Source organism: Glycine soja, chromosome 1 (genome assembly GCF_004193775.1).
Source record: "Glycine soja cultivar W05 chromosome 1, ASM419377v2, whole genome shotgun sequence".
NCBI lineage: Eukaryota > Viridiplantae > Streptophyta > Magnoliopsida > Fabales > Fabaceae > Glycine > Glycine soja.
In genome coordinates this window covers 341,246-402,172 of record NC_041002.1, presented here as the reverse complement: position 1 = coordinate 402,172, position 60,927 = coordinate 341,246, and the positions used below count along the sequence as shown (strand labels likewise).

Below are 60,927 nucleotides of genomic sequence, written 5' to 3'. Positions count from 1 at the left end.
CCGATCCACCATCACACGAGTTCGGGATAAACCAAATCATTTTCAAAGTACACTAGGTAAATATTTTCGTGTTTAATCATGAAGAATTAATTAATTAATTGGCAGGCCTATATATATTGGTCCGATGAACGAAAAGCACTAGAAAAGTACATACCTGTACAGATGAGTATATACTATATACGCATCACCCCATCATCATGTGTGTCGTGTGTAATCCCAGAAACCACAAATACTCAAAAAATAAAATAAGGTATATATATCATCATGATTTCCTTTTGTGTATAAAAAGAGGAAAAGAATAAATAAATATAAAAGAATTCTAACAATAAACTCTGTCCATCCAATTAATTTCTCTAGCTAGCTAGCTAGGTGTGCTTCCAATTTTCACAAACCCCACATCTCACTCATCATCATATATAGCACCAAACATATATCTGTTATTTCTGCTCTCTTTCTTTCAATAAATTAAGCTCCCTCTCACAGCCGTTGAAGGGGAGAATGGGGAGAAAGTGCTCACATTGTGGAAACATAGGTCATAATTCCAGGACCTGTGCATCTTTCAGAGCAACTAATTTTGTAGGAGTTCGTCTTTTTGGGGTTCAACTAGCTGACATATCATCAACCTCTTCTAATTCTCTTTCCATGAAGAAAAGCTTTAGCATGGATTCCTTTCCCTCTTCGTCCTCTCCATCTTCCTCCTTTTCTTCCTCAAGAACCTCTATTGGCTATCTATCAGATTCAGATGGCCTCATTGTTGGAGCACAAGAGATTAGGAAGAAAGGTATATATGCTCACATTTGTAGATCTCTCTTTGTCAAAAGGATAACAATGATAGTCGATATTAATTAGGAAAGTAGGAAAAGGTTGCAGCTAACAAAAATTATTTATAACTAGTTTTAATTTGTCTTGTCATATATATATATATATATATATATATATATATATATATATATATATATATATATATATATATATATATATTCCTCAATTATTAGCTAGGTTTAATTGTTTTTATCTATTTTGTTTGAATACATTTCATCACTCATTAAATTTTGTTGGTTGTTATGGATTTGTTATCCCATGGAAGTACTATATATTTAATTTCGTTAATTTTTGCCGGGAAAAGTCTCTGATTCTTGTGCTTACATACATGATAGGAGTACCATGGACAGAAGAAGAGCACCGAACGTTCCTTGCTGGACTTGAGAAGCTGGGAAAAGGTGATTGGAGGGGTATCTCTAGAAACTATGTGACTTCAAGAACCCCAACCCAAGTCGCTAGCCATGCTCAGAAGTACTTTATTCGCCTTGCAACCATGAATAAGAAAAAGAGACGTTCAAGTCTTTTTGACATGGTATATATATACATAGATCCATCATGATCAACTTCCTAATTATCTCATCTTATATTAATCACATATCCATATATATGTACTTAAATTAGTTTTGTTTATAATAAATTTTATACTTTTTCTGTTACTATATTCTAATTACTTAATTGATAATTAATTTAATTGATAACAATAAATTTATTTTAAATTTATAATTTTTTTAAATTATCATTATTATTAATACTTTTCTCTTAATTATTTACTAATATATATTTTTTTTCTTTGAAAAATATTTGTAGTTTAAAAATAATTAATTTAAAAAATATTATAGTTCCAGTATTAGAAAAGAAAAAAACAAACATCATAGGAAGGGAGGCAATAAATAATTTAATTTTCTCGATACCATGTGATTGGATATCAATTATGGCAGGTTGGTAACGGCATCACAAATCCAATTAGCAGCTCTAACTGCAAGTCTTCCAAATGTGAAATTGAGGATGATGTGACCTTGTCACTTGTTCGATTACAAGATACTAAATTAGATGAGCAGAAAGATAGTGATAAATATTGTGAAGCTGGACCAGCAGGTGCTGAACATGAAGCTGTGCCTTTGTGGCTTCATCCTCAGATGAAATCTTCAAATAATAATGTTGCAGCAGTAGTTCCTGATCTGGAGCTCACTCTTGCAGTCTCCAAGGGCAAGGCTAAGACCCTGCTAGGCCTGGAACAAACACAAACAAAATCATCCCCAGATTCCTTCCTTCTTGGACCAATTAGCGTGACTTGAGCTATGAATTCTCTAGGGTTAATGCAGTTGCACCCCTCGGCCCCTCTTTATTTGTTGTCAAGTACAAGATCTTCTGTTCAAAAAAGAAATTAAACACATTTTTCTTGTTGGTAGTCATTAACCAACCACTAATCTATGCAATTACATCCCTTCATGATATATACCGTACGTTACATAGAGTAGTTGATTACTTTATATACATCAATCAAAATCTCTCTTTGCATCACTGCAAATTAATTAGTTCAATCTGTTCAACGGAATTATTAACCAACTATGAAATTTTAGATACTTTTTTGTTCGCAATTGGCAAGTCATCGATACCTTCCTACCGAATATTATGTTTCATATATACCTTTTTTCTTTTCTTTCTAAGTTATGTTTAATATATACCTAGTGTACCAAAAGCTTGTTTTCAATTAATGTGTAATTAACATATGGCTCCTTTTAGTGCTTAGCTATGTCAATAACTAAACATATTAATTAATTAGAGATAGCTGATGATGGCAAACAACGACATGATTGGAACAAGTTTCATTTCCTGACTTTTGGCACCAAAAAGCTTTTCATTTTTCGGTTTAATTTAAAACAAATGGATGCGTTGAGAAGATTTTGGACTCCATCCACATCCACTGCCACTAGGGTTGGAAAGGTGGCCGTCTAGCCTTTATATTAAATATGCAACCACTACATTGTTACTCTTATAAATTCTAGAATTTCTTTTCATTTTATTTATTATTGTTTTGTCTCAAGAATTTTCTTCAATAAGGACGGGTTACATGCCTCGGACGCTGACATAAATTCGTCTCAGTAGGTTGCTTGGCAATCGATTCGTGCCGTTTAATTTTCTAACAAACTAATAAAAACCATATGTTATCATCAAAACTTGCATCAAGAATCCTTAAAACAAGTTGATCCGATCTAAAATTCATTTCCATGCATACTAACATCTGATGGACTGATTAGGTATATCAATTTTTAAATCAATAAAATTGTTTGTTAGATTAAAGTACGTATATAATGTAAACATGAAATATCTATGTTATAGTGTAATACATAGTTTATTTTTTGTTACACAAAAGCTATATATGCTAACTAAGGTTAATATTCCCTGCCAAATTGTTAATAAATGATATTTTTTGTAGTATTATTCCATTACATCTTGGAGTCAAGAAATTTCTCGCAGCAAAGTCATTCATTGATAAAATTATCTTTGGTGAGTTGAAAAACCTCAAAATTAAGAGAATATAATAATTATTTTCAAAGGATTAGCAGGCTCTTGTGTTTCCACTTTGAAGGAAATTTGTAGAAAATAGTTAGGCTCTAATATATATGATAATGTGTTTTTTGGTCTACAAGTAGCGTGCAGGCATCATATTGGACATCTGATTTCTAGGTTAAATTGGAGAAGATCCTTAGTATGAGTAATAGATTTCTCTTTTGAGTTTTTAGCGTACACCTGCATTAATCTTAATGACTTGAAATTACTGTTGAAATTAAGACAATCCCATCGGCCAATTTATGTGTTCAAACTTCAACGCTCGTTGTGTTTGACAATATTTTCAATAAACTTATCTCAAAATATTTAATATATTCATTAACTAAATAATAACTTAAAAATCAATAAATTCATGAACATACTAATGCATAAATGATAGTTATATATATATATATATATATATATATATATATATATATATATATATTTATATTGAAGAAAGTTGTCAAGAGAAATTTAAAGTAAATACTATTTCTAAATTTTTGATTTTAATCAAGTTGAATGACAGCGTGATTAATGTAATTGATCAACCTCATGTCACCTAGTAAGATAAAATTTTGTTGTTATTTATATACTTTTTTAATTTTTATATAAAATTATTCATTTTTAATATTTATGTTTAACTGTAACATTTTGGTTCCCTAACTTTATCATTTTCAAATATAATAATAATAATGTATATTTCAATGTGTTGGAATTTGACATCTATGCACACAGAAACTTCAACAAATTTGGTGTGGTATTTTTGGGTCGGTGATTTTCTTCCAATATTAAATTCGGTGGATCGAGAAGGTTATAATGAGAGACTGCGGGACAACAACCTTTGGTTTGAGGGAGAGCAAACGAGAAACACACGCTAAACAGAAAAACAACCTGTTTAAGAATAGATTATTAAGAATAGATCATTTATCGATCGAAGACATGACAAAAAAACTCATACATGTGAGCATTTGTTCAAGTTCGTTTTGACTTTTGACGGATAATATTTAAGCTGATTGAATATGATTTTCTTTGATGATCAAAAGTCAGGTACGAGTATGAGATTATTACATCTGTCTTGATTCCGGACTCGTCCCGCCACTTAAAATTTTTAGAATTTTTGCATAATTTAATCAAAAAGTCTAGAATTTTTATTACTTGTTAATTTTATTTTAAAATTTTTATATAATTTAATATTCTTTTCTTAACGATTTTTGTACACACATACGCTATAATAAATTTATTGACATATAAGTAGTTAAAAATAAATATTTAACAATTAATTTATTTTTTCTAAAATCAAATTTTTAATATTCTTTTACAAAAAAAATATTTTTCTAATTTAAATTGAGTAAAGGGCGGATTAGGATACTCAATATCTGATGGGTATGGAGATGAAATAATAAATTTTAATTCGTTAAATATCAAGTACGATATGAAGACATGTTGAAGAGTTAGAATCCAAGATTGAAAATACCCATTCTCGTCCTATCTAGATCGAATTGCCTCCTTTCCCTTCATTCTTCAGATTCTATATATATACCCAAAAATATTGAAACCTTCATATGAAAGCATATGCCCCCACAAAGTGGACACGCGTACATTTCATTTGTCATGGCTTCTGAGTAGTTTCATAATTAATATATATCTCCCAATTAAATAGATTTTGGATCTATCTGCTCTTTCAAGTTGGATGACCCGGATGCCTACAATCCGGTGGTTCAAAATTTTTGTAGATTATATTTTATTTGTTTTTACATGTGTGAAAAATAAAATTAACCGTTGCTATAGATATTTGCATGCACTTCACATGAGTGAAGTAATACTTTATTAATGTATACTACACAACAACATAGAAATTCTCGAAGTATGTATAAAAATAATAAAAAACTTATTCGCGGTGATCTTTCATTTTTAATGTTGACGGTTGAGAGATTGATACTTTCTCACGTTAGTTATCAGACAGTTTTTCTGATAGACTCTTTTAATAATTAGTTAAAATTTATCATTTTTAGAAGATTCTATTTCTTATTTAATGTAAACAAGGAGATAAAATTATTAAATAAGAAACAAAAATCTATCAAAAATAATATTTGTCATATCTTTTCTTCTAATTCTACGGCAGCAAAGACTAATGAACTGTAATTACACCAAGCTAGCTAGCTAGACCCCTACTTGCCCTTTGATATATATTCTGCCATGGAGATTCAGATTCCGCCAATATACTTGCAAGTTATTCCCTCTAGTCTCGTAGTCTCGTGTGTATGTAAAAAATATATCTATTTTAATATAAGTAAATTTAATTAATATTGAATATTAATTTTTTAAAATATTTTTTATTTAATTTTAATTTTATTTTTAATGATTTTTTTATTTATGATAATAAATTCTAAAGAAAGATAATTTAAAAATAATCTTATTTTTTACGTAAAATTAGAAAAGTTAAATAATGTCAATTAAATTTTTTAATTAGTATAAAATTAATTATTTGTACTCATATAAGCTCAGAGGAAGTACTGCTTACTAGTAGTATATAATATGATCGATGCTTTAATATTCAAATTTAAGGCTTTATACGGGCGTGACCGTATATGTACACATGCATGACACTGTAGGCATTTTGACTACTATATATATATATATATATATATATATATATATATATATATATATATATATATATATGAAGATAAGGATATATAGAATGAAAATGAAGCTTGTCCACAAGATTCTGAAGACCGATCAAGAATATGCCAATCAAACCCAGTAGGGACCTTCTGTCAGAATACCTATCACTCTTGCCTTCTGTGTTAAGTTAATTACTTTGTAGCTAATATATATTGAATTTTAAGCCAATTTTTGGCTAAAATAATATATATCGATCGATCATTTGTGGACCTTGGAAGTACTATTGTTTCGCAAGAAGAAGCATGAGAATATATTAAATCCAAATTTTGTCATGGTATACCATGACATATATAAGCAGCAAGTTCACAATTTAATTTTAATATAAATAATTGATAATTGATGTCTTTAGCAATCAATTCAAAAGAATAATGAAAAGTCACATGATTCAGACGCTACACAATTGTATTATTTGTTGAGTTGTCATAGCTCGACATTAATTTTCAGTCGAAAGAGAAATATATAGAACTTTAAGATGTTTTTATCTGTCGTTTTAAAAAAGAAAAAAAAAGGCATATATATATATATATATATTCTTATTGTTCTTTCTAAAGGTTTTTATATATGTATATAGAACTTTTGTATGTCCTTTGCAAGCATAAATAAACATGAATGTGTATACCTAAAAGAAAGGTAATTCTCTCGATCCTTGGAAAAACAGGTATGACACGTGTGAGGGAATTAATATTGATATATGCATTACTGGAGATTTTAAGAAAAAACAGCTGTGTAATCGCCCAACCATTTTCTTGCTGAAATTTTTGTCTGCATGACTGAATAAGATGTGTCATATTTATGAGTACTTTTTAGATATAGTGACCTCTCAACCAACAATCCGTGTCTTCTTTACTACCTGTAAACCATCTGTGACTGTGAGGTGTCCAATTATTTGGACTTTTCACTCTAGCAGCTTTATATATATATATTATTATATCGTTCACATGAAAATTGTGGATGGTACAATTTTGTCTTCTTCACATCCAGTATATATATATAACTATGTGTAGCTTATTTGGATAATACAGATCACTCACGTACAATTTATATGAAATCTAATATATGGCACAAATTAGACGTTAAATACATATACAAATTACGCGTCTTATTGCTTGAATCACCAACCCTCTCAACATCATTATAAATTCTAAAAGCTAATTCACACCAATATGTTACTTCTAATTTGGATGGGTCCTCTTCCATCATTATATTTGGTTACATTTAGATCAATTATGAGTAGGTCATGCTTAATTTCCTTACGTTTGATTGCTTTAACTTTAATCTGTTACCAAACAGGTACCGATGGATCATATAATTCTTTGGCATGAAAAATATGGGATTTAACCTCCCTTTTCTAGAAAAATGTGCGTCATATTCAACTAGCTGGACCAATGTAGGATAACCATTGTAGGATATTTGTAACGAGTGCTGATTTTTTTTTACACTCATAATTTTTTTTTGACAATCTTATTTTCTCTCGGTTTCTCTCTTCTTATTAAATAATATCACTTATTATATATATATATATATATTTTCTCTGTTTCTTTCTCAAGATACCAACTATCGATCGTCAAAAAATCTTTTTCAATTCAGTTGGAAAAGAAGGGAGCACGCTTCAAAAGGAGAGGGGCATATGTATATTGTTGGGTATTACTTGCATCCAAATTTTCTTTTTTATATTAAAAAAAACTAGCCTGACAAATTATTTTTTAGTCTCGTTCATCATTTAATTTTGCCATTAAATTAGCATCAGCTAATTATGCACTCTCTTTTTTTTTGTATTTTTTTTCTATAACTAATTATGCAATCTCTGAAAATTGGTAAGTAAAACGCATAAATATTCAACTGAACCAATACTTTTCAACTGAACCAATACTTTTTTTTGTCGTATTCATCATTTAATTTTGTCCATCAAATTTGTCATCAGTTATTTCTGCGATCCCTACAAAGTAAGTAAAACGCATAAATATGAAACTGGACCAATCATTTTTTGTCTGCATTTTAATTTTGTCCAGTAGTTAATGAAATTAACGTCCACAAATTTGGATATTTTTTTTTGTTGAATATAGTAACGCAAGATTTTTTTAATCTTTATTAAAATTTGATTTAATTTTCACCTTTCCACTACGTTTTTTTTACTGCTCACTAGATTTAAATTCGAGAAGTTCTTTAAAATATAAACCCACCAGTTAGTTAATTTAGCTATATATCCCTCAAAAGTAACCATAAATATATGAAACTGGAAAGTGAAGACTAGCGAAATTTGTCCATAATTTGTGACATCTCGTTCTCTTATATATTCTCATCAATTGGTCCCATTTACTATAGGAACAATACACTAACCTATATTTAATAATTCTTCTTTAATTCTTATTTCTTTTTCATGGTATATTTATAATGATCATATATAACAGATAAGGTTTGACACAGAAAATAATAATAATAATAATAATAGAATTGCAAATAACATAATAGCAACAACATACTAATTTGTTATAATTATGATTGTGCCATGGGACAGGGGATATGCCGTATCTTTTGTTCCCTCTGTGGGCCTATTCCCTTTGGACAGTATAGCTATCAATAGTACTGTTATTTACGTGAAAATACAGACATTAATTTTTACTAAGAACCAGCTACCGGAAGAGAGAGATTATCTTATGGGGGCTAAATTGAAATTGTTCTGGTTGGGACAAGTTATTATTAATTAATTAATGGACGATGAACTAGTTTCCACACCGATTTAAGCATTGTGATTACTATAAAAAAAAAATTGTTATAACTTTCCTTGTAGATAGCATTTTTTATTTATTGAGAGTTTTGTAGTTTTAGGTGAAGCTTGAAAGAAACCATTAATTTCTCTGATGATGAATAGACTAAGCCGAGAACAAGCATATATATATAGCACTTCTTCTGGTATAAACCAAATTACCAACTTTAGCATAGACACAAATACAGTGAAAATTTAGGAGAGCAAATCACATAATGGCCACCACATGATCTGGAGGAAAAATAAATGCTGCCGGTCCTTTCTGTCATTGTCATTTTGAATGTGGTGTTAATGTAAACACTACTTCTACTTAGTTAATTCCTCCTTAATTTATTATTATGTCATTCATGACGTATTAATATTTGCAATCATAATTAATGTTTGGATATCCATTAAACTTGTATATTAAATTAAATAATTGTTTTTCCACGCCAAGTTGCTGCTTATTACAACTTCATTTACCCCTTACGTCAGCAAATATCAACATGAATTCCGAACAACGTGGGAAATCTCAAGTCTACCAAACAGCGTTGCAACATTGATCACCCTGAACGTGTTGTTAAGAATAGTCTCACATCGGATAATTTATGAACATGATAAATGTTTATATAGTTGGGTAGACCACCCCTTATAAATCGATTTTTAAGGAGACCTTTCGAATGCCTTTGCTGTCGCTTCACCCTTTCTCTTCGACCCAAATGTGCTAGCATGGTGCCCCCTCCCTCCCATGTCGTGCAACCCCCCACGTGTACGACCTCTACAACTTTGTCACCGTCTCCCTCGGACATTGGTTGTCGAGGATGATTTTTTAAATTTTAATTTTAATTATAATTTTTAATTTCAAATTAATAGTCAGTCTAATTGAATGAAAAAAATATAACTCTAGTCTTTTAACCAATTAAATGATTTGATTGAACTTTTTAATAATTAATAGATCCAATTGAACTTTTAATTACACTTCCTCCGTTTTTTTAAGTGTTGGATTTTTGAATTTTTTTCTATTTATTTGTCATTTACAAAGTTTAAGATCACATTAATTATTATTTTATCAATTATGTTCTTATTTGTTTTTTAATATTTAACTATTTTATACATGCATTTATTGTGAAATGAGAAGAAAATGAGATAAAAAAAGGAAATTACATGACTACTTTATTAGAATCAAGAAATTTTATTATCTTTCTTGGTTTGTATAATTAATTCTATTTTTTTAATGTTGAAAGCAACAGCCTAGAATCCAAGCAGAAACAAGCTTGAGAAATCATGGCCTGATAACCCAAAAGCAGGACATTTTGAGGTTGAGAAACCAAGGCCTAAGAGAGAGCCCACATTATACTCCTTCCCCAAAGTGGGAGAATTTCTAGGGACATCCAACATTTTTATTAGGATACCCAACAACACAGTAAAAGAATTAAAATATTCTTCATCTTTTTTATGAATCGACAATGTGTATGATTCATACGGATTGACAATTTATATGACTCATACGGATTGGTGATCCGTATGACTTTTTTTTAACTCTTACGGATTGTTGATCTATATGAATCATATGAATTGTCAACAATCCATATGACTCATACGGATTCATATGAGTTTCTTTTAATTATTTTTTAAAAAAAATTAAAAAAGCTCACAAGGATTATTGATTCATATGAGTTTTTTTTTATTTTAAAAAAAATTAAAAAAAACTCATACGGATTGTTGATTCATATGAGTTTTTTTAACTCATACGGATTATTGATACGTATGAGTCATATAAATTGTCAATCCGTATGTTTTAAATTTTTAAAAATTATTTTTTTAAAAAAAATTATTCATTTAATTTATTTACAAAATTTGATAATTAAACAAATTTGATATTTAATTGAATGATGTATTTAGATGTTTTTATAGCAATTGATAATAATAAATTTGATATTTTTTTACATATGTAAATACTTATTAAACCTATGATTTTTATTTATAATTTATATATGTAAACAAATTAATTATTAGATAAAAAATAATCATCACAAAATTTATTATGTAAATTTACATGTACATTAAATATAAATTAAAAATTTTAGTGTTATGTATAGCGACACTATTTATTTATAACATAGTGTATCTATATAGAGACACAAGTTCGATTATTGCTTAGACCATTAATTTTAAATTAAATTGTAAAATACATTTTTGAAAGAAAAAAAATCCATAGGCCCAATACGGATTTCAAGCTTACGAAAGGGTAAAATTAGAATTTCCCATCTTCTGTTGGGTGTACCAGCAAAATGCTGGGTGTCCCTAGAAATTCTCCCAAAGTGGCCATCTTGAAAGCCCAAAACTCAATAACTACCCTAACTAACCTGACCCACTTGTTGACAGCGCATTCCTAGTAGAGTTAATTGTGTTTAATAGAATTATAGGACTATAGACCCTCAACATGGTTTTACACTTTTGCTGAGTGCCTTAACGCATAATTTTTATTGGGTGTTACTCACCGGTGTGCTAAGGTTATTGATTAAAGAATTTAAAAGAAAAAATATTTATTGTATGAATTATACGAGAGGGTAAAAAAATATCATGGACAGCATAATTTTCCTTACTCCATTCAAGGTTTTTTTTTCTTTTTTAAAATTGATCTTTCATATTTTCTTATTCCTGTAAGAACATTTTTCACTAATGTGTATATTGCTTACTGGTTTTCTCTTTGAGACATGAAAAGTTATCGGAAGTGATAAAGGAAGAAATCTCTTCCAACATCAAACTAGTCAGAATAGAATCCTGATTCTAGTTTTCATCAGTATATAATAATTCTTATATGCTAAATTGTTCATGGTACCACAATCTTGGTACTTAGATGCTGCCATGCTGGTATCCACAATCTTGACATCAGTAGTCTTGAGTTTAAATCTTCAATATACAACTGTCTTGAATACTTTAAAAAGAGTTTTATCATCCATAATAATTTTCCTTAATTGCTCCAATGAAATGTATACTCGTAATCTCTGCCAAAACAAAATTTTAAATGGCCCTGATCAAGCAAAAGGAAAAGGCAACTGACACTACCGACCATAAAGAAACATAAGTGCTTTTGAATTTTAATGTTTCGCAGATCTCCAGTGAACCAAAAGGTAGATCTTCCCAAAGTTGCAATTTTTTATGCATGATTGAATATTACACAAGAAACAAAGAGCTAGGAATTCAGTTTGTGTGTCGAATCACTAACAACAATAGATTAGTTATCTACTGCATATACTGATATGCTACAAGGCAATAAAATAATTTAATTGGAGATTTTGTGTACATTTTCATGAAGGGCCTTGCTCACAAGAAACATTGCTATAAACAAGATTAAGAGGCAATATGAACTGATTTCTCACATCAGATTCACTACTGATAAGTGACAAGTAAATATATTGCTACGAACTCTCATTTCATATTTCTCTCAAGCAGTAGAGAGCTTCCTAGAGTACACAATGTACATAGGATCTGAGCGTCCAGGATTAGGAGATATATCCACAGCCTACAGAAAAATGCAAACGGCATTAAGCCTTGGATTGACCTCAGCAATGAAACTTCCATATTAATTATATGAAACATTGTAGAGAGTTATCATAATTATTTTATGACCCTAGTAGGATTTAAAAATTCTGATTTATATAGAGAGACAAGCAGCAGAGAAAGAAAGTACCCTTCGGCATTGGATGAAACATACTATAGTATGTTAATAAACTGATCTGAGAAAGATTTCAGAAAGGAGTTTATAGATTCGTGCTACTTGAATCTTGTCCCCATAAAATGTGTCAGCCTACTACTAAATGGAAAATTTAATTATGGCCATGCAGATAGCTGAGTGTCTTTAACGTAAGCATGGAAAGAAAATATCAATTATGGAATTACCTGAGGAGGTTCAAATCCTCCAGCATAATGGAAATATGACCCAACAATCATAACATGATCAGCATCACCAGTTGATGTCCATATAGAAATGGCTTTTGTCCAGAAGCATCGGTTCGAAAAGCTAAAATCATCAATGAAGTCATCATGAGTTGCATAGAACATACCAGTACAGGATCAATAAAAGATGAAACATCATCCAACAGAGAACAGACATTGCTGTAAAGATTAAATGCTTGTTTATATGCAATATGAAATAAAGGAACATTTGTTTACACTCTGACAATTAATCTGAACTGTTAAAAAGTTGATTGACTGTATAAACTGGCATCTAAAAAATAATTAAAAGTGTCACTTTTATGAAAATTAATGGTGTAAAATTGTCAAGCACAATTGAAGTTGCATCTTTCTTAGTATGCAATTTCTTGCAGATTGCTTTTAAATTTTAATGCTAAGTTCATTGGTTTTAAACGTTTAGGCTAGTATAAAATGTATCATTATATCCATATGTCTGGCACTTTGGTTAGCTTGTGTAGCCTTCTTTTGCATCTTCTTTCCCCCTTTTCTAGATGCATTAGGAAATTTCTGAACATAATTCTTAATCTGGAATATTGATTCTATATACCAGATGGTTAAAAGGGTTCAGATGGAGAGATTGACACCAATGAATCATGAACAACCATATAAGTGAACCTAACACCACACCTTAACCCAAAACTTTAAGACTTAGGTTTATGGGTCTTGCCTTCACTTATATGGTGTTCAACCTTCTCATTCCTACATGATGTGAGACTTTACCTCACACTTGTACTCCAACAATTTCGGATGATTAAATATCCAAGAAATTGGTGATTTTATACGAAAGTGATTTGTGGCAAATCTTCTTTTCATTATCAGATTTCACAAAACTGTTAATATGAATTAATTCCAAAATGGTTGACAAGATTATCACCTCATTATGGCCAGTCCACCAGGCTTAAGTATCCTGCACATCTCCTTGAAAACATCAAGAGGCTTTGTAAGGTAATCAACACTGACCTGCAGGGCATATTCAATTTTTAAGCTTTAAATGGCTGACATATACACTAATCAAGAATTCAGACACAGTTTTAGCCCCAAAAGATTTTAAATGAGGGGGAGGGAAGGATCCGGAGTAACTACTGCAAAAGTATGCATCATACATGTATGAGTATGAGCAAATAACATGCACCACTTGAAATAATTTCAAGCATCAAAGTTAAGATATATGGAAAAGTATTTTTACCACATTAGTGATGAGGTCGAAAGAGTTATCCTCAAATGGGAGTTTGGGGTTCACGTTTAAGTCTTGCACAGCATACTCTGTAAGAACCTACAACATCAACAATTTCTATTAGTAGGTTCACGTTTCTCTATCAAAATTAAACTGTTGAGAATATTGAGATATAGCTATGTCACTATTTTTTAGTTGAATTGAATTCAGTACTGGCTAAATTATTGAATACAGGCTATAGGATCGCAAATGAATATGAAAATAAGAAATCTAAAAGAGGCACCTTAGGAATACCGAATTCAGTTTCAGTCCCAAAATTAAAGGTCAATGATCATCACATAACACACAAAGAGTATTGTCTTACTGGGTTCCTCTTCAGCTCTTCTTCATTCATGCCTAATCCCACCACTCGTTCTTGCTTGTATCCTGATGGAAAATGGCTGACCTAATGCAAAGTGGAGAATAATGACAACATGTATATGCAATGCAACACCATAGAGACCGAGTTATAGTACTAAAACTCTTACCCAACTGCTACACATATCCAAGATGCTTACTCCAGGAGTGTTGCTGGGTGGGAAAACTTTGGAGTAATACTTAGTCAGAGCAGCAATTGCAGGATCATCAATGTGCGTCACAAATCGAGGTGCTTCATAGAACAAGGAATCTGGTGTCCTAAGGAGAAAATTTTCTTGACATTATACACAAAGACTAACAAATAGAAAAGAGAGGGTAGGAATCATTTGAAATAAAAGGTACAAGTCAAAAAGACTCAACAAAAATTTCATACACAAGTCATTGAAAAGAATAAATATTTACACACGTTTTAGCCTTGCTTTGTAAACTACTATAAAATATAAATTTAACAGAGATGTTAAATCCATTATGGTGGATGGTAGGTTTAATAAGTTCCTTTGACAAAAGAAGTTTTAAAGATAACCCACATGCCAACAAGGAATTGTATAGCAAAATCCATGATTGCTAAGCTAAATAATCCCTGAGGTGCAAGGAATTCATTCTATTAGGTAAAGACAATAGGGTAAGGCTCGTTTATATGATATGGGATTCGTACAACTAACTGAAGATCTTTATTCTTTACACAAACAAATATGGTAATGGAACACAGTGCAGAAAGCAAATAGGGGAGAAATTTACTCATCAAAGCGCTGGAATTCCTCCTCCTTGAAGGGGAACTGCTCGGGCCATTCGACATTCTTCAGTATCTGTAAAATGGGTATGTGGCACAAAGAATTAGAGAAAGCAATACAATTAGATTTGCACCCCAATTTCAAACACAAGACTTGAAATGCACAGGGCAACGGATCAAAAGTTGTGCAGCACTAGATAAAATAACTCTTTTAAATTGGTTGAATTATTGTGCACATGAATACAATACAATACAATTTTTCTGGTCCATGAGGCAAAATTCATTTCTGTATCATACCATGACATATTCATTATTCAGCTAAATGCATCCATAGATCAAACTTAGAATTATTAACTAGATATACGTAGTGTTCAGATGATGAAACATGAAGGAAAGTAAAAAAAAACATTATGGAATGATGACCTCATCCACAGAGGGACCACCCTTTATCTTAGCCGAGGCAATGAAGGATTTGGTACCGGCCATAGACAAGAAGGAAACTCCAAGTCCAAGGCCCAATACCATACGACGAGGACCCTTAATTCCCCAATTCCACTTCCTTATTACTGCTCTTGACAGAGTAGTGGCAGTGGCAGAACAAGAGTGAGAAACACCACCCAACACTGGCAATGGCAATGGCAATGGCAATGACAACCTCGTATGCAACCTTAGTCCAACAAAATTGGTCATCCTTTCACACTTCACTTCACTCAACCAAATGGAACTACTTCACTTCACCGCTGGCTGGATTATCCTCAAACAGCATTAACAAGTGATCCATAGCCACCTTACGTGGCTGCCTGCTAGCCCACTACCAATATTTTACTTTCAAATAAATAAATATATCATTTTGGACTATACAACTTCATTGATGTCTCGCATCATAATTCACACCATACAAATTATAATACAAGAGAAGAGAAAGTTCATGCAAATTTCATTTTATTTTAAATTAACACTGACATTTTTCTTTTACTAAAAACGTAAATGTATGAAAAAATTGTATATGCATAAATTTGTCAAGCGATGGGTTTCTTTTGTAGTTCAAGATATTAGTAGTAATTTCAAATCAGCAAAAAGAAAAAAAATAGTAATTTCATATATTATACTTGTAAATGTGGATGTAATAAAAGATAAAAAAAAAAAAAGCTTTCTCCTATGACAAAACGGGAACGGTACTATTCTATAGCCCAAATTCCAACCTAAGACTCATTTGAACAAGAAAATTTGCATTTGTACACAAAAAATTTACAATAAAAAGAGATAACTTATGGGAATATGGGTATGGAGAATTGGAGGTTGCATGTGGATCAGAGTCCAGCAATGGCAGGTAGGAGGGCACAAATAGAATTTCATTCAAGGAAAAAGTACAGAAAAAAAAAAAGGAGTGACCTTTTTGACTTTTGGAGTTTTAATCTAAACCTATAAACTGATCCAAAGGTCACAATGTTGTTGGAGTTTTAATCTAAACCTATAAACTGATCCAGTCCCCTATGATGACCCCAAAAAACATGATATTAATCACAATCGGAAATTGTTTTTTCAAATCTTAGTGATGACATATAAACACTTCTATATATCAAACACTTTAACAATATCAATTATTATCTTTATTTCTTTTCCTATCACTTATCATAAATATACTTTTTGTCTCTTATTTCTCTTTCCCTCTTCACTATTGAATAGAATTGGGTGCCCACCAAACTTTTTTCCCTTATCTTATCTGCCAAGTACATTGAGTCATCGACCCCAAGTGCAAAAAAGGAAAAGTTAAAAAAGAAGAAACGAAATTAACAAATTTTGATCTAGATATGAGGTTGTCAATCAAAGCAGCATTTTTTCTTATCCTACTCGTCCAAGCAACTCACATTACAAGCCTTGCTGTTGCTGGCTTATTCAACTAGACTATGTGCTTTGCATGCAAATTGAATGGTGGGGTACCAAAGGGTATAATTCAGTTGGTTAAACAAGATTACTGAATGTTATAAATCTCTTGGTATCGTCTTCTACTCCTACCGATAAAAAAAAAAATTGAATGGTGGGGTAGTTGAATTGTCATTTGAAACCATTTGTGCTAGTTGCTATATATCGGCAGAGTATGATAGCAAACTGGCTCGAGTCTTGACTATGTGCAAGCTTGCATTTCTTTAACCATCTAAACTCCCAGTTTGACACCTTTCCACGAGTGAATGTGCGCAAATTGCAAGGAAATTTTTCAATTAGGACGCAACTGTTACTTTTTGAGCTATATGCAGCCAATTATTGACTTCAGAAAAATACAAGATGACTTGGTTCATCGTCAAGGCAATAAAATGAATGTTTGTTTTACCCGCAATAAAGGCAAATAATATTCTCAATTGACCACTCTCAATACATGTCACAGGTTATAGGATTAAGATGGCTTCAGAGAAATGACAACAAAGACAATGCAATTTGGATGAACAATATATTGGATAATTACGAACCAATAGTTAAGTAGGAAAATGACAAGAAATATAAACCTCTTGATTCTAATTAAATTGTAGCAATAGCATCTCCAGCAGGGACAATTTGCTTCTAAGACAAAGTAAAAGAAGAGGAACCAGGTTGTCTAAGAGGGACTTTGACAATATCTCTAAGACCTTTCATAACCCCTACATCTTCATCCATGGTAAACAGATCCTCCGTTTCCCTCATCATAGCATGGACCAACACAATCACTAAGGCAACACATATACCTACTATCACATTGTAGGTTACATTTGTGAGTACAAGCAAACCAATGGTGATCAACAACAAAGAGATAACCACCAATCGCTCATCGATCTCAAACCTCAAGATCACCAAAGGGGTATCTCGTAAGAAATATAAGTACAGCCATGCAATCATCATAACAACTAATATGATCAAAGAAATGGGGTGTCCTAGTAAGCTAAGGCAAAGCACAAGCAGTATGATAATAACGTAGTTTGCACGAAAATGTTTGGCATTTGTGTTGATTCTTTGGATTGCACCGAAGAAGGAAGATGGAAATTTGAAATGAGAAGTTTGGAGCATTTCCCTCCATGGTCTTCTTGTGCCTAGACCACCTTGAATGTGCTCTTTGGCCTGTGAAACGAAAACTGAGTTTGAATTTGATGAAGCCTCTGCCTCTTCTGAGATCGTTCCATATGTGGTCATTTTTTTTCTGTTTATTGAGAGAAAGGCGGAGAAGGAATGAGAGTGAAGGCAATCTGGCGGATCTTAGGAAAGGACATAGCTAGGAAATGATTGCTGTTTCAACTAAATGAATCAGACTGCAACATAACAAACCCACATGTTGTGGATCTCTTCGCCTTTCTATGACAAGCTCTCACAAAACATGATACACTCAACACTAAAGTTTTCTTTTTTTGTGAATGGAAATTCATTAAACAAAAACTCAAACTAAACTAAATTCAATAAGAAATTTCAGGAAAGATTTGTCATATATTGAATAATTAGCAATGAACCATTTAAATTGTGATATAAGATTATTTTTCATATATAAATTATATTTAGAATTTACAATGAACAATGAAAATGAAAGAGTAAATTAAAAGGAAAAAGTGGTTAAAAATATCAAGTTTAATCAAATTCAATATAAAATGTGTTGTGTGTATTTGGATTCTTTTTTTTTGGATTCATGAAACTCAATATTAAAAAAAAAATATTGAGAAGAATAAGTCAAACAAAACTTACTCTCTTGTAACAAGTAAATCTTTTCCGTGACTCAAATATTTTTAAAAAACACACATTAAGAATTTAATTAGTTAGTTTTAATATTCTTCAGCTATGACAGATCTAGCAAAAGAATTAAGCCATAATTAGTAACATTTCATTTCACCGAAGTTTTCAAGTACTTGATTACAATCAGCAAATGAATGGTCAAGAATGAAAAAGAACAAACAATTCTGCTCGGTATTCTTCTAATACGAAAAAAAACAGTAAATATACAGAGTACATATATCCTTCACATCATAAGTTTCTCTAGAGTACAGCCTTCTTTGGGGTTTCCCTTTATGAGACAGCTTATAATACAAAAGCGTGAACAGAAGTACTACGGTTACACAGATTCTGCTGGTCTATCCTTGGCAACAGAGGAAGGTTCAGCAAGCAGATCGCCAATGCTCACAGGTGGACCAATGCTGCATCGAGCTGTGTTATGTATCTCCATGGCATCCTTTATTTTTTGAAACTGAAATTTTCAAATGAACCATTAGCTGATTATGAAATTACAAGATTTGGCTCCCAGCATTCTATATAATTAAGTTCTATCCACTCTTGTACGCTTATACATCCATCCATCACATATTTGCTTCGCTATTAGGCATTTCACTTGCCCAGCAAGTTTGCAGGCAAGTCTTGTCCTTCATGAGAAGCATAGATAAGTGAACATGTGTTTCTATGTACTTGATTATCCCCTATTCTAAATTCAATTTAGTCCAAGGGTCTTTATGCAAATGATCAAGGATGCTAAAATAGAAAATGCCCAGGCATCATCAATATTAAAAAGCATTATTCATCAGTTTTATGCACTATTGTATTTCTTTCCTATAAGTTTTATATAGTATATAATAATGCTAGGCAAGGCGAGAAGATAAGAGTGTTTTAAGGTTTTAAATATTTTCTATTTCCATTTCATAAATAATTACAGAAAGGAAATCTTGTTTTTACTTTGTTTCTTGTTTTCAAATATTTACACAAGAAATAGCTAGTGAAAATAATAAGGATTCTATTTTCATTGTTTCTTGTATAAATCTTTGAAAAAAGCAAATGAAGTAAATATAAGAGCATTTTTGTAATTATTTATTTACCAAAACACGAAATAGCAACAAAATGATTTTAAAACCAAACAGTCAACAGGCCCAAAGTTTCAGGATAGACATTCTTGGACGGTGCCAATCAACAACTGCTGCATATTCTCTTACAATGAAGCCAGAAATGCTAACATAACCAGAACTAAATAGAAAGAATTACCTTGGCAAGTGAACATGAAAATGATTCAAGCTGCCCCTCAGCCCCACGATAAAAGTGGAAGTAAGGAAGTACTTTAACATTCAACCTTTTACACATTGGCTTATTCTCATCAAAATTTACTTTGAGGAAAAGAATTTCAGGGTGTTCTTCAGCTGTTCTGCATAGCTGCCAAATCCACATCAAGACTCAGAATATCTGTGATATAATTTCAGCAGCACGCAAACAAAATTGTAAAATAATTTTACAAATATGGCCTAACTTAAATTCATTCAGGCTGTAAAGATGATAAAACAGAACAGACGCACACACACACACACACTACTGGAGCTCTTTCTTTATTTATGGATATGGAGGTAAGCTCCCAACTAACAGTCAATTCCTTTTAGATTTTTAGAGGAAAATACAAGCAGTAGAATGGAAGTTTATGGGAGAAAAGTATCTCTCATTTCCCAGAACTAAACCCAAGCCACAGGGCCAAAATTTATATGAAAAGTCCCCCCCTTCCCCCTCTCTCACTTTCCCTCCCTCTCTATAACTAATTTCTCTCCAGCTCTACTCTTTGTCTCTCTCTTCTAAATCAGTAACTAACTACCCTCCTCTTCCTACACCATGTGTCCCATTTTTCTTCATAGAATATACTCTCCAAATCTGAGTCCCATGACTCATTTGATCTAACAATGGGCCCATTTCCTCACTTTGGTCCCTATTAAAAAAGAACTTTCTTTATTCAGGTATAATTAAGTTCTCCCTCTCCCCCTTTATCGTTGTCTGCAGTAAGCACCAAAGCAGACCACGGAATCTTCAACAAGAATCAGACAGCCAAGATCCTCATATAGTAGTAGCCTCAAATCAAGACTAACAGTTGGGAAATGAAAGTGGGACAGGCCACAGACTTCTAAAACTACTCAATCAATGGCCATGAAAGCATTTATTCAGTAAGTATCCAATGCAATTCAAACTTAATCTTATTTTTGGAGTTTTTTTTTTAAAGGGAAATTTCTCTAAAAATGTGGCCACAAGCAATATTGATTCAAATTGAGAAATATGTTTTCAAGGTATGGGTGCAGACAGTATCTCAAACACAGCCTCTTTCAAATCAGTGTGACCTTCAGATCCTATTCTAATTCATTTAAGAGTACCAGGACTAGCATGGAATAGAATGGACGGAATGCCAAGCATCCAGATCAGTACATTCATAACAATGGAGACCAAAGTCACTATCCACTACTTAAGACAACAGCCAACACTCAGTATAGTTTTTAGATGACCAAGAATAATAGATCAATGATAATTTTACGACTTATTTAATTTTGAACATGTAATCAACAAAGTACAATTGAGACCATATGTTTTTGTGACAAATAAAAAACCCTCTGAAAAGGATAAGGGTGAAAGGGTGAAATTCAAGAAGCAAGAGGACCTTGGGGAATAATGCTCGGCAAGAAGCACACCAAGTTCCATAAAATTCAACAATAACTAGTCTATCTCCAGCTTGACTCAAAGCACTCAGAAATTCTTGCGTGGAGTGAATGTCAATCATATTTGGTGCATTCTTTTCCCACCATTTTGGCTGACCAGTTTCAGCAACAGTTGCACATACCTAAAGTGAAGTGAGTAAAATCAAACAAAAGCTGTGAGAAAAACACATTATACTTTAGTAACCCATAGAATTGACTATTAATCAAAAATATGGTAAAAACAAAGTGTAGTCATTTGTAAAAAAATACGAATTACGACTTTTTTTTTGTTTGATTAGAGAAAAAACGAAAAAAAAAATTGACTTGTAGAAACAAAAGTTAAAATTTTTCCTTGTTTCCATTTTCTTTCCAATTAAAATATCAAATGTTTCCTTATTTTCCTGGCATCCAAGCAAGAGAAAGATGGAATGGAAGCGTAAACAAGAGATGTTAGTTAATTGCGAATGCATAGAATAAGGAAAGAGAAGGGTTAAAGAAGTGACCTTAAAAGAAAGCAATTGCTTTCTGGGCGCGAAAGCAAGAGTAGCAGGTGGCGCTGGGGCAGAAGAATAGGCGAGAGGAGAGAATAGCCTCTTAGCAGAGAGTGGTGAGGGGGAGAAGAAAGAGGACTGAAATTGTAATCGAATAACATCAACATATGCCATTTACACAGTAATGAGTAATAGCGTTACAAACACAAGTAAGGTAGAATTAGACACATGAATGAGATAGATAGATAGATAGATTAGATGATTTTGTGTTGTGAGTGAGAAATGTTAAGCAAAGAGAAGCAGATACAGATACAGATAGATAAATGATATGGAATGGTGTTCCCACTCCCCTTACCCACCCCCAATCCAATCGCTCCTCTTTTTCTTATTTTTTCTATACCCATTAATCATTTCGTATTCAAAACATCTCCTACTACACTTTCTCAAAAACTTTTTTTAACATATTTTTTCTTCTCAGCAGAAACCTAGATCACTCTAGAATTAATTTGATCTTTTCCATAATACAGTGACTAAATTGAAATTAACATATTTTCTCTTTTATTAATTGAAATTGAAATTTACTATAAAAAAAACACAAAACTTGATAAGTATTTCCTCTTATTTTATGAATCTCACTCATGATTTTAAAGTTTTAATAAATTTTAATTAATAAACACTATTCAAAAAATATATTAAAGACTGTATAGCTTTTTAAGATTTTTTATTTATTCAAATAAAATTACTACTGCCTTACTTTTTAATTTAACAAAATTTAGTAATCAATTTGAATTAATAATTAAGAACTTGTAAAAAAATATTAAAAAGTATATTGTCAACCTTTAATCTGATGTTTTGATACTCTGTTTTCATGTTTACACTTGGAAAGTCCTTATTGGAGTTTTTCTTTCAGAGATGTGATCATAAACAATAGGATTTGAATAAGAAAAGAGGACAGGTGGCAAATCCAAATTCTAATTCCATGATCACCCTTTAGTTTTAGAAGTGCAAATTTGCATGAAATATACTATTTTCAGAATTTTATTTATCTGTATGTTTAAAGGAAAGGAAAGAAAAGTTCCATCCGCTCTCCTAACTTTTAATATTTTTAATTTCATATATATATATATATATATATATATATATATATATATATATTAACACAACATAAATAATAAAATATAATTTTATATTAAGAAAAATAATATACTTAGATTAAATTTAATTTTTAATTAATATAAATATTTTTACTTAATTTTTATTTCTCTCCACTCTCTTTTTTATTCAACTAAATAAGTAGAAAACATTCTCCACCTTTTATTTTTCTTCTTTTCTATTTATTTTCCTCATGTTTCTTTACTTCTTATTTCACTACTTATCTCTCTCTCTTTTTTTTTTTATACCAAATTTCACTACTTATCTAAACATATCAGAAAGTGACCTTTTTAAACACGATTTTAATAAATTAATTTTAATCTATAATTGCGATTCAAATTTATTTTCAAGTTAATTTGAATTACAAATTTTATAATAAAATGTGTACTTATGTTGTGTAAAATTGATTGTGTACATCAATATTAATATAGGGTGTACTATTTTACAATAATGATATCCCCGAAAACAAGGATAACATTTAGGTTTATACCAATTGTTTCTAGCAATAGCTTCAAGTAGCAGCAGCAATGAGTTAGCAATTGCTAGAGTAGTATTGGACGTGATTATCAAACTCTTGAATTAATTCGTTAATTTTTATAAATTTATGAGTTTACTTACCATTTGTGAGTTGACTCGTATGTAAATTCTATTTTTAATAGACTTGATCAACGCTAAGTAAACTCATAGATTCTCAAATTTATCATCGAGTTAACGAGTCAGCAAATTAAAAAAATTAAATCAAAACATAAGTCATTTTGGATTATTTTCCATCTGTTTAGTGTACAACGTGTCTTTATTTAGTGTGTTGTTTCCGAATAAAAAAATTATCACCTCTAATAACATCATGTATTCTCTAATAATATCAAACTCTCGAAGAGAATAATTTATCACTATTATAATATCTACAAGTTATTATCTGGTAGTGATACATTACTAGACTTAATTATTTAAGTATTGTGAAATTTATAATTTATTATTTTATTTTATTACATTATTAAAATATTTCATTAATATATTATTTATAGATATTTTATTATTATTTTTACATGAACTAAATTCTCCTTAATATACTGTATGACACTCTTCCGAGTACTTTACTTAAAACTCTGAAGTTCCTTTTAGGTATTACAAATGAACCAAATGATAAATGTTGGAATCCCATATCTAGGATGGAGAGAAATGACTTACCAATTGTACTATGGAAATGAAGGATTGAGGATTCCCTATTGTCATCATAAGAGAAGTGAAAGAATGCTATTTATAGATAAAAGATATTGAAAGAATACTGCAATACTGGGCAAATATTATTTCAGGAAATGGTATTTACGTAAAAGTACTTAACATGGAAACCCAACTTTTCCATTAGGCAGTGTGGAGATTAAAAGGTATTGTGGACTATTTATTTTTTAAAACCTTAGGTACTACTATTGAACCAAACACCCTCCAGTTATAGAGTGAGTATATAAGTGATACGCCAGAAGTAGAACTAGAGGTATTTTCAATCTAAACTAAAAGAGTCTATAAGTGACATAATGAGAAGTACTAACATCCAAGACGTAATGACATGTTATTATCAAAACTGAACTAGGAGTATATTAGTGGTATGCCAGAAGAGGGACAACTCAGTGAAATGCCAAAGCTAACAAGGGAATCTATATATGGAAGAATCACATATTGTGAGAGACGCTCCATCTACATGGCAGTACCCAACAAGAATGCCCGAGTAGCCTTGCTTTTGGTATTTGAGAGACAAGTAGACAACAACGAGTAGCTATTTGAAACACACAAGTCATCATTGCTAAAAAAACACAGAACGGCAGAACCATGTGGCAAACTCTGCCAGCAAAAGAGTAGTTAGAGAGTAGGAGAGGATGGTGTTAATCTTGTACTAGAACTCAACATAATATAGCACGTGGATCCCAGTCAACACTCATTCGTAGAACCTAATATAGTAGTAATAATAATATACTTGTGCTGTTTGCGTGCTTTAATGCTATTCCTACGAGGCATGCCCAATAACAGAAGGTGAAAACATGAAACATATGCGAACTAAAAGGATCTTACTGAAATTGAATATTAAAGTGCATATGCAAAACAGAAGCAATGTGTCAGTGAAATTATGCAGTAAGGATATGAAAAACTACAGCAATTCAAACTAAAATTATTTTAAGCCAAGGAAACAATACGAATACATTATACACCTATTCCTTCTACAACCGTCTCATCCAGCTTGCTTGGCCATCAAACAGTTTTATTTAGGAGTTGGGACAAAGTTCCATAGGTACTTTTAGTGCTATTTTTCAATCAGAAATGGAGTTTCATCTCAATAATCCGTGTAATAAAAGTTTTTTGCATTAAAAAGGTAATCATGGATTACTAAAATAAAACTCCCATTCTAATTATATGAAAAAAAAAATACACCAAAAATCCCTAGACAACTAAATTTTGTCCCTTTTATTCATGCAACAGGCAGGAGAACAGAATCCGGAAATGAGGTAGAGCCATTATTAGGCGCACCCTTAATGTCAAGAATGGAAGTAACCAAATTATAAATCTCAACATTCTCAAAGGAGGGTATCTTCTTCCCTCTAGCAAACCTAGGACCATGTCCAATAAATATAGTCCTCATGGAGAAAAACGCGTTGTCATAACCATGTGCACCGCCACACTCCTTCTCCCCCGTTCGGTTCTGCTCAACCTTAAAACCCTCATCAGCCAAACCAATTATGGGCGGAATCCGATCACTTGCCGAATAGTGAAGCCTCCTCGGCAAATCTTCCTTTAAATAAACCCTCAATTTGGCCCCATTCTCAACTTTCCCCGAATTCAACCCTTCATTCATCTTAGCAACAACGTGTGCCGGATCAACTGAAGGAGGAGGACGAATCGAGAGTATTGGAGTCAAATACTGGACCCAATCTCGTGGAATCTGGATCCAAGGAGCCAAATCATCCAAAAAGACAAGCTTTTTATCGCAGGTACCAACCATGCCATGGTCACCGACCATGATAAGGTGAACATCCTGAAAAACACCTCTTTGTTCCAAACCCTGAATGAGTCTCCCCACAATGGCATCAATTTCCGCAACGGCTTGAGTGATTTGAGAATCATCAGGGCCAACCTGGTGACCCTGATGATCAGGGTCTTCAAAATAGAGCGTAATAAAGGAAGGAACTTGATGAGAGGGTAAATCGAAATAGCTGAGAACAGTGTCTACTCTGTCCTGAAAGGGGACGGATTCGTTGTAGGGCTGGCAAAAGGCTTTAGGGCAAGTCCAGGGGCCTTTGGGTACCTCGGAGCCGGGCCAGAAGTAGGTGGCGGCGGAGAGGTTGTGGAGGAGGACGGTCTCCCAGAGGGGCTGGGCGAGCCACCACTTGGGTTGGTGGGATTGCATGGTGAACTTCTCGCCGGTGAGGGGGTCGAAGAAGACGTTGTTGACGATGCCGTGGTGGGGAGGGTAGAGCCCGGTGACGATGGAGTAGTGGTTGGGGAAGGTGAGGGTGGGAAAGACAGGGATGAGTCCGGTCTCGGCCTCGGTGCCGTTTTTTATCAGACGCTGGATGTTGGGAGCGGGGGTCTTGAACTGGTACCCGAATCGGAAGCCGTCGGAGGAAATGAGGATCACCACCGGGTGGGGGAGCTTGGCGCGTGGCGGCGACGGCGACGACGACGTTGGGGAGGAGAAGTAGAGGGCGAGAACGAAGGCTGCGAGGAGGAACATGGAGGCGACCAAGAGGAGAATGCGGGAAGTGAAAGTGGTGGAAGAAGGGTTAGTGCTGGAGAGGAGAGGGGTTGATGTTGATGTTGATGTTGATGATGATTCTTTTGCCATCATGTTACTATTTCATTCACACATTCAATAATACACCACCCAGTGGGGGAACAGCTTGCTCTGAACATTCAATTATATCTTCTTCCTAACCTCCATCTTCTGCCTTCTTACTTGTTCAAAAAAGTAAATACATTTAAGAATTTAATGTTCACCGGGAGTATCATCCAATCATAAATTTTTATTATATAAAATAAAGTTTAATGTTTATATACTTAATATATATTAAAAAATATAATTAAATTAAATTTAAATATTTAATTATTTTAAAAATTAATATCTATCTATATATCTATTTATATTCACAAACCCGTAAATATTCAACATTCAACATATACATTAAGAGGTTTATTATTTTTTTATTGTTTTGTCACAACATAGCTTGATCAAGTCGATTTGAGATTTCGTTGGTGTCCTTTGGATAAAAACGATACATTAGCGTACCTCTTTGATCCTTTGGATGCATTATTAGCATTTTAATTTGTGAGTGCTACAATTATTTGGATTATCTGATCCTCATTTGACTGTTACTACGAAGGATTACAAAATAATGAGAGAGGCGCTTAGAGAGTATTAAAAAAAATTATGCTGAATTAATTATGATCCATATAGTTATCTATCCATATAATTATATGATCCATCCAAATGTTATGCGGCTAAGGAGGTCTGGAATGTTTTAATCCCAGATGCTGTTCGTGCAGGCTTTTTTCATCAAGAATTTGGCCCCTGGTTGATGTCTAACTTACTGTCCAAGCTGAAGTTTAATGGACGTAGCGTCTCTGAGTTTTGTTGTTGCCATAGTCCATAGATTACATTTGGAAGAACAGGAACTGCAGAATTTTTCAAGCCAAGTTATTGTACAAAATTTTTCACCTCTTAATAAAAATATTTTTACTTTTAAGTTTCTTAACCAATATTCTTAACATACTGTTTAACTTTTGCGGACTAAGAAAATATTAATTCATTAATAGGTTATGGTACAAACCCTCAACTTTGTTCAAGGATATCCCCAACCCAACAACAGCATATCAATTAATTTGAAACCTGAACCTGAACCAGAACCAAAACACTCAATACGTAAGTACACTCGTTAATTATATTAATTTCAATATGTCTCTTGACTCTTGAAGTATTTGGGCTGTTTCAACATTCCAAAAATTGCAAGCAATTTGTGTTTTTTATTTTTCCTAGCCAGTGCAAAGAGAAACCGGGATTCTTCTTCATCGAGTCCCTGGAGAGACCTTGTAGATAATCCCATGCATTGGCGTGATTTCCGTGAAAGCAAACGCAATGGATTGGTAGTGACTCATGATGACTTATCACTTTTATGCCTATCTTTCTCTTTTTTGACTAATTTATCTGGGGATCCTTTTACACAGGTAAAACCAAGGCACCCTGATTTCAAACCCAAGGATGGACATTCTCTCTGGCTTAGCAAGGATAATGAATGGGTTTTACCTAAACTGAAAGGACTTCAATTTGATGTTCCAGATTCTATATCCAAAAAAGGTCTGTCTGTATAAATAACTTTTCTTAGATCATAAAAAGACCTTCATGTGCATCATAGATGGTCTTATTTGAGATGCATGATAGAGTTGGTGCAAACAGATTCTCAGTCAGATTGGGTTCATATCTAATTCAAAAATTCATATTTTGGGAGATGCTCTCCCATTTTTATGTTTACTCAATTTGTCATGTTTGTTTTGCCTGTGCAACATGAGATTCCTTATGCTCCTACTTCCATTTCTGCATCATATTTTGTTTTAAAGTACACATGTCTCAACTTGTTTAGGTGGAGGTGAGTCCTGGAATGATTTGGTGCAAAATCCAGATAACTGGTGGGATAATAGATTAAATAAGGTAATCCCATTTTCTGTTTTGTCCTTGTGTTCTTAAATCTTTACAAGTTTAATATTACTTTATTAGATTTTTTGTATTGAGTTAGTAGTTCATTTCGCAAGTTCTGTTTTTGCGATATTTTTATAAAACTTAGTATCTCAACCAATCGGCTACTTAGCATTTGACTTGCAATCTTTACCAAGGCAGATATAGATATATTAGCTAGGTAGCTGCTTCTGATGTGAAAAGGCATTTATCATCAGACCAGAATTTCTGTTACTCCTGTACATCCTTATTCCGCATATGAGGGAAAGTATTTTTGCTCAATTGATGGTGGATTTCATGTTCCTAATATGAAAGTGCATTTTGGAATATGGTTTTTTTTTCACGAGCATTTTTATTTTCTATGTGAGCCATATGTGCAACGTGCAAGTCTTGGCTCTGTTAGAAAATGGCAAAGCTTGTTGAACGATTGTTAATTCAAAAAAGTCGTATAAGTATACGTGGTGGTACTAGGAACGTGGGAAGCACCCTAAATATTGATTTGTACGTGCCATTTGCTAATGAGGAGCATGAAAACTTTATTGTGGATTTCATGTTTCAAAATTTATGGCTTCCTTGCCTCTTCATCGTCATCTTGTCTTTGGTGATGCTCATAAGAAATGTGGGAAATTTGTTGCATTTTAATAAATTCTCTGTCATTCGATTGTTCGAGACGCGCTGTACCGCAGTAGTAATTATGTCTCCCAAATCAATGTCTTTTGAGTGCATTTGATTTGTTAGAAAATGTATGACTAGGTATACTTATTTCGTCAAAAAAATACTTATTTTATGTTTTGGACAGTTTGTTTCATGGATTATTTCTTTAATCTTTGAAATATTTTTTCTCATCCGACAATAATTATATTTTATAACCTCATAAGAATAAATTTTTTCAATTCCATATTTCTAAGAATAAATTAATAATCTGTGAAACAAATGCTCCCTTGAGTTTTAAAGTAATCTTGACACAAGACAAATCAAAAGATGGAGTTCTTGATATTTGATAAAAGTATAAAAATGTTACTCAGAGATACTTTTTCTGAACTGGGATTGAGTTCTAGTAAAAAGGACTAGTTTTTTAAAATGTGATTTTTTTTTCTTTATTTGTGTCTTGAATATAGTTGTCTCCAAAAATAAATGTGGAAAATAAATTTTGTTATTTGTACATAATCATTTAAATTAAAACAATATGATTTGGGTGAATTTTAATTTTAATTTTTAGGGAAATCCGAATTGAACCAACATGAAATTTGAGTTGGCTGAGTCTGGTTAAAATATATTTATATTTCAAAAAGCACCAAACAAATTGTTAGAAAAAGAAGTTATATCTGTATTGATTAGAAGAACAGAATTTTGAATGTTCATATTCATATTCAAATTTACTTTTTAATATGGAGTTGGCTTATCCATGCTTGCTTTTATTTGTTGAAAGTTTATACAGATAAAAATAATTACCATTCAGAACTGAAAAGGGAATCTTATAAAAGCCAAACTAATTCCATCACGTGGAAAACGGAAGAAACAGAGAAAATGTGTAAGTAGCAGGTAGGAGATCAAAAGAATGACAGAATTTACTTTGAATAGAAATCAATGAATAGAGAGGAATGGTACCAAAACACTCTTTTCAATATTGTTTTGAAGACTCTTTATAAATGGTTTATGCCTTATGCTTGTTTTAGATTAGTCTTCTTTTTTAATAATCAAGCGTGAGACATGATGTAATAATAAGAGTGTGGTAAAAGAGTGCATTGATGTGAATAAATAAAGCATTGGAGTTTGATTAATTTGGTAAGAGAATTACTCAAAACAATAGGAAGAAGAATCATTTTCTTTCTTGAGACTTGAGTGGCAGACAACATTACTCTCTATGGCTTGTGGAGAACTCTTCCAGCCAGTAAAGCAGCTTCCATCACAACATGTATAACTTCAATAACATCATCCGCATCGCACGTGTTTCCTTTGAATGTAGGAGCCCTCGAGTTCTTAAAGTTATTCATACAGTTTATGAATGTTTGACTGCACTCTTGGCTTAGGTAGTCATCTGCATAACACCACCATTAATCAATAGTTAACATGGTTACCATAAGTACCCCTATCCAGCTCTTTTTTGTTTCTTAACCCTCCGATTCATCAGGGAAAAGAGATTCTGTTTAATTTGGAGTTTGATCGAGATGTAAATAAAGTCTGACCAAAAATTATTTCCGATCGAACTCAGGTAATATCCAAACGATTCAACCTTAACTTCAACATATTACCCAATTGTGCGCAGGCACTTGATTCTATTAAGCTCTGTTTAGATCCACCCATATAATTCTATAACCTTATTCAAAACGCAAAATTCGATTTTATTGTTCAATAACTTAAGAAGTCTACCATATTTAAGTATTCGCCAAAATAGTACTTCAATAAACTTTTTTGTGAGTACAAAGTAGTTATTATCACAAACATGTCCTCTTAAATGCATATTCTTTGAGTGAAGGAGAAGGGATGCAATTAAGTTGGCTAAGGAATCTCCGTTACAAACTTACCAAGGTCAGAATTACTCATCCAAAAATGAAGTAATTAGATGAAGGGTCGAGATTCTATTGCATTTGGCACACAATCAACGTGGGAGTACATGACTTTTCAATTATTACACTAAATGGACATCATATCAATCACCCTTCGTAGTTACACAAGAATAATGTTCATTAGTGCATATTAACTCAACACTTCATCTTCTAACAATAACTCACAACCCTTTATTTTCTAATTATTACTATTTCTAACATAAACTTCATGGCATATACTGGACACATTAGCATACTGGTCAAGTAATTTAGTGAAGGAATCCCTAGCAGCCAACTACCCTCTTTATTTCGTTTTAGTTTAAGACTTTAAAAAGGATTCCATGCACTAAACTGCTTTAGAACATTGGTTTGTAAAAAGTTTTGCATATTTTCCTTTTCTTCTAATGTAGCGTTTGAGTTTTTTTCTTATGAGTGAAGCGTTTCTAATTAATTTCTATAAAAACTCTACTTTTTGGGATTTTACTTGATTGGAAAAAGCTATTTTAAAATGGAAAATACTTAACATACATTCATTTTCACCACATTCCCCCCCCCCCCCCCCCCTCTCTCTCTCTATATATATACCTTTTCTATTACTCCCTTTACTTGTTTTCTTTCTTCTTATCTGTCTCTTCTTTGCTACTCAATCCACCCAAAAATGGTGTGGACATTTAAAATTGTGTTTAACCCACTCTCTCCTTTTAGAAAAAGAGAAGCTAAAAAAGAAACTAGACTAAACACTACCTTACTACCTAAATCCCTGTGTTTCTCAATTTTCAACCACTCCAACCTAACGATTTTCTAAGCCACGTGCTTGCAACAGCAAAGTGCACTGACTGATCCAGTATTTGTTTCAATGGTCTATTATCATTAAATCTAAATTAGTGAAAACTTGAGTTGTGTGTTTTATAGGAAGACTTATACAAAATAAATGACAATCATCCTATCAAAATAAAGACAAACACAGTACAAAAAAAGAAACGAATTGAAGATCTGGGACCTGTTACCAAAAGAATTCAATTCCGATCCACGCCACCCACTAATCAATTTCTCATCCAAATTTTTTTTTTATATTGTAAGATAAGATATATAGAACTCACTGTTTTTGGCTGACACACATTGATCATGCTTCATACAACAAGCGTCAAGGCCATCACAAGGTCTTTCCCCAGGGCATCCACTATACAAAAGTCCACAGTACTTGCCATATCTCAATAATGGAGGAACTGTCATTAGCCCCCATGCCATGGTAAACAAATTAAACCTTAATCCAGTCAGCTAAATCTTCAAAAATAATAGTAGAATTAGACATGTACCTGAGCAGAAACTTGACTCGCATTGTCTACTGCACTCTTTGCTCTGCAGAAATATGAAAAGTACTAATTCTATATATATGTTACTTAAAAGTTTTCATGTGTTTGGAATTGGATAATTTAATTAAGCAAGAAGTTACCACAGAGACAGCGACTCCAGTGGTTTCAGCTCCTATGTTGAGGGCACAGGCAGGAGTGGATAACAAGTTAAAGGCAAAAGTACAATAAAAGAGGAGAAGAACATACTTGAGTTGGGGGGTTGGAACCATGTTTTGTAGGACAAGGAGATGAATCTTAAGTTTGTGAAACTTGGTTTTGCTTACAGGCTCTGATTTATAGGATGAGACAAGGAGTGAGTGAGTGAGTGGTGTTGGATTCAGAACAAAGTTTTCAACACATGACAGACACAGCTCAGAGAGAAAGAGTGGAGGGTTGGTGGTTTGTTTTCTAGTGTCTCGTGACTGTATTGTTGTCATTATTTTAATCTATGCTTTCCTAGCACTTGTTATTACAAACTTTAATGCATTGCAAGCCAATTATACAAATTTTCAAGATCAATACGTTGTTGAAGTCTTATATTGTTTTAAAAAATGTTTCATTATATTATAATATTGTAAAGAAAAGTAAAGGCAGTAAAAATGTCAAGAATTTTTTCACATAAATAATTTTAAAAAAATATTATTTACCCAAATCACACAAACAAACCATTATTTATATTTATGATACAAATGATCGTTCATAGGTCATAAATCAATTTCCCCAAACTCATTTCTCACGTGTTATTTTTTATTTAGTATCGACAAGTTGTGAAGAATAGAAACTTAAGGTATTGTGTGGGTCGTCCTATCTCTACTTATCCACATTGCAAGTTATACAAAGAAAACTTGCTTTTACCTGCAGGCTCAAGCCAACAACAAACGTATGTTATATTATTTGTATTTGTAAAATTTTGTTATATTAATTTAAATTTAAATATTTTACTTCAATTGAATTTGTTTCTATATTTTTAATCTTTTTTGATTGTTTGTTACTTGCACTTTTTTATTATCATTTGTATTTTTCCACTTATTTTTAATAAGCTAAATATTTTTATTAAACTAAATTTTGAAAATAAAATAAAATTAATTTTGTCATTAACTTAAATTTTTTATTTAAAAATTGACTTTTAAAATTTTATTCAATGTTACTCTCTCCTGAGAGATTCACAATATTTGATATGTATAAATATTTGATGAACATTCACAATGTTATTATCAAACATCTAGAGAGTGTGAAATTTTTTTTATAAAAAATATAACTTTTTATAAGATTTATGATATGAAAAAAATAAATGTAAAAAACAAAATATGTTAATAAGTAGGTTAAAAAAATATAACGATTGAGTTTGGTATATATTCGGTTATAAAATTTATTTTCTGATTTAATCTATTTAAAAGTTTAACTTGGTCAATTAATCAATTTAAACATGTATTTTATATTTAAGTTTTTACATAAGTGTACATAAGTTATATTCTTTTAAATTCATATATATAAATTAGTAAACTAAAAAATTAAAACAAAAAACACTCGATTTTTTAAAAGAAGTTGTAACAAAAAAATAAAAAACAATTTAAGAAAAAAAAAACAAACACATAATTTTTTTAAAAACAAAGGGTAACAAAAATTTAGAAAACTATTTTAAAAAATAAAATAAAATAACTCAAATAAATAAATAAACAAAAAAACATTCTAACCTAGTTTTTTAAAAAATATATTTTTTAATAACAAAATACATATGAATGAAAAAAGTACTTATGTTTTTAAAAGCATTTTTAAATAAAATAAGTATTTTTTTATAATCTAATATAAGTATTTTACGTCGATTTATTTAACTCTAAACTCTTTTATGCATGATACTACTTTGATATTAAACATTCTCTAGATAAATATGTATTTAATGTAAGCTTGACTGACACTAAATAATAAATAACATGACAATGAAATTGGTTCCACTGCGAAATCAATTTCATAATATAAAATTGAAAAAAAAAAGATGAAAAATAAATTTGGAAGAAACCGATTTCTTACTCATGAACAATAATATGTATCATGCATATAAATAATAATTGACTTGTATCATTTGAATAAATAATATTTTTTATATTATTTATGTCAAAAATTCACAATGTCAATACATGACATTTAAGAGGTTTGAGACAAATATAGTATTATCAAATATGTATCCCTTGAAACCACTACAATCTGGTGTCAAGATCAAGTTACATACCGTGTTGTGTTTCTCATATGTTAAAGACGTACAACAACACCTTAATACATGATATAGAGCCAACAAGATTATACACACATAGACGAATGGCCAACGGGAACCAATGCTAAGAAGAGGTGTGTAAAGATTGTCAAAGGATGTCTTGTATAAGTAGAGTTGAATTGAATGACCCATCTCAATTCATGATTAGACAAAGTTTGAGAATTGTTAAAAGAATCATTGAGCTTTTGGGTGTTGCGTTCTCTTTCTCTTACTCCTCTAGTATGAACATTTTTTTAATTCTATTTTAATTAATTCAAGAAAATAAAATTCTACTTGATTTTATGAAAATCTCTAATCTAAGTATCACGTGGAATTTACATCAATTCTCATATTAGAAACCAAGTTTTATATGAGATAAACAAACAATTTCTTTAAAAATATCTTCTTTAGGATACAATCATGTTTGATTGAGACAAAATTAAACGCTAAATGTGAACAGCAGCCATAATTTGAATCAACCATTTATCATCAGTTTTACATTCTAATGAGAGAAAACGTGAGAAAAGAATTGTTCCTTATAGGTAAATGTCTTGAACGAATAAACAAACACATGCTAAAGAGTGATGTATATATAAGTAGCAATGAGGGATAATGTCTTTAATTTTTCATTAAAAAATTATAGGCTGGTATTCATAATTTCAGTTTATGCCTTTTCTAATTTTCCTCTTTCTAAATCTACAATGTGTATTTAGTGTTTTTGTTTTTGTTTTTTTATTTAAAAAAAGGGTTATATCACAAGATAAATATTGTATACTATAATTTAGTGCGCGCTTCAAATTTATGTTATTTATAAAAATAACTTATTGTCAACATTTCATTAGAAAACTTTAAAAAAATTAATTATTAAAAATCAAGGAAATCAAGACGTGCACTTAATGAGGCGATAACCATTTTTGTTAAGACTACTTTTGCCAAAAATAAATTACTTTAATATATAGATAGTGTCTGCTATTATTTTGTAGGACTATAAGAAACCTGTAAGTAATTCTTTCTACCATATCTGATGGGACTATAAGAAGAAACCTGTAAGTAATTCTTTCTACCATATCCGATGTGGACACTCTACCAATTATTCGGGAATTCTCATCTTTTATTGTATGTCCTAGAAAATTTCCAAACATGCATGCAAGAGACAAGTTACCTAAAAATATCTAATTGAATATGATGGATACATATATAAACTTATAAATAGAATAAGATTTAAAGCTTTTGAAGTTTGAATCCACTGTCCATCATGATATCAATTAACGGAGCTTGTTTGTTAATTATATTGTTGGTGGTTGCCTAAATATATCGAATTATCCATGCATGTGTCCAACATGTGAATGGTAGGGATCGAGCTTAATTAATTTGGTCAGGAAATATGGGAAGAATATATATAATTTATATATACTAGGGATAGAAAATACTCTGTGCCTCTTTACATATTTCAAATAAATAGAAAAAATTAAAGTTAAAAAATAAAAAATAACTAACAATATGTTTAGCCGAAACAACCTCCTGCATAAAAATAAACTCATGACTTTTGAGCAAGTCATTGCAAATTAAAGGCATATTATCAAAAGCTGGAAAGGGAAATTGCTGTTGCTCCCAATCATCCCACCAGGTGGAGAAGACCCGATGGGTGCAGGATTAAAATCAACATTGATGCCTCAGTCAAGCGACAAATTTTTACGTACTGGCATGGGAATGGTAGCTCCAGACCATGAAGGTAATGTGCTTGGTGCTGCAACTTGTTTTGAGGAGAGTGTTTTCGAGCCAAGAATTGCAGAACCTCTTTGTCTCAGATGGGCAATACAATTATCCTCAGATTTCTGCTTTGCAAACGTGGAATTTGAATCAGATTGTCTACAGCTAGTAAATGAGATGAGGAAAAGAACTGAGTCTGCTAGGAGTTATTTTGGAGGATTAGTAGATGACTGCATGTAAGTCTGCATCAAGTCCAGTTCTTTTTACCAAAAGATCATGTAATATAGTAGCACACGAATTAGCAAATCTTGCTTTTAGTTTAGGAGAGAAATTTTGGATTGATGAGATCCCCTGTCAGTTGGATCCATTAGTTGAATCTGATGTAATTTATTCTGTTATTATGGAATAAAACACCACTTTTCTCTCCTAAAAAAACAAGAAATAATTTTTTTCAACACTCAAAAATTCTAAATTTAAACAATGCCTATTAATGTTACTTGACCCAATTTCACTCCAACACCCATAGTTTTAAAAAATAATTGGACTAACCCATTCAATCATGAACGGGTGGTATAATCAATTTGAGCAACTATTTAGATCAAACATGTCATTAAACTAGTTTGATTCATGCATGTGATTGATCGGTTGAATCAATTAACCAATATTTTTTTAAGATACAAGTTTTAATAAAAATACAATAAAAATGACACACCCAAAAATTAAATTCAAGACCTAAAAATTATTTAATAGATTAATTTTTTATTATACCACCAATGATTAATTAGTGAACTTATGACACATGTATTTATTCATATTTTATTTTATGTAAACCCATTCATACTATTCAATTTCCACTGATTTGATTAGTTATCCATCAATTTAGTATTTTGATTAAGTTGATGACCGGTACTGCTCACACGTAGGAACACATTACTACTTTGAAGAAAGAAAGTGATGACATGCATGTGACAGCTTATGGGAATTTCGAGCTATATTATGATCTCAAAATCTTTGTTTAAATTTGTTCGTTTATATAAAACAAAACGCCTCTGTAGTAAGGATAATATATAATAACTTCTCATGTTTGATGTGCATCGTGCATTATAGACAGTAGACACACATAAATAAAGTCAGGAGAAGCCAATGATAAATTCAGAAAGAATAAAGATGCATAGACAAAAAATCAGGACTCATTCAGAAATAGCACTTGCTTCCAACAATAGCTTTTTTTTATCTATGAATGTTTTTGTAAATATGTAATGGCGCATCTATCACGGCTGGCGATTTATTGGGCGAAAATTTAGTCACGGTAAGGGATAGTAAGTTGCATATTATGCTGCAGCACTTCATATATTTTGTGTGAACAGTAGTGAGAGAAATAGATTGATATAGGTCTAGTCATTATTCAACACTTTATGTTATATTTCATATGTCATTTGTTTTCCTTGAAATATAAGATTCTTCTGGACTCTAGATAATTATCACAGTTTAGATCAGCTAAATAAAATTTGGTGCATCCTTCACTATTTTCAAAGGATAAGTTTTCATATGCCTTAGGGCAGACTGTCTCATTTGAGCGAAGAGTACTTCCTTTAAAAAAAATGGTTATATTCACATTTCTTATCCAGATGCTAAATTTTGAAGCGATTCTGCTATTCCTTATGTGAATTAAAGGTAATTGAAGGAAATTTATTTTCAACAGCAAAACTAATTTCTTTCAGTTTTTTTTAAGTGATTCATTTGGTTTGTAATAGTTAATACTTTTGCATTTTATTAGGTTCACACTTCGGGGCTCATAGAAGATCAAAGAACTGGAGCAGTTGAAGTATATTCTGCAAGTAAAAATCTTGGGGGAGATGCTTTTGGTATATATGGGGACTTGACAAGTACAATATCTTTTTATTAATTTCCACCCATAACCTTTTATATATACTTAGTTTTTGGCAAAGGTTGTATCTTATTTATCATCTATCATCTGAAATCATCAAGGCAAATGGGGTAATGATGGACAAAACATGGGCTGGGCCATGGGGCAGGGTATAATCTGATGCTCGATAAAATGGCTAGTCACATATGTCACCGTTCCAGTATAATTCTTTGCCTAACCACTCTTGGAGTTTATGTGTACTATATTTTTTCAAAATATATCAAGAGATTTCTTTTTCCTATGTTTTTATTATGATTTTCATTTATTTGATCGTTTTTATTATGATTTTCATTTATTTAATCTGACCCTCTATTTTGATTGTCAAACCATGGGTGTGACCCAGATAGGATTGCTTAATTAATTGGTTCAGATCAAGCAATCTCCCAGGTCTAAGTGATCAGATCAAACAATGATTTCTTCAACAAATACTATTACAGGGTGGGGACTGGGGACTAAGGAATCAATAAGGTAACTTTTTTTCATTATTTGTCACTTTGCCTTAATGACATATTACTCATATGCTCACATCTATAGATTGTAAACTGACATTTGTCATTGATACATACAGCCACAGGAAGTGCCAAATTAATGTCTATTATATTACTCATGCTCACATCAGCTCCATGGAGTAAACATCTGCGTTAGCGTATGATATATACATATATAGTTTAATTTGCTTTGGTGGCTGAATAAATTTTTGGTAAGTGGTCACTATACTACTGCTGCGTGCAGCTTAAATATGCTCTTATTTTTTTTTTTTATTTGCTTACTATGTGAATGAAGTTTATGTTGTTAATCTTATACTGGCCAGGAGAGCTTCCATGCTTTGCCACCTTTCATGTTGAATTTCTTGAGCCTCCCAAAGAACATGACCAAGATAAGGATGAACTTGCCTTTGCTACTCCACCTACCCGAGAATCCAACCCATGAATCTTTGCACGTTGCATCAGTTTTCAATTGCCTAGCGCAGCTGTATCCCGTTGAGAACCCTACGTTACCATAAGCACTGCATGCATACACATTTTTTTCACTTAATATATATAGTTTTCATTGATTAGTTACTCGAGAAAAGAGGTCAGTTCCTTGCCTGATGACTTCTAAGGTGATGTACAACACGTTAAAGTTGAGAGGATCCTCTTTTAAGCTTTTACTCTCAGTGATGCAAATCAGAATAATGAAAATGACCAAGTAAGAGAGCTGAGACAATACAAGACAATCCACTACGCTTTTTTCGTTTCTCTTGTTGACATCCTTTTCGTGCTCTCTTACTGGCAAGAAGGTAGTGTATGGTGGGAGGTACCTGTTAATTGGATCGAGAAATTAATCAAATTAATGATATCAAATAATGTGTCTCCACCGATCGAATTATTAGGTGAGCAGATGTTTGACAGGTGCCTTGTTCATATATCTCTAGAAATATAGTTGATTTCATTCTTGATAATAATGTCAACATTTTTTTCCACCACAGAATTAAGAAATTCAAGATAATTTATGAAATTCCTATATATTACTTCACTCACAATTTTAATCCTAGCTGTTATATATGTGTGCGAGGTCAATCACATCTCATAAATCCTTTTATGAGTAATCATCTCAATACATCCCTACTAAAAAAATTATATTTTAGGACAGCAAAACAACGACGTACGATTTCCAATAACCATTTTAGAATATTTTAGAATATGTGTTTTGTTCCATTTGTAAGTGGATTCACTTATTGCAATTTATGTTTCAAAGCAAGAAAAAAAAAGAATATATATATATATATATATATATATATATATATATATATATATATATATATAATTGATATCTAATCCTAAATATTCTGCTCCAACTAAAAATAAAATAAATAAAATATGTATATTCGCTAACAAGATTTGAATTATACTATTAACACAGGTTTATATATAAAATTACACAGGGCAGTAAAGGATGTGACATATACAAGCTAGCTTGTTCAGTATAATTCAGTATAATTAATTAGTGAAACTTAGTCAAAGAAGCATCGAATGGTCGTTTGACAAAAAGAGACGGAGACGAGATGCATTATATATAATACAATCATTAGACAGTTTAAGATTAAAAAAAAAGCATTATTTCCTATTTATTTATCCATATCCTGACTTTGGGAAAGGACTAGATGGAAAGGATAAATTTGAACATCCAAAAGTCTATTCAACACCTATTAAGATATGATAAGATGAAAAAATATATTAATAAAGTGTTTAAAATAAATATAATCGTCCAATTAAAAAATAGTTAACATATAACAGTAACATGCCACAGCCACAAAGATGGAAAAGAGTTACATGACCGGGAGATGCCACAGTCTCAGAAGTCGATCAATCAAGGAACAAGGGTTGTATATATAAACAAAATATTAGAACAAAAAATAGAAACATGCATGCGGCTATATATTCCTAAAATTAAAAAAAAAATCATTTTATTCTTCACATTTGTAAATATACAGTTTTAATTCCAAAAATTTAGTTCTAAACTAAAAATAGTTTTGAAAAATATTTTAGTACCTCAAATTTAGTAGGTTCTAAAAATATTTTTTTTATTAGAGAGATTAGAATGATTCCTCAAAATTTTGGAAATACAACCAAATATTCACCCCGATCCAAATTTCAGTGGCTAAAAATATTATTAAATCTTTTTATATTTTTATTAAATTTAATATTTATGCACTATATAGATACAAAATATTTTTTATTGTCAACCAATCAAAATTTATAATAAGTATTTAATTAATTCATAAGGTAATTATTTTAATTAAAAGACAACAAATTTATTATATATAATAATTATGATTGGAAGATAATATAAAAATATTTTACATTTGGATGTATATACTATTTTATCTTCTTAATTTGTTACATTGCTTCTACTCTCTTCCTTTTATGTTAAAAAAGACAAAGAAAAAGAATGAAATGTGAAATGTGAAAGTAGTGAAAAAATTTAAAGGTGTGAAAATGTGAATATTAATAATTTTTATATTAAAAAAATAAAAGCCAATTCAAGACCCATTTGTTACAACTTTTCATAAAAGAATCATTTTTTAAAATAATTACTTTCAAAAGTTTTCATTGCGATTGATTAAGCTTTCCAAAATAATCAGAAACTGAAAATTCTTTAAAATATTATTAAAGTTAAAATTATTTTGCATAATTTTTCATAAAATCAATTATTTTTTAAAAATATATTTTTTATTATTGTAAGCAAAAATAAATTAACTTATTTTTTAAATCATTAAAAAATGGTCAGTCTATTACTTTATATCAGAATCACTTTTTCAATCTATATTAAATTGACCTTCAATAACTTTTCATACAAGAGAATGTAAAAACATAAGTTATTTGAAAGAAAAATATTGTTTTCACTTCACATTTTCATATTTTTTATAATTTTTTATTTATTTTCATCTCATTATATATATATATATATATTTTATTAGGTTAAATATGTTTTAATATTCCTTGCTTATAAAGTAATGATTACTTTTAATTAATCCAGTAAAAAAATAATCTTCTGTTTTTAATCTCTCATTAGTCTCTATTTCCAAAATTGATGGACCAAAAAGAGATAAATTTTTGTAAAAGACAAGAACCAAACACGCTTTTATGAGAAAAAGACACTTTTTAAAAAGGGACTAACAACGAATATATGTATATTTCCTGTATTAAAAATAATCACTCTATCACTTTATATCAGAATCACTTTTTCAATCTATCACTTGTATTACGTCACATTTTTTCCTCTTTTTATTAATTTCTCCTCTTCATGTAAAAATCATTGCAAAAGTATGAAGTGAAAATAGCTTTGTTCTAATTGAAATGAAGATTTTTTCATTAGAGGAGTGATATGAATTCTTTACTTAAGTAGTAAGCTTGGCTACCTTGGATGGATGCATGATCTCATGATCCTGAGAGAGAGCAGTGACTTACATCATGACAACGAAGAGTACTAATATGGCTGAAGAGATGGAGGAGAGATCAAAAACAGATTCACCAGCGTGTCTCGCGTTTGTTACTTGAAATAATGACGCCACCACTTTCTCATACACATTCAAACCCTCCATGATTTTGGTTTTCCACTCCAAAGAGCAAAGCATCACAAATTGTATAAGATTGAATCCCAAGACAGTAGCAACCAGGAAGCAACAACGAAGATCAGAGAGCAAATGTTCATAGCCCACATCTACGGAATTCTTCAGCAAGTACGAGAATTCCTCTTTCTTTGTAACTTTTTTCAAAACCATTATCAAAAGCCTCAAGCATGGTGGATACAGGGCGTTACCTAGAAAGACGTGTGGGAGGATTAGGAGGAGAAGCCCCGAATTCTTCTTGAAAACTATCATGTTCTCATTGGTGGGGACAAAACCACAACTAGCAAAAGTGGAAACTACGGTAAACAAAGAAAATGTTACAATCTTGATGCCTTTGTTTTTCAGTACTTGTCTTGCACTCGGTACCAAAGTCATATACAAAGACACAAAACTAAAGCCAACAAATTGAACCATCACAAGGTAACCTAAAACTGCATATGTCAAATAACTAAGACAGTTATACTTGAGTCTATCGCATGATGCAACGTTAATAATATTACTGTCACATGGATTGTGGTTTTCTGAATCCGAGTGAGGAATAGAAAGTACTAAACCAAGCTCTATTTGATTTGCATGATTTGTGGGTGGAAAAGGATTGATGCTAACTTTGTTTTGTAAGTTATAACCAGCAAATAGAAGGTCGAGCATGGAAGTGAAAACTTCCCCGCCAAGAAACATGAGAAGGGTGAAGAGAATGAGTTGAGAATTGGAGAAAACCTCCATTTCAACGGCTACCATGCTAGAAGCTGTGGAAGCAGAAACGGAGGTGTAAAAGAGGTCCAAGTCATTGAGCCTAACAGGGTTCCTTGGCTTTGAAACCTTAAGACCCAAGTAACCAACCAGAGAAAGGATCATCAAATAACAAAGTTGAATAAAAAAGGAGTGGAAATGGAAGGCTATCAAACCAGCCAAGAATCGAAGGCTGCGTGAAAAGTACGAGAGTGTACTCTTCATCATTGTATTTAATTCAAGTACAAATAGAAGTACTCCCATGGTGTGTGTGGATAATCCGTCAAATGGGAGCCATTTATATAGCACAATAATTCGCTGCATGTGGCCTAGATTATGCAAAAGGAGGAGAAGAACTAAACCCATTTGATCATATACTAAAAATAATATTTTTAGTAAATAAAATTGATTCAGTTGGAAGGATAAACTTGTATCCCACAAGAATGTAAATTTAAAATCCGTTGCCAATGTAAATACTTTATTAGTTTGTAATATGTAAATATCTTTATAAATATTCAGCAAATCTTAAATCATATTCGTGCAAAAAAAGTTTTTTCTAAAAACCACCGAAGGGTTATAGAAAAGGGGGTGGCGGAACTTAAATAAAATAAATAAATTAAAAAAGCAACACTGATTGATCTTATATAAATGATTATGGTAGTTATTGTTTCATTAATATTTTTTAAGTTCTTCCAACCAGTCATGTTCTCGCATTATAGAATACTTAGTAGTTATTATTTCATCAATATTGCTCGACTTCTACCAACCAGTCATGTTCTCACATTATAGAATACTCCACCTAGTATAAGTCTACCTTCGCGTGGTGGGGGCATCCAAATTCATTTAATTACTGGCTCAGAAGACTATTTAGTTTACCAGAATCCATAAATTTGCCTTTAGCTACTCTTTAGCTATTATTGAATACCTTCATAACATGTTAACATTTGGGATGCGATTTGTCACATTTAAAATAAATATTAGTTGTTATGGCTTCCACGTTAAGTTTTTTTTAATAAGATTGAAGTGATTTCGCTTTGCAACATGTTCAAACAACATATTCTGAAAGGTAAAGTATTTGATTCAAATGATTTTTCAACTGTAAAATGTAAAATAAGGATATACATAACAAAGAGGAAAATGTAAAATAAGATGAGACCAGAAAAAAAAAACGATTATATAATAGTACTATAAAAAAACAAAAAATAAATAAAGTTTAACAATTATTCATCTAAGTGTAGAATAATTTTACATTGTCATTCAATTATAAATTACTATTGATATAATTTTTAAAGTTATTATAATAAATCAACAAACTTATGGTACATGATAAATTATAAATTATAAATGAATAATGATGTAAAATTATTTTATATTATCGCATAATATTTTTTCATAAAAATAATACAACTTTAATAATAATAAGTCTCCTCTTTAATAATGTTGCATTCATTTGTTTCAAGGACACTTAATGTTGTTTTATAAGAAATAATATCAAATCAGCAACCACAAAAAATGAGTAAAACAACTAATATTTTGATTTTTGTATTTGTTTTGTAAGGATCTAAAGTGAGAATACAAGTTAACCTTTTTTTCTGGCATATATATATATATATATATATATATATATATATAGAGAGAGAGAGAGAGAGAGAGAGAGAGAGAGAGAGAGAGAGAAAGAGATATGAAAATGCAGAAGTATAAATGTTGAACACAGATTTGATAATTTTTAATTAATTAAGTCTCTAAACTATGACATTTTTTAAATATGTTCCTAAATTATTTATTTATTTAATAGGATCATGAAATTATATTTGTTGTTTAATTAGGTCCCAGCAAAAATTTAATCAAAAAATAAATACAAGTTTAACAATCAATTAAAAAAATAATTATAATTTAAAGAGTTAATTAAAATTATCTAATAATTCAAGAACCTACAGAATAATTTAACATATTCCCATAAACTACATATTTATATATATTTAAAGATATTTATTTATTATAAATTTAATTATGCCATAATTTATAATATATTGTAAATATTTTTTATTATAAATTTTAATTATGTAAAAAATAAATATTTACCCTAAACAATGCATGCACGACATGAAATACTAGTGATAATAAGATGCTTTAATTAATATCTAACTTCAAAGTCCTACCAAACCCTTGAATTCAAAATGAATTATTTTCTTATTTAACATCTCAACCACCCGTCCAATAAGAGAACAATTGCATTATTGTTTACTTAATTAATCTAATCACTACTACTTCCATCTCAATTTCATCTCCAATTGAATGATGTTTTCCGTTTTCAATCACATATTAAAATATCTATTTAAATTTTATTATCTAATAAATACTTTTAACTGTCTTTTAAAAAATAATATATTTATTGAAATTAAGAAAGAAAATAAGAATATTATAATAAAATTGTTTCCTAATAAACAGTAGGGTCTTGGAATACTTGTCATTTTAATCTATTTGAAAAATTCTAAGCACCAATTATTTTTTTCTTTTATTGGATAAAACATCAATTATTTTGGAACAAAGGGAATATTTTATTCATTCCTGTTTAATTATCTAATATTTGTAAGTTTATTTCTACTTATCTATCTTTTCAAAGTTCAAGATAAAATTAATTATTTTGTTCAATTATGTTCTTACTTTCCACTTAGTCTTTATTTAATGTACGCATATGTTTTTGTTCGGGAGTAAAAATAAAAATAAAATAATAAGAAATTCTACAACCATTTTTTTAGAATTTAGAAAATTTATTGAATTTTTTAATTTCTGTATAAAAATCTAAAAAGATAAATAAAAAAGAAAAGAACATAGTATTTGAGTTCAAATTACAAGGTTACTAAAACCAATATATAGCTTCATGTTAGAGCTAGCATTTTAATAATCGTTCATTATTACAATGCTAGTATATATTTATATATTGGTATTATTAGTAGTATTATATTTGAGTAGAACTCAAAATGTCAATATATTTTTTTTGGTACCTAGTACCTAAGAAAAAATAATGGTATGATCATACAGCTGGCGTAATTATAGGATATGATTGCAACTGCTTAATTTTATAAGTTAATTAGACCAAAGGATGATGAAATCCAAGCGAAAGAATCGGGGCAATAATTAGTCATTTACAAATTAAAATGTCTCCATTCATGTATACGTAATAGAACTTTATTTTTGACAAAATATAAGAATTATTTTTAAACTTAAATAATGTCCCTTTTTCTAATCTAAGTACTCATTCCTTTTCGAAATTATTAATGTTTTAATCCTTTTTTATTTCAAAATTATTGATGTATTATAAATTTCATGTCTCGCCAAATATTTTGATCACATATTACCCTATATATTTAACAATATTGTTATTAAAATAGAAGTAATTTCAAATAACTAAATTTGATTTTTATGAGGAGCACTAAGCTTGTAGGCTGTAGCCCATTTAAAAAAAATCACTTTTAACCAAAAAAAACTAAATTTACATCTTATTTTAAATAAGTATATTTTAAACCAAATATAACAATATTTTACACTTAGTAAATATTTAGTTTATATACATTAATCTTAAACATTAATAGTTTTAGAATGGACAAACTGAAATTTTTTTCCCTACCTGACAAAACATCAATCACGATTTTAATATGTAGGCTTTATTTTCACAATTAAATTTCGTAAAAGATAATTTATTTGTATGATAAGAAAAAAGTGTGGTTAGAAATAGGTTTTCTCTCCCTTGTTGAGAGCTATGTTTTCTCTCCCTTGTTGAGAGTTTCTATCGGCTGAGAGTCGAGAGACTGAGTGTGGTTGCTGCACTGATCTGTGAGTAAGGGAGATGGAGGACGATTTGGAGCGGAGTATGGAAGCTAGGGCTATCGGTTGTAGAGGAGGAAGAGGTTGGTTTTGTCTTCAAAAACATTGAAGAACAAATAACTGATATCATGGCATATCATGACAGGACTATTAGATTGCATATCATGAAGGAACGCATGGCAGGGATATGGAGGCCAGCGAAGGGGGTGGTAATTTAGGATATTGAAGGAGGAAGGTTTCTGTTTCAGTTCTTTCATAAACTAGACATGCAAAGAGTGACTGTAGGGGGGCCTGGTGTGGAGGTTTGTAGAAGTGCCCCTATTATGTCTCACTTATTGTTTGTTGATGATAGTTTTCTATTTTTAGAGCTTAAGAGATTGAGGCGCTGGTCATGAAAACAATCCTAGATGAATATGTTGATTAATCTCCAAAAGTCAAAAGTAACTTTTATCATAAATGTTGATGATAATGTGAAGCTCGTAGCCTCATCTATCCTCGATGTCTAGGAGGGACTAGGTAGAGACTAGTATTTGGGATTCCCATGAGTTTTTAGGAGGAATAAGAAAACTATATTCAATTTCAAAAAAAATAGGGTTTTCACAAAAAATAGGGTTTGTAAGAAGATTAGCTCATAAGGACGTAAGACTATGTGTATATGGCAGGTAGGAGGTTCTCATCAAATCTGTAATTCAAGATATTCCTACTTATTGCATGAGTATTTTTCAAATCTCTAAGTCCCTTAGGGATGGATAACAGAAAATGATGAACTCGTAGTGGTGCGTTAATGATTGGAGAGATAAAAAAAAAAAAAAGGGGCAAACTATATGTCTTGGGACAAGTTGTGTGCTATGAAGGAGGATGGTGGTATGGGATTTAGGAACGTGTTTGCTTTTAATCTTATCATGTTAGGAAAAGAAGGATGGAGAATCTTTTTTTATCCTAAGGATTTGTCATCTTGGGTTCTCAAAGCTAAATATTGTCCAAATGGGGATTTCTTGGAAGCATCTTTAGGACATAATCCATCATTTACTTAGTGAAGCATTGTCTCTTCTAAGGTGGTGTTGAAGGAAGGCGTTCGGTGGAAGTTGGGATGGTGCAAGTATTGATGTGTGGCAGCAACCTTGGTTCCATGTACCCAGGAATGGAAATTCTGAAAATGAAGGACCTCAAGGTTCACTCTTTGGGTGAATGGAATGTTGTATTCATTAGCACCCTGGCCTGTTTGAGCCTTACGATGTCCAAGCTATTTTACAAGTACTTATTCTAAATGCCTCAAGGTGTGATAAACGAATCTAGGCCCCTAACATCTACAGGCGTTTATATTGTCAAAAGTGCATATAAGTTGATTATTGTGCATATATAAGCTCACTAATTTCGAAAGTCTGAGAGTGCATGGGGATTGGAGACTAATATGGGAGTTGGAAGTACCTCCAATTAGAGTGAAGGTTTTTCTCTAGAGGATGTGCAGAAATTGTCATCCCACGAAGATGAATCTCAGAGCTGTGGGAGTTGATTGTCCATTTATGTCCACATGTTTTTCACGTGCCCAACGAATGATGGATGCTAGGAATGAGTTATGTTGAAGCAACTCATTGACGAGCTCACATTCCAAGTGAGCATAGCCCAAATGCTGTTGTGCAGCTTGTGGAGGAGGAGGAATGATAAGCTGTGGGAAAACATGGTTGTTTCAGACTCTAGAGTTGTTCAGCGAGGGGATGATTTTCTCCAAGCTTGGGTTAATGCTAAGATGAAATCTAATTCTGGCCAACTTCAAACTGATCAACATCCAGTCCAGCGCTAGTGTTCACCAGAAACAGGAAAACTGAAATACAATGTCGATGCGAGGTTACTTTTTGCAATCATGACAATATCACAGCTGCAGAGTGTTGCATGTGTTCACGATCATACTGGGTGTACCGACTAGAGGTCACTGTGTATGGATATTCAAGAGAGAGAAACTTGGGCTTTGAAGTTTGCTGCATCTTAAGGGTTTAATGAGGTTGAGTTCAAGTTCAAGATGGATTGTAAGGGCGTGGTGGATAAACTGAGGAGCTCTCGATGATGATTTCAAGCTTGGGACATTGATTCAAAATCCAAACTTTCCATTGATAATGAGTCATTTGATATTATCTTTCTAATCATATCATTTCACATAAATTCCACATTTGTTTATATATCATCCAACAATATACATTTGTCTATACGAGTTTAATAAGGAAACATTATCAATTGAAAAAGTTTTTACATCGTCAATAAATAAAAAAATTATTATTTATATGACGACTAATTATTATAAAATTTAACAAAATTTATATGCATGACAAATAATGATTGAATGACGGTATAAAAGACATTTATATCTTAGTATGATAAAATATTAAAAAAATTATATTTGCATAAAATCTTATAAATCCTATATACTTTATAAGAATTTATATATATTTAATGATTTTATTGATATATTTAATATGAGGGTAATGGTCGTGAAAAACTAAATCATAATTAATATAATTTTTAAGATAATTATTATAAAAATTAATAAATTTATTATACATATCATAATTATTATTAGTTATTGGTAGTGCGTAATCATTTTTCCTCATTTAATATTCAGCAAAAGTTATGAAATGGTGTAAGTACAAAAATTTAACTTTGGGTATCAACTAATATTGTCCTCTTTATAATCATAGGTATATAGTTTCAGATATCAACTAATTTGCATGTTATTAAAAAAGTTATCAGCGTGAAACTCGCATTAAAAAGTGATAGAAAACAAATCTTGTATTAGTATATCAGAATAAATAATAAAGTCATATAAAAAGATCATAATTTCATAGTAGAGTTGAACACGAGTTGAGTTATCCTCATTAATCTGAATTAAACCAAACAATAAAAATTATGATGGATTAGGTTGATGGGGCAAGTTGGATTCAATTTTGGCCAACCTAAATATTTCGGGTTAAGTCTCAAGTTGGAAAAAAATAAAATAAATTAATCCAATTCAACTTGGTGGCATGATTTTTATGTTATTGTTAGTGTCTACTTAAAAAAAATCTAATTGTTAAAAATATCATTTCTAGATTCTCTATACTTTGATTTCTAAAAAAAGAAATATAAATATTATCTTTCAAAGATTTAAATTGATTCTAATTATATCGAAGAAATGTTCAAGACTTTGAAGAATCAGTTCAAAGACATAACTGAGACAAGGAACCCAAATATGAAGTAGTCAAAATTTACTGGCCAAGAAAGTGGAAAATTCAAGACAAGGGTTCGAATACTTCAAGTTAAATTGAAGTTAATATCTATCTTAGTTAATCCTCAAGATTATGGAAAGTTTTATCAATCCTGGAGGGACTACCATTTAAAAAAAAAAAAATAGTCCAAAAAAAATCTTCATCCATTTCCTATTGCTCTTTTATGACTTGGCAGAGATCTTAGAGAACCAACAAGGGTTCGTGGTTGAATTTATCACACGAGAAAACTTGTGAATGATGAATTACCCAAACAAACAAACAAAAAAAGTTAATGCCACCAATTTTATCTACATGATTTTCCAGAGCCTCCAAATTGGTTGTATTCAGAGATAGACGAGGTCAAGTTATTGACAAAAGTTCCTGGTGGTAAGAATTTCCAAACAACTCTCCCTTCCTTTGCTTTTCCTATATTTCATTTAATTCAACTTTTATTGCAAATTTCCAAAAAAAAAAAAAGTTCCAGAAGAAAAAAAGAAAACTGAGTGATGAAGAAGAAGAGGGGGTTGTGAGGTTCAAGTCTTCTCGAAAGAGAAAGGCACCATCAAAAGGCCAAACTTCGAGTACCACCAAGAAGGTAACCTTTATTCAAAATCCCTTTCCTCTTAGTATCTTTGTTTCATAAACCAGAAATGTTATTTCCAACTTAATTAAACCAGTTTGCGTTTGATAAGATTTATTCTCTTTTGTTTGGGACTAAGCCCAACTTTTTGTAGCAAATTACAAAAAAGCATTAGATTAGAGTCTCTAACATTAGACTGCATTTGTACCCAAATACAAAAGAAGCATTAGAGTAGTCTTAAAAAATGCGTTAGAATACAACATTAGACTGCATCTCCCCCAATCTCTACTTTGACCTCCAGCAAATAACTAATAGTCTTCACTAAATTTATGTGCTTTTACACTCTCACCTAGTGATTTTTGGTCAAACTTACTTTGAGTTTCTTATTTTTTTAACTGGAGAAGTTGGGCTAAAGAATATACGTAAAGGTCTTGGTTGATCAAGTAGGCAGAACTTGAATTATACCATTGTCACATGAACCCTTTTTAGCACATTCCAGTCAATTTATTTCACATCAACTAGTACTTATCAGGTTATTTGATGCACCGCTCATTTCAAGGTTAATTTGAGAATTTGTCATAATATATACTTTCTGAATTTTTGCACAAATATTATTAATTTTTGAACCACGGTAGCATAACAGAAAATTGAATGAAGACATCCATCCAAACATGGAGAGGTTTGATAGGTCTACAGTACTTAAAGCAAACAAGCCTTTGGGAATTAAGGAGAAAAAAAAACACATTTTTGTAGCTTCATATCAAGGTCTAACTTGACGAATTATTACAAAAACACCCTCCATAGTCTCTCACATGAATTTCCTGTACGGCCGAGCATTATCTTCATCTTGCATATGCTGTAATCATGGCAGTTGTAAATTATATGGTGAAGTGCAAAGAAAAGCCCTAATTAGGGGTTGAAAATAAAAAGACTTACGAATTTCCTCTATGAACTTGTTCTTCTTCGCTTCCATTCCTCCCCCCATCTTCTCTTCTCTTCTTCGTCTCTGCCTCTTTCTTTATATGGGCCTAGGCCCACTCCCTCCTCTCCCACGGCCCAACCCTTAGTTTTTCAATACATTCTTTCCATTTTACTTCTCATTAACCACAGCATTATGTACAATATAATACCCACCAAATTTTACTTAACAAATAATGTATTTCTAGCATTTTCCTGTAGTAAATAGTATTTCAGGTATAAATATTTTCTATAATAAAATTTAATTACAAATTGTTGTATACTTTTATTCAATCCCATATTTTTATTAATGTTTTGTTAAACATTACCTATTGTGGATCATTCAAACACAGTATGTCACCATAAATGAACTTTCAAGCATAAACATAGTGTCACATAAAAAAATAAAAAAATCCAACGAGTAATCAGGAAATTGAAATACAAAATTTCTTTTTGTTACTTGACACTCATTTTTATGCAATTAATTTCTACAATGCTTATGACTTTTTTTTCAAATTTTATTCCATAATTTTCATATAAGTAAATCTACTAGAATAAATTCTATGTTTTGAATTAATTAAAAACAATTCAAAATTGTGTCCTAAAATTAGAAATGACCAATGTTTTTTTACTCATTTTAAAAACACAAATAACTAAATTGATCTTTTTTATAAATAAAAAAAGCACTTTTTTACAGCACAACAATAAACACTTATAAAATATTGTTTCATATAAAGAAAAGAATGAGCATGATTACAAGTTCTAACTTCTTTAGGGATGAGATATTGTGTTAATATATTATATGATGTACTTTTATTCTGTTTCTTCTTCTCTATGAGCTTCATATATGATGAATTTTTACGTTATTTTATGATAATTTTATTTATTTATTTTTGTTATCACAGTCATATATTTTTTCTTTCTTAGACTTTGCAAAATAATGAATTCAATACTTGAAGAGAGAACTTTGTTACCCATAGTGATGATATCTAATTTGAACATAATTATCTCCAATGAAAAATATTTAAGATCTAAACAAAAAAAAATTAATAATAAATGTTCACATAAGATTAGGATAATGTTATTGTTAGAATTAATTGACTTATTAAAAAAAAAAGATTTTGGGGTGAGAAGGATGTTCAATTGTTTTTTCATGGAGAGAGACCAAAAAGAATATTTTTTGAAATTGAATGACTAAAAAAGTAAATTTAAATTTGGGGAACTAAAAACAAAAATAATCCAAATTTAAGAAAACAAAAACATATTTAAGGCTTCATTTGTTTAAGTTTGTTTAAATGATTTTTTTTAATATAGTAAGTATTTTTATTCTTTTTTTATGTATTTGTCCAAACTGTTTTTGGACTAAAAAAGTTTTTTATTTTATTTTTTAAGAACCAAATCATATTTTTTTATTAGAAAATCACTTTTATAAGAGAAATTAAAAAAATACTTTTTTAAAAAACAAATTGACTAAAGTCTTTTATTTTCTATAAAATAAGAAGAATAATGACTATTCACTCAATTAAGTCTGGATTATGTCAAGGAAATGAATAAGATAGGTGAATTATTATAAATCTGAAAATAAAAAGAAGTTAAGTTTGAATTATGACTCATTAACTAATTAATTTGATGAAAACAATATTAATCATAAATCAAATTATAAATACATGATGAAGCTTACAAAAATTTCCTATTTTGAGCATAAAAAGTTACTTTTTAAATAACAACAATTAGCTCATTATCATATAAGATTAATTTTTGGGTTGGTTGTTTTCAAATTTTGTATGTAGATCCTACACTTTATTACATTACTTTAATTTAAATATTTTTTTTAATTCTCTTGTCTCTTGTTAGTCTTGTATCATTTCACTCAGCCAAACTGATCCTAAGAATATTCTGGTAGAAATATACTATTAGTAACTTTTATTTTGACTTATTTTTTTATTTAAAAATGAAATATACGGGCCCTTATCCAGCAAAATAAAAGAGAAGGGATGAAGTGTATATATCATTTTAAGGAAGCAATGGAAAGGAGAGGAGAGGGTTAGTTGTTCATTTTCATCATTTCGTTGTTTCTTTTCCAGACATCAAATCAAACCAAACACTACCAAATTTCTCTTCCCTTCCCAGACACTCTTCCTAACCAATAATCATCTATGTTTTTTTCTTCTTCTTTTTTAAGAAAACATTAGAAATCTGTCTGGATCCTGTTTTTGCGTTTTGGATCACAGATTTGATCATGCTGGATTTTATTTCCTCACCCTTTAACTTAACGCATCTTTTTAATTTGACTTGTTTTTTATTTTCTTCGCAGAGCTTCAACAACAACATCTTCTTACGTTTCTGAGTCCTAAGCAAGCATTTTTGTGTGTTCCTCCCCCTCCCGTCAGGTTCGGCTTCTACATTTACATTTCCACCATTTCAAAATACCGCCTAGCTCCTTTTTTTTTTATTTGTTTTAAAGGCACCATTTTTTTATTATTTCGATGCATATGCCTCTGTCATTTAATTCGAAATTGTAGACCGACAACCTCTTCAGCTGTTGTGTTCCACAAATTGCTTGCGAAGCTTCCTTTTTTTGTATTTAGTTGCTCTGTTTGCTTCAACCAGTCCCTTTTTTATTATTGTTGTGGGTTAAAGGGGATGTGTCAATGACCTCAAGTTACTTGTTTTGAAATCAGTATTGGATTTAAAGGGTTAAACTTGAACCAAACTATAACTTGTTTTCTGAATGTCCTTTATCCATGTTATACCTTATCTATTATGGGCTTCATCATGTTCACTTTTAGTTTAGTTACATGCTTGCACTTTGAGCCATCTATCAATCCAATTATTAAACAAAAATGTTGAAGCCCATCCTTTGCTGTCAATTATTGTTTCTGAGATTGTAAGGATTTCTGCCTCTCTTGTCAACTTAAATCAGCACACTGAAAGGATTACAATATGCATTCCAAAACAGCACTTGAATCTTGGCTAATTGACGAGTGTTAGCAACACACTCTATATTGGTGGGTGAAATTCACGAGTCCCAGTAAAAGAGAGTGGGTCCACTTGAATCAAGATTTTTTAGTATGTTTAAAAAAAAAAGAGCATTCATGTGTATTTAGAATGAATTATATAAACTATATAAAAAGTTTCAAAATAGTGGTCATCCCACGCTGTGTGCTATAGCATTTTTTGGAGTCAGCCGGGATTGATAACTATGCTATTAGGAAAGAATGTTGAAAAAAGTGTGTCAAAGAATGTATTATTAGCATTGCTTTGTGTGTTTTATTACATGGAATTTTGTCTGACATTAGGCTAGCCTTTAGATTGTTTTAAATTTGACGCCCTGCTTCCCATGGTCATATTGGGCTTCCTAATCTCTGTCTTAAACTATTCATCCTCCTTCTAAAAGGGCCTTGGATGTTGTGCTTATGTAATGAAGGTACGCAATATGAAATGCATAGCTATTAAGGGGGATTGATGTAATAGTCTCAAGAAATAGGACAATGAGAGGTCCCTTCCTGTATTGAATTTATTCAAAAATGGTTTTTTGCCTGATTAAGAATTTCATAAAGCTTGTTCTGTAACAACATTAAGATTGTTTTTTATTATTATTTCCTTGAATAGTTATTTAAATGTCAGGTGCTAGACTTCTAGGAAAATCAGATGTATCACGGTAAATTTTCCCTTACACCCAAGAATGAAGTCAAGGACTTGACAGGTTCAAGTTTTCCCAGTTACAAACATAGCAGTCAGCTGGATCCCATAGATGTTTCTTCATCTTCAGATGATGAAAATGACCTTCCTAATGATGATGTGTCTAATCAATTAGTCCTTTATGATCCTGTGGCGAATGGAAACAATGCAATTGAACTTGCACCTGATCCTCTCCAGTGTGAACCTCCATTGCTTCCAAGAAGCAAACCTTCACATTCAGTTCCTAGAGCTTTGCCTTCAGTTGGTGTTTTCACTGTTCAATGTGCATCCTGCTTGAAATGGAGGTTGATTCCAACAAAGGAAAAATATGAAGAAATACGTGAACATATCATTGAACAACCTTTTGTTTGTCAAAAAGCTCGTGAGTGGCGACCTGATGTATCTTGTGATGATCCAGAGGATATTTCTCAGGATGGCAGCAGGGTTTGGGCCATTGATAAGCCAAACATTGCACAGCCTCCAGCTGGATGGGAGCGACTGCTAAGGATCAGAGCTGAAGGAAGCTCCAAATTTGCAGATATGTATGCATCCATTATTTTTATCTGTTATTGGAATAGAAACACCCTTGTGCAATGATACAATACTTATGCTTTCCATCTATTAATTAATTCTTTGGGTTAGGAAATAATACTTCAATGGAAATTTTGATTTGTCAATCATTAACTTTCTGTTATTGTAATATTTTAACATTTCAGATACTATATAGCACCATCAGGCAAGAGATTGCGCTCAATGGTAGAGGTCCAGAAGTATATGTTCCTACTGCTTTTGCTTTACTACCTTTGCAGTGTTTTCTGAATTATTACTATTTATCATTGGCCTCCATTCTTCATATAATTTTCTCATGGTGCCTGTTTTAAGGTTCTTGATGGAGCATCCTGAGTATACAAGAGATGGGGTAACTCTTTCACAGTTCTCATTTCAAATTCCAAGGCCGTTACAAGAAAACTATGTGAGGAAGCGCTCCGCTAGACTTACCTCTTCTTATGAAGTCAGCGAGCCTGTTGAACATCAGCAAGGTACATATATTTTATATGGATAAAAATATTTTTGTAGATATGAACACTAAAGATTTGAGTGCATTGTTATAATGATGATGCAGTGAGTCCTCTAGCATGGGTAGATCCAGAAGGGTGTGGTGGAAGACTGGGGCTTCCTCCCCCCCCATTCATGGGATCCCATGATCTTGACACTACTATCAATATGAGTATCAGCCGTCCTGCAAAGAGGCAAGCAACTCATAAAGGTTTCCTGTAGTAAGATGGACCCTCATCAAATCTCTAAATTAAATATCCTTTTGTGTTATGTGCAGTCGATTGCATCTTACTTACTTACAAATAGAGAAATGGTTTATCTTTTTTAATAGAATAGGGCATTTTAGATGTAATGAGCTTGCGGAAAACTGTGTAGAGACAGTCCACTTGTCCTATAATTAGTTATTGAGGAGATCAATACCTTGGTATTCCTGGTAAAAATGTACTATTTTGCATCTGTGGAATTTTCTGGGAGAATCTTTTGTACAAAAGGATTGCATCTTACTTACTTACAAATAGAGAAATAGTTTATCCTTTTTAATAGAATAGGGCATTTTAGGTGTAATGAGCTTGCGGAAAACTGTGTAGAGACGGTCCACTTGTCCTAGAATTATTTATCGAGGAGATCAATACCTTGGTATTCCTGGTAAAAATGTACTATTTTGCATCTGTGGAATTTTCTGGGAGAATCTTTTGTACAAAAGGGTGCCTGCCCCAAGAGAACATGTTAGACTCAAGTAATATTCTGATCTGAAATATGGTGATTCAGCAAGAGGGTAATTTGCTCTTAACTTAGCTTCTTTTGACCTTTTCTTTTTCACCTATTGTTTGGTTTAGATCTTACACAAGGAAAATAGTTTTCTTTTATAACGATTATAATTATAATAAAAGGGTGTTGCACTAGGTGTCGTGAAAAAAGGATAGCAATAATAATGATGATAACAACATGGGCATGTAATAATGAGGCGAACGTGACTTTAGTGTGCCAGTCCTTTACTGCCATAGAAAGGGTATTGCGTGAAGCCCAATCCAACTCCCTTAATTTGTGGTCCATGATGGTCTCAATTAATATAAACTGTTGGATTTAAATGAATGGTTCTGATTTGACCATAAAAGTGAATGGTTAGGATGAAGTTATTTTAACCTGTAAAACCGGTTAACTATTAAGTACTATACAAATATAAATATTGCTGATTTTTCCTCGTATAAATAGTGCATTTTATCTGTGGTTGATGCGAGGCTCTTAACGTTGGGGTCGATAAACTGACGAGGGTGTTAATCTTGAGCCATATCATTTATCATTTTACAAGTTCAGCATGGATGGATTTACATTTATCGCATGAATTTGTCAAATGTATGTTGTATGGGGTTTGGGATAATCTACCAATGACCTTTCTCATATGCTACTCTAATGTCCTGTCTTCCCTTGAAAGCTACATTCAGACTCTTGTACCAGAATTAGATAAAACAGTAAATAGTAAGTGGCTTTGATTAAATATCTCGGGACCTCCCTTCTAAAATAGCATCCTCACAGGCGAAATGCTTGCATGGTGCTCCCTTCTAAGCATGTTGACCCAACCTTGGAAGTGATGGATAAAAAATTACTACATACATAGGAGAAATGGACTATTATCGTGGTTGGTGCACTGGTAAAGCCGAATGTCTAGAGGTTGGTAACATTTGTAATTTGTAAAATCAAAGCTGGTCCAAGATCTGAAATGCTTCATCACCTTGCTTAAGAGATTTGTTGGAAGCTTGAAGTAAAATTCTCTGACAACAAATTTGATTAGGCCCAAAATATGTGGTTGTGTATGTTGAGTAGAGTAGTTCGTTTAGATAGATTACTGGCCACGGATGAGGAACACACATTACTAGAAGTTAGTAAAGCTTATTTTGGGGTCACTTTCGCATCAATTATTGGAAGCTTGAAGGAGATGCCATTGTCATACTCATACATACCATGTGCACTCTATTAAATGCCCATTGTCATACTCATATCATAAATAATATTTTATGAGGATTCTTATGACTAACATATATAACAAAGTTATATGTATAGACTAACAAACTGATTCATGTAAATCGAAATTCTTATCATTGAAAACGTTTCTCCCACTACTCTTCCTTTCTCTAAACTTGTCTTTAGCAAATTCAGCTTTGACCTCGTCAATTCTTATCTTTAATCAATTGGGCATCCCTCAATCCAAAGTCCCAAAGCTTTTCCTCAAATCGGAATTCAATACCTATCATTTTCTCAAGAAAGGTCTTCTTATCTATTTATTGTAGTTAAGTTATAGAATTTATAATTAAATTTGGTTACCAACAAATGATAATTTATTATTTTATTTTGAAACATGATTTAAATCTTTTTTTTTATTTGAGATATGAAACTTATCTCGTTAGATTAATTTACAAAAATTTTATGAAAACAAATTGATATTCTAATAAAAAATGGTAAGCATGGTGAAAATTGTGTAAGAAATAAGTTTAACGAGTAATTAGAGAAAATATATTTTTTAATTTTTTAGTTGGTAATTGAATTCGCTTTTCATGTAAATTTGACAGTGTTTTTACCTTTTTGGATCGAACATCTTTTGGATTATGTAGTTCTGTAACTTTTTAAAAATATGTGAGTATAATTCTTTTTCATGTTTAAGCTTAACCCCTAATAGCGATTTTACAAAGTTGAAGATATTCTCATGAAGTTGAAAAGCTATATTTATTACAGAAATTAAAATAAGTTTAATCCGTTAAACGAGCCTTAAATTTCGGCTGCTTTACGGTGCACACTCACCGGCCCCCACCTTCTATTCCTCCCATCCTTTTTGCTTACTTTCTTTAAATTAAACTAATTTAAATCATGCAAATACTCCAATTTGGATTTTTGAAGTTGTTGTTAATGTAAGATTTATTTATTTATTGTATCATGCCACGTCAGTAAATAACATGGGAATGTCCAAAACTCATGCACACAAACCTATACACGTTTAAATCAAATAATGTTTCCATTATTATTTTGCATATTTAAACAAACAAGTTACTCAATCAGAATACTTGCCCAATGTTTGGTTGACTTATATTTGATTATATTTAAGGTGAAAATTTTAAAAATTAACATGGGTTTCACATTTTTATATTTTATTTTAATTTAAATATTTTAACTCTTTTCATCTCAATTCATTTTTATACATTTTTATTTCTTTAAATCAAATTCACTCTTAAATCAATCCAAATTATGAACATGTTTGAGTGATCTTTTTTACAACAAGTTGATCCAAATTATGAAGAAGTCTGAGTGATCTTTTTTAAGTACAACAAGTTAATCCCAGGCAAAGATTTAAATCTTCTGAACTTGTATCAAAATAAATTTATAAGAACATATTCGATGATATTCATATAAATAATTTAATTTTAATCAACTTAATTAATTTTTTTAATGAATATTTTTATATTAATAAATTCATGGTCAATAATTACTTATATAATTAATTCTATTTTTTAATTTTTCTCTTATTTTTCCACAACACGTATTATTTCTGTCAATTTTTCTAATTTTTTCTCTTATTTAATTTACTCCAAAGTAGATGGACAAATATCACCATTCAAATTAAATTGTTGTTTATTAAAATGATAATCTTTTACCATCTTTGCGAAAGGTGAATGTGGATTGAATAATTTGTGTGAAATGGATCATGTGAGCTATGAGACCCACGTACATGAGAGGATTGACATTGACATGCATGAAGAAAATTATTCCTGTGGAACCGATGTAGGAAATAAATAAATACTTGGAATTGGGACACGCAGACATTTGAAAGTCGATGGTCAAATCATTGGGACCTACAACTCACCTGTCCAGGGAACATGCCCTTTGGAATTGGGACCCCCTCTTCTTTCCGTCAACAACTAACGTCAAATCTAATTCAATCATTTTTTTTTCTTATTAAATCTTCTTATCAGGAGTACTACTTTAGATAACACCACTCAATTTACTACAACTAATTACGAGTAGTGGTAAAACAAAAAGATTCTATAACTAATCAGATTAGAAAGTTGTCAAAATAATATATGTAAAAAT

The 60,927-nt window shown here is 31.3% G+C and overlaps 9 protein-coding genes across 10 annotated transcripts; 3 read left to right on the top strand and 6 right to left on the bottom strand.

Annotated features, from left to right (window-relative positions):
• The first annotated feature begins 400 nt into the window (after positions 1-400).
• LOC114407246 (transcription factor MYBS3-like) lies at positions 401-2,294 on the top strand. The gene is made up of 3 exons (XM_028370285.1): positions 401-781; positions 1,158-1,354; positions 1,761-2,294. Exons 1-3 carry the CDS (start codon positions 499-501, stop codon positions 2,115-2,117), a joined length of 837 nt encoding a protein of 278 aa, XP_028226086.1. The 5' UTR covers positions 401-498; the 3' UTR covers positions 2,118-2,294.
• Positions 2,295-11,938: 9,644 nt separating this feature from the next.
• On the bottom strand, positions 11,939-15,992 carry LOC114407237. The gene is made up of 8 exons (XM_028370274.1): positions 15,526-15,992; positions 15,111-15,178; positions 14,483-14,630; positions 14,320-14,400; positions 13,968-14,054; positions 13,656-13,741; positions 12,707-12,827; positions 11,939-12,329 (listed from the first exon to the last, which is right to left on the bottom strand). Exons 1-8 carry the CDS (start codon positions 15,790-15,792, stop codon positions 12,252-12,254), a joined length of 936 nt encoding a protein of 311 aa, XP_028226075.1. The 5' UTR covers positions 15,793-15,992; the 3' UTR covers positions 11,939-12,251.
• Positions 15,993-17,649: 1,657 nt separating this feature from the next.
• On the bottom strand, positions 17,650-18,280 carry LOC114399705 (PRA1 family protein F2-like). Its single transcript, XM_028361952.1, has one exon. The coding sequence runs from the start codon at positions 18,259-18,261 to the stop codon at positions 17,659-17,661; it is 603 nt and encodes a 200-aa protein (XP_028217753.1). The 5' UTR covers positions 18,262-18,280; the 3' UTR covers positions 17,650-17,658.
• A 635-nt stretch (positions 18,281-18,915) lies between these two features.
• On the bottom strand, positions 18,916-22,406 carry LOC114407218 (thioredoxin-like 2, chloroplastic). The gene is made up of 4 exons (XM_028370251.1): positions 22,040-22,406; positions 21,500-21,679; positions 20,080-20,244; positions 18,916-19,297 (listed from the first exon to the last, which is right to left on the bottom strand). Exons 1-4 carry the CDS (start codon positions 22,199-22,201, stop codon positions 19,166-19,168), a joined length of 639 nt encoding a protein of 212 aa, XP_028226052.1. The 5' UTR covers positions 22,202-22,406; the 3' UTR covers positions 18,916-19,165.
• A 2,861-nt stretch (positions 22,407-25,267) lies between these two features.
• Positions 25,268-27,130, bottom strand: LOC114407204 (ectonucleotide pyrophosphatase/phosphodiesterase family member 3-like). Its single transcript, XM_028370228.1, has one exon. The coding sequence runs from the start codon at positions 27,012-27,014 to the stop codon at positions 25,638-25,640; it is 1,377 nt and encodes a 458-aa protein (XP_028226029.1). The 5' UTR covers positions 27,015-27,130; the 3' UTR covers positions 25,268-25,637.
• A 1,075-nt stretch (positions 27,131-28,205) lies between these two features.
• Positions 28,206-29,144, top strand: LOC114407229 (protein OSB2, chloroplastic-like). The gene is made up of 3 exons (XM_028370262.1): positions 28,206-28,306; positions 28,388-28,517; positions 28,801-29,144. Exons 1-3 carry the CDS (start codon positions 28,265-28,267, stop codon positions 28,902-28,904), a joined length of 276 nt encoding a protein of 91 aa, XP_028226063.1. The 5' UTR covers positions 28,206-28,264; the 3' UTR covers positions 28,905-29,144.
• A 1,464-nt stretch (positions 29,145-30,608) lies between these two features.
• LOC114407210 (phospholipase A2-alpha-like) lies at positions 30,609-33,165 on the bottom strand. The gene is made up of 4 exons (XM_028370238.1): positions 32,892-33,165; positions 32,755-32,797; positions 32,539-32,664; positions 30,609-30,930 (listed from the first exon to the last, which is right to left on the bottom strand). The coding sequence occupies exons 1-4, from the start codon at positions 33,018-33,020 to the stop codon at positions 30,755-30,757; spliced, it is 474 nt and encodes a 157-aa protein (XP_028226039.1). The 5' UTR covers positions 33,021-33,165; the 3' UTR covers positions 30,609-30,754.
• Positions 33,166-39,253: 6,088 nt separating this feature from the next.
• LOC114407201 (sodium transporter HKT1-like) lies at positions 39,254-43,800 on the bottom strand. The gene is made up of 3 exons (XM_028370215.1): positions 42,626-43,800; positions 39,763-39,975; positions 39,254-39,681 (listed from the first exon to the last, which is right to left on the bottom strand). The coding sequence occupies exons 1-3, from the start codon at positions 43,777-43,779 to the stop codon at positions 39,474-39,476; spliced, it is 1,575 nt and encodes a 524-aa protein (XP_028226016.1). The 5' UTR covers positions 43,780-43,800; the 3' UTR covers positions 39,254-39,473.
• Positions 43,801-54,074: 10,274 nt separating this feature from the next.
• On the top strand, positions 54,075-57,640 carry LOC114407186 (methyl-CpG-binding domain-containing protein 2-like). Of its 2 annotated transcripts, XM_028370204.1 has the most exons (6): positions 54,075-54,156; positions 54,428-54,503; positions 55,741-56,336; positions 56,511-56,564; positions 56,677-56,834; positions 56,918-57,640. In XM_028370204.1, exons 3-6 carry the CDS (start codon positions 55,765-55,767, stop codon positions 57,070-57,072), a joined length of 939 nt encoding a protein of 312 aa, XP_028226005.1. In that variant the 5' UTR covers positions 54,075-54,156; positions 54,428-54,503; positions 55,741-55,764; the 3' UTR covers positions 57,073-57,640. The 2 variants fall into 2 exon arrangements, with proteins under 2 accessions (XP_028226005.1, XP_028225997.1); XM_028370196.1 differs by lacking the exon at positions 54,075-54,156 and having other exon boundaries at positions 54,163-54,503.
• Positions 57,641-60,927: the final 3,287 nt, after the last annotated feature.

Bases quoted from the DNA above. Each gene is read 5' to 3' on its own strand.
- LOC114407218 (XM_028370251.1), bottom strand. From the start codon at position 22,201: ATGGCATATGTTGATGTTATTCGATTACAATTTCAGTCCTCTTTCTTC. The intron at 20,245-21,499 runs GTCCTCTTGCTT...TGGATTTGGCAG, and splicing joins GCCGAGCATTATTCCCCAAG to CTATGCAGAACAGCTGAAGA. The intron at 19,298-20,079 runs GTAATTCTTTCT...TGAAAATTTCAG, and splicing joins TTTCATGTTCACTTGCCAAG to TTTCAAAAAATAAAGGATGC.
- LOC114407237 (XM_028370274.1), bottom strand. From the start codon at position 15,792: ATGACCAATTTTGTTGGACTAAGGTTGCATACGAGGTTGTCATTGCCA. The intron at 14,055-14,319 runs GTAAGACAATAC...TTGATGTTGTAG, and splicing joins AAGAGCTGAAGAGGAACCCA to GTTCTTACAGAGTATGCTGT. The intron at 12,828-13,655 runs GTGATAATCTTG...TGATGATTTTAG, and splicing joins GGTGGACTGGCCATAATGAG to CTTTTCGAACCGATGCTTCT.
- LOC114407201 (XM_028370215.1), bottom strand. From the start codon at position 43,779: ATGGGAGTACTTCTATTTGTACTTGAATTAAATACAATGATGAAGAGT. The intron at 39,976-42,625 runs GTAAGTCACTGC...TCCAATTAACAG, and splicing joins GTACTCTTCGTTGTCATGAT to GTACCTCCCACCATACACTA. The intron at 39,682-39,762 runs GCAAGGAACTGA...GTATGCATGCAG, and splicing joins ATCACCTTAGAAGTCATCAG to TGCTTATGGTAACGTAGGGT.
- LOC114407210 (XM_028370238.1), bottom strand. From the start codon at position 33,020: ATGGTTCCAACCCCCCAACTCAAGTATGTTCTTCTCCTCTTTTATTGT. The intron at 32,665-32,754 runs GTACATGTCTAA...GGCTAATGACAG, and splicing joins CGAGTCAAGTTTCTGCTCAG to TTCCTCCATTATTGAGATAT. The intron at 30,931-32,538 runs GTGAGTTCTATA...GGTGTTATGCAG, and splicing joins ATGTGTGTCAGCCAAAAACA to ATGACTACCTAAGCCAAGAG.
- LOC114399705 (XM_028361952.1), bottom strand. From the start codon at position 18,261: ATGACCACATATGGAACGATCTCAGAAGAGGCAGAGGCTTCATCAAAT.
- LOC114407246 (XM_028370285.1), top strand. From the start codon at position 499: ATGGGGAGAAAGTGCTCACATTGTGGAAACATAGGTCATAATTCCAGG. The intron at 782-1,157 runs GTATATATGCTC...CATACATGATAG, and splicing joins ACAAGAGATTAGGAAGAAAG to GAGTACCATGGACAGAAGAA. The intron at 1,355-1,760 runs GTATATATATAC...CAATTATGGCAG, and splicing joins GTTCAAGTCTTTTTGACATG to GTTGGTAACGGCATCACAAA.
- LOC114407186 (XM_028370204.1), top strand. From the start codon at position 55,765: ATGTATCACGGTAAATTTTCCCTTACACCCAAGAATGAAGTCAAGGAC. The intron at 56,565-56,676 runs GTATATGTTCCT...GCCTGTTTTAAG, and splicing joins TCAATGGTAGAGGTCCAGAA to GTTCTTGATGGAGCATCCTG. The intron at 56,835-56,917 runs GTACATATATTT...ATGATGATGCAG, and splicing joins GCCTGTTGAACATCAGCAAG to TGAGTCCTCTAGCATGGGTA.
- LOC114407229 (XM_028370262.1), top strand. From the start codon at position 28,265: ATGCATTGGCGTGATTTCCGTGAAAGCAAACGCAATGGATTG. The intron at 28,307-28,387 runs GTAGTGACTCAT...CCTTTTACACAG, and splicing joins AAAGCAAACGCAATGGATTG to GTAAAACCAAGGCACCCTGA. The intron at 28,518-28,800 runs GTCTGTCTGTAT...CAACTTGTTTAG, and splicing joins AGATTCTATATCCAAAAAAG to GTGGAGGTGAGTCCTGGAAT.
- LOC114407204 (XM_028370228.1), bottom strand. From the start codon at position 27,014: ATGATGGCAAAAGAATCATCATCAACATCAACATCAACATCAACCCCT.